Raw genomic sequence first — 72,089 nt, forward strand, 5'->3', positions numbered from 1 at the left:
TCAAATCCCTGAATATCCTTTTCCTCTTAATGGTTAAGTAAATCTTTTGTTAATGATTGAATGACCTACAAGAGTCTCATTTTGTTCCAATATAAAACATTAACAACTAGGGTACATCTCATATTTTTCTTGTGGAGAAAAGAGATGGGGTTAAAGAATAATACAATTAAGTGGATCCAAAACTGATTGAATAGAAAGACTCAAAGAATAGTCATTCAACGTCAATATGGCAAGGGGTCTCCAGTGGAGTAGCAAGGGATCTTTGGTTGGCCCTGTGCTGTTTAGCATTTGTATCAATGGTGTGAATAAAGGCTTAAATGGTATGTATTTTAATCAGCTTTACAGATGACATAAAGCTGAAAGGGACAGCTAACACAGTGGATGAGAGGGTCATGGCCCTAAAAATGCTGATAGTCTAGATCAGAGGGCGCATACTTGTGGATCAGAGGGCCACATTTGAGGTTTTCTAAGTCAATACACTGCCCATAGGGACCTGTTTCTATTTGAGTTTGATATCACATGTGTAGAGATCATTGGGTTAAATCTAATAAAATGAATTTCAATAGGGATAATGTAAAATTTTATATCTGGATACAAAAAACCCCCAACTTCACAAGTACCAGATGGAGGATGTATGCTTAGATAGCTGTTTTTATGAAAAAGAGCTGGAGGTTTTAGCGGACTATAAACTCAATATGAATTAGCAGTTTGATCAGGCATTACGAAAGCTAATGAGATCTGAGGGGGAAGGGGGCAGGGGAGAAACATTAAGAAAGACATAGATCAAAGTACAGGGAGATGATAGTTCCACTGTACCCTGCCCTCAACAGACTTTATCTGGAGTATCATATTCAGTTCCGGGCACCCCAGTTTAAGGTAGACATTGATAAGCTGGAGAGTGTACAGAAAAGGACAACCAAGGCCTTGAGTCCATATCATATAAACAGTGGTATGCTGGAGCTGGCTCCTATCAGCTCAAGAGATCCAATTGTTAAATTTTCAGCATGAGTATTTATACCCTGAAAACTGGTAATTGCTATAAATCAGGGCTCGACTTGTTCTTCTGTTGATTATCTAGGATCAAGAAAAGTGATAGAGAATATGTTAAATTTTAAGGTGTTATACATCAATTTATTTTCTTGAGAAACAGTTTTTAAACATTTACCAGCAAACTTCTGCATGTGAGCATCGATTGAAGGAGCTGGGGTCGTTTAGCCCAGAGAAGATTCAGGGAGAATACTAGTAAGATAGCGATCTTCAAGTCTAGGAAGGGCTGTCATATATCATATTCTGTTTAGCTGCAGAGAGCAAAACCAGGAGCAGTGGGTGAAAGTCAGAGACAAATTAGGCTTGTTATTAGGAAAAAATCCTGACAATTCACACTGTTCAAAAGTGGAAGAAGTACCTCCCAAGGCATTGAGTTGTTTTTTTTTTTTTTGGCAGGGCAATGAGGGTTAAGTGACTTGCCCAGGGTCACACAGCTATAAGTGTCAAGTGTCTGAGGCTGGATTTGAACTCAAGTACTCCTGAATCCAGGGCCAGTGCTTTATCCACTGTGCCACCTAACTGCCCCCGGCATTGAGTTCTTAATTTCTGAACAGCTTCAAGCACAGACTCGGTGACTACATGTTAAGTGTGATACAATGGGGGTTCCTTCTGGTTAGGGGTTAGATGAGATGGCTACTGAGGTCTCTCTGAATTCAAATTCTATGCACGCATAATTCTTGGATTGGACAGATGTTGTAGAAGTAGAATCAACAAGATGGCAAGTGATTGGATGTTTAGGGTAAAGGAAAGGAAGAATGAAGAATCAAAGATGATCATGAGGTTGCAAACCTGGGTGGCTAGATGGGTGATGATGCCCTTAGTAGAAATACAGAAGTTAGGAAGGGTGGATTTGAGAGAAAAGACAATGAGTTCTGTTCTGGACATGTTCAGTTTGAGCTGCTCATCTAAATTCCACCAGCTTAAAAGGCCCAATAGGCAACTGGTGATTTGAAACCAGACCTTGAGACAGAGACTAGGGATGGATATATAATAAAGATATATCTATGTATACAGATAACACACACACACATAGGTACATATCTATCCATGTCATTTGTATAGATCATGGTATCATAGTTTGGAGATGTCATTCTTAATTCCTCAGTGTCTCTCATATGCCATATCCAATCTGCTGCCAAGGCCTGTCAACTTTACCTTTATTATATTTCTCAAATCTACTCCCTTCTCTCCTGTGTTACTGCCACTTTCCTGGTGTAGGCCCTTATCACCTCACACACAGACTACTGCAAGAGCCTGATGACTGGTTTGCCTGCCCCATGTTTCTCCCCACTCTAGTCCATCCTCCAATGGTCTGACCATGTCACACACACACACACACACACACACACACACACACACACACATACCCCTTTTCTTTTCTTTTTTTTTTGCGGGGCAATGAGGGTTAAGTGACTTGCCCAGGGTCACATAGCTAGTAAGTGTCAAGTGTCTGAGGCTGGATTTGAACTCAGGTCCTCCTGAATCCAGGGCCAGTGCTTTATCCACTGCGCCACCTAGCTGCCCCACACACCCCTTTTCAATCAACTGTAGTGTCTGCCTATGACCTTCAGGATCAAATACAAAATCCTCTGTTTGGCATTCAAAGCCCTTCATAACACGTAACATAACTCCTTCTACTCCCTCTCCTGCTCTTCTGAAAATGCACCAATCCTACCCTCCAATCCAGTGCCACTGGCCACCTTCCTTATCTGGAAGAAGACACCCTATCTCCTGATTCCAGGTATTTTCACTTGCTGTCCCCCATGCGTGGAATGCTCTCCCTCATCTCTGCTTCTTGGCTTCCTTCAAGTGCTAGCCAGAATCCCACCTTCTGCAGGAATCGTCTTAATGCCTCTTGATTCTGATTTCCCTGTCATTTCCTATTTATTCTCTATATAGCTTGTTCATTAGTAGTCATTTACGTTTTATTTCCCTCATTAAGATGTAAGCTCCTCTAAGAGCAGGAACTCTGCCTTTCTTTGTATCTCCAGTGTGTAGTACAATGCCTGGCACATAGTAGGCACTTAATGTTTGTTGACTAAAGAGTTAACTAAGGTCTCAGAGAAGGAAAATGACTTGTCCAAGATTATAGAGGAAGACTAAGGATGGGGGAAATTAAGAGCTCATTAAATAGAGTGTAATAGCTAAGTCAGAGTTAGATTGTAGAACGTCTTGATGTCAGGTTAAGAAGCTTATATTTTCTTCTACAAGGGAGATGATGCTTCATGTACTGAATGAAGACTGCCTTGGAGACCTGAGTTCTAATCCTGCTTATGACACATTATTAGCTGTATGACCTTAGACAAGTCAAGACCTTGGACCTCTCAATGTCCCCAGGCAAATCCCTATGACTATTTAAAACAAGCTACCATACTGAAAGGTCTATGAATTCAGATTTCCTCTGCCTCCCAGACACCCCCAAAATAGTCACTGAATGCCTTTTTTTCTCTTTTGTGGGGCAATGGGGGTTAAGTGACCTGCCCAGGGTCACACAGCTAGTAAGTGTCAAGTGTCTGAGGCAGTATTTGAACTCAGGTACTCCTGAATCCAGGGCCAGTGCTTTATCGACTGTGCCACCTAGCTGCCTCCACTGAATGCCTTTCAATGACATAACTTGACATATATTACAAGGATAGGTTTGTGAGGGGACCTTGGAGGCAGGACAACCACTAAAGTGAAAAAAACCAAAAACCCAACTGAACTAAATGACAGAAGGCATGGCAAAATTGCTATGGGAGAAGATTGTAGAGGTAGAATCAGGTAAGATTTGGCAACTGTTTGGATGCAATGGGTGAAGGGAAGGTATAAAGTCAAAGGGAGAACAGAAAGTTCAAGGTTTTGCACCTGGATGGCTGAAGGAAATGAGGAAGCTAGGAAGGGAAGGTTTGGGTTAAGGGGACTTTAGGGACCAAAGCTCGTAATTATTCCAACACAGAAAAGTCTTTTTTCTGTAAAAACTTGAAACAGATTAAAGAATCTTCTTTCACCAGTCACTTTCAGTTGAAGGTATTTCAACCTGAACAAGAATGAAGTACTATTAATGCTTATGGACTTGACTGGCCATGAGTTGCCAGATCCATCATGAGATAAGACTTTAATATATAAAAGAGTTTTATACACGTATTACATAATTAGAATGGTATAAAAACCCAGACAGCCATCACAAGTTGGCAACAAACTATATTTTTGAGTATCTTAATGGAGTATTTCTATTCTAGGGTCATCTGCTGATCTGTGTTTGGAGAGAACAATGCTAACTTACACTAGTGAAAAAAAATTACTGGCTCATAGAATCTACTTACATTTTGCTTTATATTTATTTTCATATACTTGATAAGAATTTTTAAATAACTTTTCCCTCCCTTCAACTGTCTTTTTTTTTTTTGAAGTGGTTTTTTTGGTGAGGCAATTGGGGTTAAGTGACTTGCCCAGGGTCACACAGCTAGTAAGTATCAAGTGTCTGAGGCTGCATTTGAACTCAGGTCCTCCTGAATACAGGGCCAGTGCTCTACCCACTGTGCCACCTAGCTGCCCCTCAACTGTCTTTTAATCCAATCTATTTCATTAGTTCGATGTTAAAAGTAAATGTATGCAGAAATGTTTAATGTTATTTTTATATATACACACACACACACACATATATATAACCTATATCAGATTACCTGCTGTCTAGGAGAGGGGGAAGGGAGGGAGAAAAATCTGAAATTGGAAAGCTTGTATGAACAAAAGTTGAGAACTATCTTTACATGTAATGGGAAAAATAAATAAATAAAATACTTTATTAAAAAAAAGTAAAAGTAAAGGGGCAGCTAGGTAGTGCAGTAGATAGAGCACTGGCCCTGGATTCAGGAGGACCGGAGTTCAAATCCAGCCTCAGACACTTAACACTTACTAGCTGTGTGACCCTGGGCAAGTCACTTAACCCCAATTGCCTCACCAAAAAACAAAACAAAACAAAAAACCAAAAGTAAATGTAAAACTAAAATGAGACACAAAACATGCTTCTTCCTACATTAGTTCCAATTCATCACTCTTTTCCTGAGTGCTTGCAGACCCCATCTATGTCCAGGAGTTTCCCTGCCCTGCTAACATCCAGGAACTACATATTTTCAAATTCTTTGGTTCCCCAAATTGTCCCTGTTCTTACAATCTCTGTGAAACTAAAAATAAAGGTGTGAACTTCCCATGGCCTTGCTCAATCAACCTTCCCTGATTTTCACTCTCTCCTCTTAGCTCCAAAGTATGTCTGTGCCACTTTTTTAGATTTAGCATGTTATTTTGTACTCTTTTTATACATACATTTTCACCAACTATGCCCCCTGCAGTCAGAGCCAATAGCTTTTAACTCTTTAAATTCCCTCTGGGTATCCTAAATAGAAAAACAAAAATTTGCTGTCAATGATTTGTAAACAAATTCCCTTAAGATAAAGTGGGAAGGGGCAGCTAGGTGGCATAGTGGATAAAGCACCGGGCCATGGATTCAGGAGTACCTGAGTTCAAATCCAGCCTCAGGCACTTGACACTTACTAGCTGTGTGACCCTGGGCAAGTCACTTTAAAGTGGGAAAACGTGGGACCTTTACTCACTCTACAACTTATGTTCATCTGTGTCATCTAATTTATATCAAGATATATATTAACTCTCCTGTAGCTAGAAAACCAACACCCCAAGGAAAGCAGCAAGCCAGAGGAAATGCCTCAGAAAGAAAACAGGAGCAGTGGAATGTGACAGAGATAGATGTGATATAGGAGGCAAAAAAGGGTTAACGGAAAAACCTAAGACCCAAGCTCTGAAAGGGATTCAGACCCCAGTTAATGGATAACTTAAGACTTGAGTCTTCATTAATTTAAGTCAAGGCCTAGGTTTTCGTGTATCCACATTAATCAGTACCGATAACAAGAACATACAGAGGCAGGTCATAGAGACTTTAACCATAACAATGATACATTGACAGGACATAGAAATTCAAACTGGAAATAGATGATAAATGAAGATATTTTGAAACTAGCCATGGGAATAAAAAAGAGATGTGCAGAAAAGGCCAAATTTGTCCCCAGATTCATCTTATGACTTGTAAACTCCAAAAACACACCTCCACAGAAAAAGGTACCCCCCTCTGGGGTTGGTTTAGGACCCCAGGAACTCCAAATTAGGTTAAGCCCTCCCCTGTACCTCCCTAAGGTGGAGATTATTATAATGAGACCAATAATTTATCCATACTCTAAATATAACTGTCTCTTTTTCCCTATTAGAGAGATACCTTTCCACTTTTCTGGTTCTCTCCCTGTGTTCATTCACAGTATTGCAATAAAACTTGGGAAACTGAGTCACAGAGTCTTGTAATGCTTTTGGGACGACTTACGATTAATTTGACCCTAATTCCATCCCACATCAGATGTTCTGTAGTAACCAAGGACTTCACAGTATTGTCTGGACAAAACTGGAGGCAGAATTCACCTCATCGCTGTTCTACGTACCCAAAGAGTATGCTCTTCCCAACCCAGGAGATAAAACAAGGCCTGAGAAATAATGCCTTGTAATAACGTAGGGCAGCCTCCTTAAGAGGCCCTGGTGTCTTAGTAGCCTCCACAGAAAGCAGAATCGTGTAGTGGCAAAGGCACAGGATTTAGAGTCATAAGACCTGGGTTCAAATTATGCCTCTCTGTGAATAACTTCTTGTACAGATCTCAGTGTTCTCATCTGTCAATGTGGAAGTGGGACTAGATGACCTATAAGAACCCTTTTCAAGCTTCAAATCCTATTAAACTTCACAAACCCCTATGTGTGTCACCCATTTCCCAGTCTCCCCCATCCCCACCAAACACACACTATTACACCTGGGAATGCTCAGAAGATTGTTAACTTTATGAGGAGAGGAAAAACAAACGCCAAAATCCCAACACGTTTCCAAGTTAACTCCATCTCCAGAGTCGCTGCCCGGGCACTGGTCAGCGCTGAGGTCACCCCACAGTCACAGTGTCGTGGCCCTTCTTAACAGACAGAGCGGCCCTGCTGAGGCATCGTGGGGGCGGCAGGACGGCGTGGCCTTCAGGCGGACGTCTGCGTCGGGGGCATGGTCGGAGGGCGCCGGGGGCTCAGTTCTCCTCGGGCTTGTCGGCCGGGGGCCCGCAGGGCTGCAGCATCTTCTCCATCAGGTTGAAGCGCACGCGCGCTTTGCTCTCGTTCTCCGCGATGGCGAAGTAGTTGAGGAGGTCGAAGTGACCCATGTAGGAGCAGTACGAGTCGCGGTGCTGGTTCACCAGCCACTCCCACTTGGTGGTGTCTGCGTGGCCCGTGCCGATGTATTTGGACTGGAGGTGCTCCAGCTGGCTGTGGATGGTGTAGCGGTCCGTCATGGTGCCGAGGACTCGCCCTGCGCTGCTTCTTTAGTCCAGGTGGCAGCCGCCACACCTGTAGCGTTTCCCCGGCAGAGAGAGAACAAGCGAGAGAGAAACCGAATATACACTAAGAGACCTCGAGCGTCGCAGGCGTTAGACGTCACACACTTGGACGCTTTCTTAATTGGTCATCCCGGAAACCGGATGCGGAAGCGGCGAGTTGTCTTTACAGACGGGAACTCTGGGGCATTAAAATACCAAACTACAAATCCCATGATGCCTGGACGCGGGTATATACTTATAGCCTTAGGTAGTCCGACAGCTCAATTCAGTGGAGTTACGCCGTAGTGAATGACACCTCACATTTGACCTCAGAGAAAGCAAAGGAAGGAACTGCAGCCACAGAATCTCCAGTCTGAGACTTGAAAGGAACCTCGGACTTCATCGGGTTCTTAACCACGGCACCGTAAACTCCTTAAATATATATGTAAATTTAAATATATCTATATATCTTCCTTCCTTCCTTCCTTCCTCCTTCCCTCCCTCCCTCCCTCCTCCCCATCAATGCTTCTTAGTACAATAAATCATTTCAGTGCTTTTTGACTTGAAAAAGAAGTTTCCTACAAGGCATTCATTCAGCATTTACTCGAAGAGTTTTAGGAAGCCCTTTACAATCTTAGTTTTAAGACCCTGCTTTGAACTTTTGATGATGTCATCAATATTAGTGGTTCACATCCATTGTTCTTATTCCAGACTCTGGAGTCGAGTGGAATATATCTCATTCCTGCTCTAGTAATAGTTTTTCTAACAGCACCTAGTCACGTGCTGCTTAAATCTGATCAAGAATAAACTTATGGGACAGCTAGGTGGAGCAGTGGATAGAGCACGTGCCCTGGAGTCAGGAGGACCTAAGTTCAAAATCCGGCCTCAGACACTCGACACTTACTAGCTGTGTGACCCTGAGCAAGTCACTTAACCCCAATTGCCTCACCAAAAAAAAAAAAAAAAAAAGAATAAACTTCCCTCCTTCCTTCAGGTAATCACCACTCTCAATTCTTTCCTCTGATCGAAGGATCATAAATCAGTGCTGAAAAGAGATCTTAGAGCCCAATCCCTTATTTTACAAATGAAGAAACTGAGGCCCAGAGAGATGTTAAATTTACACAGGTAGTAAGTAGCAAAGTCAAGATTCAAACCCAGGTCCTGTAATTCTAAATTCAGCACATTCTCCACCGCATTACACTCTTCAGCTTCCAGATGCTCAAGTTCACTCTTTTTTTTTTCTTTTTTTTTTTAGTGAGGCAATTGGGGTTAAGTGACTTGCCCAGGGTCACACAGCTAGTAAGTGTTAAGTGTCTGAGGCCAGATTTGAACTCAGGTACTCCTGACTCCAGGGCCACTGCTTTATCCACTGTGCCACCTAGCTGCCCCAAGTTCATGCTTAAAATGAGAACATGCCTGCCCTTAAAGACTTTCAAGTTTTTGTCTGACAGGGACAGAGGATGGCAATAATATCACATCCTTATTTCTGGACACTGCCACTCAACACAGTGGAGGATTGCATAAATATCCTTGGCTGCCATATCAACACTATTGAGCTTTCAGACAACTACATATCTCCAGCTTTTTCAAACAAACTGTTGGTTAGTCATGTCTTTTTCAGGTTGTCCTTGTGGAGTCAAAATTTTTTTTTAGGTCAAATGTAATACTTCACATTTATCCCTCTTAAGTATCAACTTATCCAGCTTGAGCTGGACTATCTTGTTTTTCCTTTTTTAGTCCTTATTCTGTCATCTGGTATTTTACTTTGTATCTCCCCCCCCCCCCCCCCCCCCCCCCCCGCTCTGTGTGTGTGTGTGTGTGTGTGTGTGTGTGTGTGTGTGGCAATGAGAATTAAGTGACATGCCCAGGGTCACACAGCTAGTAAGTGTTAAGTATCTGAGGTCAAATTTGAACTTAGGTCCTCCTGAATCCAGGGCAGGTGCTTTATCCACTTCGCCACCTAGCTGTCCCTACAACCCACTCTTACAATGAGAACAAACCTGTCCTTTCCCTTAGTTTCTTCTTTAGTTGATTCTTCCATTGTCCTGGCACAAAAGTCAAACTTCTCTGGATCCCCTTCTGAGTGTGAGGAATCAGTACTCATGAGATGGATGGATTGTGCATCCACTTGCTGTTTTCTTCTTATGTTTCAGTGTATTAATTGAATGAAAAAAAGTGTCATGTGCCTTCTGTGGACAAGGCACTGTGTTTAGTTCTGGGGATAAACATGGAAAAATAAGACAATCCCTGCCCTCAAAGAGCTTTAAGCTTTATAGCTTAAGACTGCACTAAAACTAGGGATAATAAGTCTAAACATATACATATACATACAAATACTTGTATAGAAATATATATGTATGTATATATGTGTATATAGCTACATATATACATACACACACCTATGCCAAGCCATGCATATGGAAAGCAGTTAATTGTCTAACTCTTTCCATGAGCAATAGTGTGAGAAAATAATTGGGATTTGGCAGACGCTCAGGGGCCCCACCTGAAGATAGATTTAGAACTGATCAAATTGGGTGAGACTGACTGAGAACCTACTTAAGGTTGATTAAATTGAGAACACAGGCTACTGTTCTCAGAGTCTGTGGACTAGGACACCAACAGGAGACCACCCTCAATCAATCAGTTTGAAGAACCTCCCCTTCCAGGGGAGGGGGACAGGAAGTAGGAGGTGAGGCTGGCTCCCTGGCTCTGGCCTCTTTCCTTCCAGAACCTCAAGTGGGTGGCTGAGGGAAGAAGAAGAAGAGGGAGTTGATTCTGAACCCTAGGGTAGATAGGCTGTGGCTGTCTTTCTGAATGCCACATGTTCTATCTTTACTAACTTCTTATATACTTTAATAAATGCTTAAGCCCAAACACTGTTGCTGTTTCTAAATTATAAGTAAATCCTAGCTAGTTTCCCCCCCACACTGAGGGGGGGGGGGAAGGTAAGGACACACACATTAGATTTTACTCTTCACAGTAGTCATTTTGATTTGACTACTGTTCCCAGAGAAAGAGGTGGGAAGTGATTGAGAGAGCGCAGGTTAGAGTATGACAACAGAATATATAGCAAAGTGCCTGGGAAGTGTGTTCTGGGGTTACTAAATTTCTCAATATCATTCGATGCAAAGAGGAAAAACCCACCTATGTCATGAGTAGTGAATCTATTAAAGGAGGTGATAGTAAAAGTAGCAATAAAATCCAAGGAAGCAGATAGGTAGACTGGAACAAATGATGAGAGGTATCATATGCCAAAAGCACCTATAGATACACTGGGTTAGTCTTGCAGAAAGGAGATGGATTAATTCTTCTTCTTCTTTTCTTTTTTTTTTTTTTTGGTGAGGTAATTGGGGTTAAGTGACTTGCCAGGGTCACACAGCTAGTAAGCATCAAGGGTCTGAGGTCATATTTGAACTGAGGTCCTTCTGAATCCAGGGCTGGTGCTCTACCCACTGCACCACCTAGCTGCCCCGAGATGGATTAATTCTTAGAAGTTGTTAGAGAAAGAAAGAAGAGGGAGATCAGAGGGGCTTTGCAAAGTGGCCTAATGCAGGAAAATTTGACCTTGATTCCATGACATCTTATGTCTGACACAGAAGTAAGACAAGAGATTTACTACTGCTCATATACCTATGGGAAAACATGGGTAAAAGTAGATAGGTAGTCAGGAAGCCACATGCAATCTCTGGTAAAACCACTAGATGATCTGAGATTTAGCTACCATTCCCAGGGTCCCTTCAGTCAGACTCACATTCAAGAATTAAACAAGATGAGGATTCTCCATGGATTCTAACAGTAAATATCCTTCTGATGTCTTGTCTCGGGTTCTATCTTACCTTATTTAATTTAGGTTGTAAAAGGACGGTTGGGGCAGCTAGGTGGCGCAGTGGATTAGAGCACTGGCCCTGGAGTCAAGAGGACCTGAGTTCAAATTCAGCCTCAGACACATGACACTTACTGGGCTGTGTGACCCTGGGCCAGTCACTTAACCCCAATTGCCTCACCGAAAAAAAAAAAAAGAATCTTAATGGGGTGAAGGCATAAGCCATTTTTTAAAAACATTTAATTATTTTTTTTTAGTGAGGCAAGTGGGGTTAAGTGACTTGACCAGGGTCACACAGCTAGTAAGTGTTAAGTGTCTGAGGCTGGATTTGAACTCAGGTCCTCCCAAATCCAGGGCCAGTGCTTTATCCACTGTACCACCTAGCTGCCCCCTAGGGAAGCACTTTCAAGGATTTCAACTCCAAAGTATTTCAGGGAAAGGAAATTAATTGCTTCACCAGAATCTATTCCTCTTTTTTTCCATATAAATATTTTATTATTTTCCAGTTACATGTAGAAATAGTTTTCGACATTTGTTTTTATAAGATTTCCTGTTTCAAATTTTTCTCCCTCCCTCCCCAAGACAGCAAGTAATCTGATATAGGTTATATATGTACAATCACATTAAACATATTTCTGCATTAGTTATGTAATGAGAGAAGAATCAGAGCAAAAAAGGAAAAACCTCAAAAAAGAAAAACAACAACAACAAAAACAATAGAAATAGAATGGTTCAATCTGCATCCAGATTCTACAGGTTTTTGTTTTTTTTTCTTCTGGATTTGGATAGCATTTCCCATGAGTCCTTTGGAACTATCTTGGACTCCCATGAGTCCTTTGGAACTATCTTGGATCATTTTATTGCTGAGAAGAATCAAGTCTATCACAGTTAATCAACACACAATGTTGTTGATACTGTGTACAATGTTCTCCTGGTTCTTTTCATCTCACTCAGCATCAGTTCATGCAAGTCCTTTTAGGTTTCTCTGAAATCCTCCTGCTCATCATTTCTTACAGCACAATAGTATCCCATTACATTCATATACCACAACTTGTTCAGCCATTCCCCAATTGATGGGCACCCCCTAAATTTCCAATTCCTTGCCACCACAAAAAGAACCAGCATCTATTTCTGCTCCCAAGGCTAAAGTCATGTTACCAGAAGGTAGAAACTCTGGACCTGTCTTGGTTTTTACCCATGGGGCTGGCAGCATTCATGGTCCCCATTTCAGTCTCTACTCAACATACAATCATGCAGCTTCTCTTGCTGGGCTATGGCAGGTCTATGATGGATCCAAAATACAGAGATCTATGTCCTCACTGACAGCTCAAATAATCCTGGCCTTGACATCTGGATATCCAGGAGTCACAGAAAGAAGAAGAAAGAAATAAAAAGAAATACAATGTTATCTCTTTGTAAATTTCCATTGGAGCTTCATGACATGGTGAGATAGTTCTGTCATTTAGCTATGTGACTCTGGGCAAGTCACCTCACCATTTGCCTCAGTTTCCTTATCTCTAAAATGAGGAGGTTGGACTAGATGGGCTCTAGTTCCAAGTCTAGGATCTGGTCCTTTATGGCATCCAAATAATTTCACCCTGACCCCTACACACATAAATAAATACACACTTACACAGAGAGTACTTTAATGAAAATGAAAAACATGGATAGACTTGCACAAAATAAAGAAGAGCAAAAGGAGCAGAACCAAGGGAATGTTGTATACAATAACAGTGATACTGTTTTAAGGACGATTTTGAGTAACTAAGCAATTTTGACTATTATAAATAACCACATTTATTAGGAAGGACATATGAAGGAAGACACTCTGCATCTAGAGAAAAAACTGATAAATAGATGTGTAAAATGATTTTACATATATGTACATATTTGGATCTAATGGTAGCCATCTCTAGGGTAGAGGGAAGGGAAGAAAAAAGAGGAAAAAAGTAAATTTACATGATAATTTTATTATATATTTAAAAAGAATAGCAATCTATACATAATAGATTTGCAGCTTCATGTGCAACCATCTCTTTATTCTACTGTTGATGGAATTTCTTGTTTCATTTCACAAATTAAAAATAAAATCAATAAAATTGTAAAAATAAGAAAATGAATGCCACAACCAGGTGTTACATCTGAACACCACACCAGTCTGATTCCTTCTCTGTCTTGACAGTTGTGGGATTAGTATTTCTATTAAGATACAGCAATACTTCCTGCCATTATTTGTTCTTCCCTGAGTTGGGGAGAGTGCTTCATAATTCCAGAACATTTCCCCAAAATTTGGGCTTAGTACTTTAGTCAGAGACCCTGCATTGACCCATATTCTCTAAAGGAAGAATCATGGGATTAAGTAGTAAAACAGAGGAGGTTGCTAATTTTGAATATATAGAAGGTGTAGTGATATACCTCCATTTTCTACCCTTTCTCTCCTTTTCTCCTTTGACACTCCTTCCCCCCAACCCCGGCCCTGCCCTGCCCCATCATCTCCATCATCTTTTCATGAATCAGGTATGTGGGATTTTCTTGAGAGTATGTCACTCTTTGCATCCCACCTCCCATGGGAAATAACTAGGACAATCTTTCATCTCCTGGTTGTTTAGGGATATAAATAGGCATACATTACTTGTTATATAACCACAGGTGTCATTATACACGTGTCCCTATTTCAAAGGACCACTGGAAAAGAAACTACACAGCCTTTTTTTTTTTTTAGTGAGGCAATTGGGGTTAAGTGACTTGCCCAGGGTCACACAGCTAGTTAAGTATTAAGTGTCTGAGGCCGGATTTGAACTCAGGTACTCCTGAATCCAGGGCCGGTGCTCTATCCACTGCGCCACCTAGCTGCCCCCTACACAGCCTTTTTAAAAAATATAAGGTCCATAAAAAATTAGAAATAGAATAGATGTCCATTGATTGAGGGATGACTAAACAAATTATGGTGAATGAATAGAATGGAATATTACTAGGCCATAAGAAACAATGAATTCTTCAGAGAGGTCTGGGAAGACACCTGAACTGATGCAGAGTAAAGGAGAAGCAGGAAAAGAGAATATATAATAACTACAGCAATAGAAATGGAAATACTGTGACAACAAAAACAAAAACTGAACACTGTGTAATTTTTAAAAATCAAGCTTTGTCTTGGATGAGTTGAAAAAGTGTACCTTTCATCCCTTCCTTGTGGAGGTGGAGGACTATGGATATAGACATTGCACATTTCTATATGAGATTCAGGTGATGTATTGGAAAGTTTTGTTAAATTGCTTCTTTCTTTCTTTTTTTCAATTCTTTGTTACAAAAAATTACTTTATGCATAAGGGATGCGAAAGGGGGATATTCAAAAATAAAAGTAATGTAAAATAAAACCCCAGGAGATAGTAAACATTTTTTAAAAGGGAAATTGAGTAGTGTTACAGAATGCCTTAAGTGAATATGGAAATTAGAGTAAGATGAATGTGGCCATGAGGATTTTGAGTATAGTGGGCAGCTAGGTAACATGAGTGAACAGAACTTTGGACTTGGAGTCAGGAAGATGAATTCAAAGCCTATCTTAAATATTTACTGGTTACGTAGCCCTGGAAAAGTTACAACCTCTCAGTCTCAGTTTCTTCATCTATAAGATGAAGGTAACCATAATATCTACCTTACAGAGAATCAAATAAGAAATAATTGTGGGGCAGCAAGGTGGCGCAGTGGATAGAGCAGTGGTCCTGGAGTCAGGAGGACCTGAGTTCAATTTGCCCTCAGACACTTAACACTAGGTATGTGACCCCGGGCAAGTCACTTAACCTCAACTGCCTCACAAGAAAGAAAGAAAGAAAGAAAGAAAGAAAGAAAGAAAGAAAGAAAGAAAGAAAGAAAGAAAGAAAGAAAGAAAGAAAGAAAGAAAGAAAGAAAGAAAGAAAGAAAGAAAGAAAGAAAGAAAGAAAAGAAATATTTGTAAAGCACGTTGCAAATCATAAAGTGCTATATAAATGCTAGCTGCTATTAGTGCAAAAATATAGTATAGTTTCCCACACACCCAACCCAGCCATTGGGGTAGCAGTTCAATTTCTCACTTGAATCTAATATACAGATTTGAAATTCAGTTTGTAAATCTTTAAGGGAAGACTACTCACAAACACCAAGATATCCATTAGTATACTTTGATTAGCAACTTGGCTTCAACTAAGGCACCACTTCAAAACACCTATATCTGGGGATGAAAATGTCCAATAAGCTTATAATGAACCCAGAAATAAGAACTGGTCTGGGACTATACGTACTTTCTGTGGTTCTAGCGAGTCTTTTACAGTGAAGGCACATTCAATTTTCTCTGAAGAATTCAACTTCATCGTATCAGACCTCGTAATAAGAGTTTGCAAAATTACAAACATGTTCAGAAGTTTTAATTGGATTAGCATAGCTTCTGTGAGTTATTAACCAAAAAGAGCCCATGGGAAATAACTAGGACAATCTTTCATTGCTGAGCTAAGGCTCAGTTAAGCTCCCAGAACAACCATAATTTTTAATATGGGCAGAGATTCCAAGGGGGAAAGAAAGGATAGAACTGATCTCTCTCTCTCTCTCTCTCTTTTTTTTTTACCCATTAAACTGGTATTTAATTAAATAGGTTGTTCCATTCAAAGTCTACTTGGAATAAAGCTTGACATTTACAGCTGATCTCATGAGAAAGGAGTAACTGCTTCACAGCTGGGTTCTACTTTTTAATTGGATTCTAGAAGATACAAAATTTCTCTAACTTCTATAGAAACTTAATCTATTACATCATTTTTATATAACATAAGCCATTAGCAAGGAATCTACTTTTATTTATATCTTTAGTTTTAACACTGACTTCATTTCTAAATATAGTCCCCTTCCCTATGCTACCCTGGAAGTCATCCCTTGTAACAGAGTGCAAAAATACTACTCAGCAAAACTAACCAACATATTAACTGAATCTCATAATGGATTCACCCATAGTTCCCCACCTCTAAAAGAAAGAAGAGAGGTTTATTTTCTCATTTCTTCTCCAAAACTAAGCCTGGTCCTTGTAATTTACACAATATTCAGTTTTAGTTTTTGTTCTTATTTCCATTTCCATTGTTGTAATTACTGTGTATAGTCTTCCTGTTCTTGCTTACTAAAATGCCTATAACCTGTGACTGAGAGATCAAACCAATGAACATATACTCCAAAGAAACTGAAGAGCAAAAGGTCTCATCTGGACCAAAACAGTAATAGCAGTATTTTGTGTGTGTGTGTGTGTGTGTGTGTGTGTGTGTGTGTGTGTGTGTGTGTGTGTGGTAGCAAAGAACCAGAAACAAAACAGATGTCTAATCATTGGGGAAGGTTAAACAAATTGTGGTAAGTAAATGTAATGGAATATTACTGGGCCATAAGAAAAGATGAACATGAAGAATTCAGAGAGTTATAGAAAGACATATGAGGGGTAGCTAGGTGGAACAGTGAATAAAGCACTGGTCCTGGATTCAGGAGGACCTGAGTTCAAATCCGACCTCAGACACTTGACACTTACTAGCTGTGTGACCCTGGGCAAGTCACTTAACCCTCATTGCCCCCCCCCCCAAAAAAAAGAAGAATGGGTCATTTACCTGAGCCATTAAGGTGGATATTACCCAAGGTTCTATCCTAAGCCCTATTCTTTTCTCTCTTGGATAGTCCCCATCTTATTCACTGTCATGACTTCAGTGATCTCATCTAAGCAGATAACTTTCAGTTATATAGACATATCCCTGATTTTTCTTCTGAACTCTATACCTACATCTCCAACAGCCCATAGGATTTATATATCTGCATATCCCACCAGAATTTCAACCTCGATATATCCCAAGCTGAATGTATTATCTTTTCCTCAAAACGTGCTCCTTCTTCTGACTTGACTATTATAGGATCATAAATCAGAATATGAAGGGACTTCATAGGCCATTTAATCCAATTACCTTATTTTATAGATAAGGGAATTGAGGTCCATGGAGATTAAGCATCTCACCCAAGGTCACAAAGTTAGTAAACATGAGAGGTAGGATTTGAACCCAGGTCCTCTGAGTCCACAGCCAGTACTCTGTCCACTTTAGCACACTGTTTCTTTCAGTGTTTTCACCATTCTTTGAGGAACCCATCTTTGAAATCTTGCTATTACCTTTGACTCTTCTTGCCTTTCAAATCCAGTAAAATCCATCTATCCCTTCCTCTCTATTTTAACTGACATCACCTCTAGTACAAGAACCTCATTAGTACACCTGGACTACTCAATAGCCTCCTTATACATTTGACCTCCTCTTTCTCTACCTCCTCCAATACACCTTTTTTTTTTTGGTGAGGCAATTGGGGCTAAGTGACTTGCCCAGGGTCACACAGCTAGTAAGTGTCAAGTGTCTGAGGCCAGATTTGAACTCAGGTCCTCCTGAATCCAGGGCCGGTGCTCTATCCACTGTGCCACCTAGCTGCCCCTCCTCCAATACATTCTTTATGCTACTTGTTATACTTATCTTCCTTATGCATAGATCTAATAAGGTCACATCTCTGATTAAAAGCTATGAAGAAGATGAGGATTGATTGACAATGATGAGGATTGACTGAGGATGATGGTGAGGATTAATGGATGATGATTGATGGTTGGTTGACTGATGATAATGATGGCAAAACATATGGTACTTTGCTGAGCTATTGTGAAGAAAATTCTTTGTCAAGTGTAAGGCACTATATAAATGTTATCTATTAGTGTTATTGCAATAATCAACCTCATGGGTTTATCGTAAGGAAATCTCTTTAAAGTACTATATAAATGTAGTTTACTATAAAAAAGAAAATGATGAGCAGGTTGCTATCAGAAAGACCTGGAAGGACCTGCATGAACTGATGCAAAGTGAAATGTACTGTATACAAAATAACAGTAATATTGTGAGATGATCTGCTGTGAATGACGCAGTTATTTTCAGCAATGCAATGATCCAAGACAACTCTGAAGGTCTTATGAAAAATGGAATCCATCTACAGAGAGAGAACTGATGGTATTTGAATATATATTGAAACATAAAATAAAAGCTATCAGTGGCTCCTAATTGCTTAAGAAGTAAATTTCAATCATTTACCTAACGTTCAGCACCCTCCACAATCTGCCACTATCTTATCTTTCCTAGTTATCTCACACTGCTCTTTCCATATATTTTATGCTTTGGGCATTGGCATTAAAAATACTAAATAGGATGGTGTTTCTTTTGTCCTTCCCACAATTGACTACTTAGGCTAGATGAAGGTTTCAATTAAAATAAATTAGTTAATTTGCATTGGATGGTGGCTTTTTGGTGCTATAGTCTATTGAAATGGATTACTTTTAAATTCAAATTTAGGTTAAATTAAAGCAGAAAGTTAAGTAAATTATCTGGTAGATTTAAGCAGTGTGGGCAGACAACCTGAATAATTGAGTAAATAAATACTAACTTTGTAGTCAGATTAGTTAGGCAACTCAAGAATAATTTAATACCCTGAATTATCTGCCACAAATAACCTGTATTGAAGACCTGATGTCACCAAATAATATCTTAATGATTGGAGTCAAGGAAAGGCAAAAATAATATTAAATATCAATTAAAAAATATTGCTCAAATAACTTTGAATATCATTGGAAAGGAAGAAGGAAATTATAAAACTAATAGTAAATTATTACTGAGATTATTTCCATTTTTAGCAGCATTTTAGTGCAAAAGGCAGGATGAACAGCATACTCCATATGATCCAGAAAAACAACAGATATATTTAGATATATTTGATATATTTGGATATTGCTTAACCCATTCCCAGTGACATAATTATTATTTTTTTTTTGGTGAGGCAATTGGGATTAATTGACTTGCCTAGGGTCACACAGCTAGTGTCAAAAGTCAGATTTGAACTCAGGTCCTCCTGAATCCAGGGCTGGTGCTCTATCAACTGTGCTACCTAGCTGCCCCTGACATAATTCTTAAGAATTGAGGTAAATATGAACTCTCCTTTATGAACAGCATTATTAATACAACCTCTTCACTAAAAGAGGCTGAAATAAGCACAATGGCAATTTATCTATATCTCGGTTTGCATTTTCCACTGAAAGCGATTCTTTCTCATGTTTTTTAAACTTCTTGCCATATATTGATATGTACTAGTTCAGGGAGAAAACTCATTCATTAAAATCAGAATTACAAAAGAAGAGTTGGAAAAATCCATTATTCTTTGGTACTTCAGCAGACCCATGAACTCACTGATGTGGGTATTCCTTCGAATGAAGATGGAGGAGGCTAAAAGGGTTAACAGATAAACTGAGGGTTGAGTCCTTATCAATAGTACCTAAAAGGGTTAATAGAGAAACTAAGGTTTGTGTTCTTATCAACAGTACTGTAACCAAGAGGGTTCAACCCTCACCATCAATAGAGACAGTAACTAGGGACCATTAACCATTAATAGCCATTAATATTCCTAGATGACAGGACTCCAAAAAAAAAAAAAGATAACCTACTTTTTCTCACTATAAATACAACCATTTTCATCCCCCTGTTTGAGACACCTTTCTCCTTTGGGTGCTCTCCTTGTGGTCACAGTATTCCAATAAAACTTGAGAGAGTCACCGAGTCTTGTAATTCTTTTGGGATGCCTCATGATCAATCTGATAAATTAACACCCCTCCCCCACAAACACACGCACATCATTTTGACAGATGCGGGCCCATTCATGCTCTCTCATCTGAGATCACTCTATGTCCTCCCCTAAGTCCTGCAAAGGGGATGTATACAATGTCCTGGGGAGGGAGGGTGCTTTCTCTAGTTTTCCTGCCATTGTCTGACTAGCAGCTATATGCCAAGGGAGACACTAGCAAAGGACCAACCAGCATGACATGCCTGCATCAAAGAAGATGCTGTGCTCTATGAGCAAAACAGAATTGCAGTAAATCAAAAGAAACGTGAGATGTGCAAATGTAGAGACGTCTTCACTCCAATATGTTCATATGGATTATTTGTGCCCAAACTGTCTTTTTTTTTTTTTTTTTGGTGGGGCAATGGGGGTTAAGCGACTTGCCCAGGGTCACACAGCTAGTAAGTGTCGAGTGTCTGAGGCTGGATTTGAACTTAGGTACTCCTGAATCCAGGGCCGGTGCTTTATCCACTGCACCACCTAGTTGCCTCCCCAACCTGTGTCTTTTAAGCTCACATTGGTCTAATCAGCCAGTTAGACACACTGTACCTTGACCCCAACATAGTGAGAGAGTTAGGATCCAAAGATCTTCACAAGCTAGAGCACTGGGTTGAATCTAAGATACAGTTAAACAGTGATAAATGTGAAGTCTTGTGCCTAGGTATAAAAAAATCAGCTTCACAAATATAAGATGAATTAGGCATGGATAGACAACTGTTGTTCTGAAAGTGATCTTGTTGCTCCATGAGTCTGCAGTGTGATGAGACAGACAAGAAAAGCTAATGCAATTTTGAGATGATTTAAGAGGGACCTAGCTTCCAGGAAGAGGGAGGTGAAAGTCCCACTATACTTTGCCCTCATCAAACCTTACCTGGAGTATTGTGTTCAGTTCTGGACACATTAGTTTAAAGACAGTGATAAGTTGGTGAGTATCCATCCAGAGGAGAGCAATCAGGATGAAGGGTCTTGAGTTTATGACAAATGAGGATTGACTGGAGGAACTTGTCATAATTAGCTTGGAAAAAAAGAAGACTCAGGGAAGACTAATGATAGTATTAAAAGGCTGTAGGGTGGAGCAGGGATTAGACTTGTTCTTTTTTTCCCAGAGGATAAAATTAAGAGAAATAGGTAGAAGTTGAAAAGAAGCAAAATTAGGCCTAATGTTAGGAAAATGGTCCTAACAATTGTTGTTGTTCAGTTGTTTTCAGTTGTGTCCAACTCTCCATGACCCCATTTGGGTTTTTTTTTTTTTGGCTGGGCAATGAGGGTTAAGTGACTTGCCCAGGGTCACACAGCTAGTAAGTGTGGAGTGTCGGAGACTGGATTTAAACTCCTGTCCTCCTGAATCCAGGGCCAGTGCCTTATCCACTGCACAACCTAGCTGCCCCCCATTTGGGGTTTTCTTGGCAAAAATACTAGAAGGGGGGCAGCTAGGTAGTGCAGTGGATAAAGCACCGGCCCTGGATTCAGGAGTACCTGAGTTCAAAGCCAGCCTCAGACACTCGACACTTACTAGCTGTGTGACCCTGAGCAAGTCACTTAATCCTCATTGCCCAGCCAAAAAAAAATATACTAGAATGATTTGCCATTTCGTTTTCCAGTTCATTTGACAGACAAGGAAACTGAGGCAAACAGGGTTAAATAACTTGCCCAGGGTCACATAGCTAGTGTCTGAAACCCAATTTGAACTCAAGTCCTTCTGACTCCAGGGCAGCACTCTAATCACTGTACTTACCTGTCAAAGGTTGTGTACATACATATTTTTTAATCTTGTGGCAACCCATTTTTCCATGACGGCAGGGATGGATTTTTAGAATCCATTCCAACAGAGTATTACTATTGGAAGATCACTAATTTAAAGAGATGCAAAAGACACTAAGAGATTATTTAACCTGCTCTTGGTCACATAGCCAGAATGTGAGAGGCAGAATTTAAATCCACATGATCCTTCCTCCAACTTCCATAACTAGAAGCCTTTCAAAGCTATCTTATACTAACCAAAAAACCCAGTGATCCAATTGAATAATTTACATTTCAATTTCTATTCACTTTTCCAAGCTTGAATATGATTAATTTGTAAACACTTTTTTGCTTGTCTTTTAATCCAATATGAGAATCTTTTCCCTTTAAAAGCAGCTATAACTGAATCCACTTAAAAGACATACTATCATTCTTCCTTAGTTTCTTGTACAAAAAAACTTACAAAAAGAGCTGATTATGCTCTTTTGTGAGGGATTGCTTTCTATTCTATTTATATTCCGAAAATCCCTTGGTTTTTCAATTTTTACCACCAATACCCCTATACCTCCTTCTCCTTGGGGCTTAAAACTGCTAAAGACAGGTTGTGAACCTGCCAAGACAGCCCAAAACTCACTTCCCATGACTTGATCACTTTCTCCTGAGTTCCAACAATAGTCTCTGTCACCCATTTGTAACTTGTAAATTCGAATTTTAAAAAAATTATTTATCTTTGCCCAACATATATGGCAACATCTATAGATTGTAATCTCTTTAGGTCAGGGCCCATGGATTTTGCTCCACAAAAAGTATTCAATACCTGCTGTGATGATTTATAGCTTAAACCTCGGTGAGGAAAAAAAGCAGTGGAACCTCTGCTATTGCACTTTTATCCATCATTTGTGTAGGTTACACCCTTAAAGAATTTTCTAACTAATGCAAATCAAGAGTCTTAGAGAGTGGCCTTAAGAAATTAAATGGCATTATTTGGGTTCAAGTCCTGCTTCAGCTCATAATGGCTTTGTGACAGCTTTGTGAGCTGAGGCAGGACTCAACCCCAATCTTTCTAAGGCTGGCTACCTATTTACCATGACATGTTGCTACCTTTATCATCATCTAATATGTGCCAAGATATCTGTCAACTATCCTGTAGACACTGAAATAAAAAGCCAGCATCCAGAGAGCAGCAAGTAAGATTAAAAGAAAGTAAAAAAAAGTAGGAGGAAGACTTAAGGGTAGACATAAACTAGGAACTTAAAACTGCTGTTTGAAAACACAGTATAGTGGGAAAAGCACCGCATTTGGAGTAAGATCTTGGTTTAAATGATGGTTCTAGGGGCAGCAAGGTGGCGCAGTGGATAGAGCATCAGCCCTGGATTCAGGAAAACCCGAGTTCAAATCCGGCCTCAGTCACTTGACACTTACCGTGACCCTGGGTAAGTCACTTAACCCTCATTGCCCTGCCCCTCCCTCCAAAAAAGATGGTTTTACCTTGGGCAAATTATTTCCTTTCTAAGCCTTAGCTTCCCTCTCTGTAAAATGAGTCAGTCTGTTGGATTAATGAGGGGTTCTTGGCCCTTTTTGAAACAGGAACCACTCTGACAGCCCTGGTGAAGTTTATGGACCCATTCTAGAAGGTTTTCAAATGCACAAAATGAAACACATTGAGATTGCAAAGGAAACCAATTATATTGCAATTACCGACATCAAAGTTACTTTAAACAGGAGTTCATAGACCTCAGGTTAAACAACAACAAACAACCGAGATTACTGGAGATCTGAAGTCTCTTCGAGCCCTAAGTCCTTAGGTCTTCCAAGGCCTCCATCACAGCTGTTCTGCCAAAGCGCTGCCCCATGGCTAGGATTTGGGGGGAGGCGGCCCGACACAAAAGTCTCGCACGTGTTCTCAGTTCCTCCCCCCTCCCCCTCAAAGCCGTAGCGCAGGCATTGGTGGGTCTCGAAAATGACCCCACAGGTCCCAGACCTCGGGCACTGAGGAAGTGGCTACGGATACAACGGCCAGGCTGCGGTGAGGAGCCCACGAGTGTCTTTCCCTCGCGGGACAAAACCGGACTCGGTCCTCGCGGTGCCGCGAGTTACCAAAGAGATCGGCGGCCCATTCGTTATCAGAAGGGGAGGGTGGGGTGACGGCGGCCGCCGGCGGGAGCAGGTCGGAGGGCGCCGGGGGCTCAGTTCTCCTCGGGCTTGTCGGCCGGGGGCCCGCAGGGCTGCAGCATCTTCTCCATCAGGTTGAAGCGCACGCGCGCTTTGCTCTCGTTCTCCGCGATGGCGAAGTAGTTGAGGAGGTCGAAGTGACCCATGTAGGAGCAGTACGAGTCGCGGTGCTGGTTCACCAGCCACTCCCACTTGGTGGTGTCTGCGTGGCCCGTGCCGATGTATTTGGACTGGAGGTGCTCCAGCTGGCTGTGGATGGTGTAGCGGTCCGTCATGGTGCCGAGGACGCGCCCTGCGCCGCCCGCTAGCCCAAACAGCGGCCGTCACACCCGCGGCGTTTCCCGGGTAAAGCTCGCTCCCGGAACCCCCAGCGAGTGCGTACTGAGATGCACGACGGGACTTCGGAAGTCGCAGGCATTAGACGTCATCGGTAGGAAGCCATCGCTTTTCCTTCCGGAAACCGGAAACAGAAGAGGCTTCACAGAGACAACGAATCCCACATACTTAGTGGGAGGTGAGAAAAGGATGGGGGAGGAGGGAGGAAGAAAGGGAGGCGCAATGCATTCCGGATTCCCTCACAGCACTTGGGCGGGCGCGCTGCATGCTGGGACTTGTTGTTCATGTAGGATCCGTGTTTAAGGAAGGTCAAATCCAAGATGTCAAGCACAAAATTTATTTCTTAGGCCAAGATACCTTTTTTGGTTCGTTATGTGAGCTTTTGCACTGTTCAGTTAAAGTAAAAATTAGGGAATAGGAAACGGAAGACTACTTAATCTGGGCTGTTGTTCAGTGACGCCTATAAGGTAGAGAAGGAAAGAAAGGAGAAAGGAAAAAGAAAAATGTGGAACTAGAATCATAGAACACGTCTCCTGCTCCCCAGCCAAAGTCTCCAACCCCAAAAGCCCTGCTCCTCGGCTTCTCCCATAAGCCTCCTGAGAACCCGGAAACAGGGCGGTACACACACAGCTCCAAGGTAATTGGCTGGTAGCTCTGATTGACAGGTCCCACAGGTGGTTCTATAGATGTAACTTCCCGTTGCGAGGCAACTTCGTGACTCCAGGTAACTTCCGTATGCTAAAGTCACATGGTTTCTAAATCACATGCTTTCTCCTCATGGCGGAGCTTCCTTGCCATATCTCTCACAGCAGGGGCTGTCTGTCATTCCAATTCTCACAAATGGAAAGGGACTTTAAAGGCTATCGGGACCGCCTCGATTAACATTTATTAAGGACTTACTACTATGTGTCAAGCACTGTGCTAAACGCTGAATCTCCATCTGTAACAGCCCCAACAAGTGGTAACTTACCCTTCTTGCTCAAGTCTCTCTGTCTTTTGCACAAGACTAGCATGAGACGAGTGGTCAAATGCTTTGCTAAAATCCAGGTAAATTATGTCTGCAGTATTTTATAGGTCTATAAGTTTATTAATCGTGTGAATATTTTTTAAAAGAACATACCATATAAGAACCTAAGAGATCATCTCCCTCATTTTGCTGCGTGGAAATGGAAGCCTAGAGATGTAAAATAGCTCATCTCTTAGGGTTATATAGCTAACTAGTAGCAGTGACAGAAATAGAAAGTAGATCTGCTGTCCAGTGCACTTTTCATAGGACATGATAGAGTCGGATGAAAGCTTACTAATTATCTAGTCATAAGATCATAGATTCTGAGTGAAAAGGGCATGGAAAAGTCATCTAGTCCAATCCCATCATTTTACAGAGAAGGAAACTGAGTCTCAGAGAATAATTCAAGTTAGTAAGTAGTAGAGCACACATCTGAACCCAGGTCTTTTGACTACAGATCCAGCACTCTTTCCACTTTACCTCACTGCTACCCAACTCATTTGTTTTGCAAATGAGAACACAGGCTCGTGGTTATGAATGTCATTGGCTGAGCCCATTTTGGAACCCAAACAAATTTGAAAAAATAATCATGCAAATAATAGTTGTGACCCCATTTGGGGTTTTCTTGGCAAAGCTCTTAGGGTGATTTGCTATTTCCTTCTCTAGCTCCTTTTACAGATGAAACTGAGGCCAACAGGGTTAAGTGACATGCCCAGGGTCACACAATTGGTAAATATCTGAGCTAAATTTGAACTCAGGTCTTCCTGATTCCATTCCTAGTGCTCTATCTAGCTGCCCCATAAAGTTTATACATTAAGTCCTTTACTCACAAAAAAGTAATATTTTTCTCCATATTGCCCTGAGGAAACTTGCCCAAAGTCATACAACTAATGTCAAAGTATTCCATAAATAGCAGTTATTAACATTATTATTCGCTAATCCAACTCATACCTGAAACATGAATCCCCAAAACATTCCTTGCAAGTGACTATCCTTCTGGGAACTCACTGCCTATTAAGTCAGCCCATTATACTTTTGTACAGTTCAAATTGTTAGGAAGTTTTCCTTTTTATTGATCTGAAATTTGCCTCTCACTAATTTCACCCAAATGGTCCTGGGAATGTGCTCTGAGGCTGAGCAGCACAAATCTAATCCTTCTTACACAACAACCCTTCTGATATTGGAGGATAATTATCTTCTACCCCCTAAGTGTTTTCCAAGCTAAAAATTCCCAGTTCCTTCAACCAATTCTAATACAGCATGGTTTTCTGACCACCCTACTGGAGATGTGCTACAGCTTGTCAATGTGCTACAGCTTGTCAATGTGCTTCTAAAAATGGCTTCCCTAGAATGGAACACAATCCTCTAGATGTAGTTTTACCAGAGCAAGGTCCAGTGACACTATCATCCTTTTCATTCTGGAAACTATATTTCTATTAATATAAGCTAAGATTACATTAGCCTTTTTGATTGCCATATTGTTTCATTTTGACCTTGCAAGCCAATAAAATTCCGAGATCTTTTTTAAATGAACTGATATCTAGTCATATCTCCCCTATTCTATACAAATGCAGTTGCCTCCAACACACGTTTTCTTTGTCTGGTTCAACCAGTCTCTTGGGAAGGTTAGGATCCAAATGTGGTGGTTTCATTGTCATTAATCATGAAACAAGACCATTATAAAATTGCTGACATGCCTCTTTCATTTTAAATCTATTTGTTGTCCTCAATACCTTGAGTATTCTAAGTGATTTAAGTGACTTGCCTACGATTCCTTTGCCAGTATATATCAAAAGCATGCCTTGAATCTCTTGACTCTGAAGCCAGCTCTTTATGCACTATGACATACTGCCTCTCAATTAATTATTGACAATCGTAATTATTATTAATCAGAGTTAAGTACGAAGAAGAAAAAAACTAACATGAAAATAGATTCCAGTGGGTCAAAGGGATACAATTTACAAAGAAATACAAAGAAAATAGTTTATTGCAAATTATGATGATAATATCTTTATTTTTAAAGATTTAGCAATCCAAAGCAAGTAGACTTTTTTTGGTGGAGCAGGGCCATGGGGGTTAAGTGACTTGTCCAGGGTCACACAGCTAGTGAGTGTCAAGTGTCTGAGGCCAGATTTGAACTCAGGTACTCCTGAATCCACTGTGCCACCTAGCTGCTCCTGCAAGTAGACTTTTAAAAAAAGAAAACAAACCATGGTAGACACTACTCTAATTGCAACCTTGTCAAATCTTGAATTTAATGATTGGATATTTCCAAGTGATGGCAAGTGTTTTATACATTCAGAAATAAAACTTTAATTATACAATTATTTCAATGATAGGTAATACAAATGGAAGAAATTAAAGCTTTGTTTAAATGTTAACAAAAAACCTTTAGACATTATGTTATAGGGGAGGTATTATTAAAGAAAACTTTTAAGTTCCATAAGTTCCATACGAATCTTAAAAAACATTATTTTATACCCATCTATTTAGTAGATAGATGGTATAAAAATTTGTCACTAGGGGGCACTAAAACATTATTTAAGTACAGGAAGCAAGGTCCTTTTTATCACAATTGCTCATTTGTTACATAATCCCTCTAAAAACAATATGTATAAACTTCTTGTAAAATTTGATAGGATTTCTATACTGTCGGTAAAAGTAAAGCTATATGGCCATCTTTACACTGATTAAAGATATTTGAAATTATCAAATTTCTTCATCTAATTTCTATCAAAAGTATATCTTGGGTCAGTTTAAATGAAAGAGGAAATATCAAATGATTAAGAAAAGAATGATCTGAGATCAAGGACAGAATCTGTGCTAATAAGCTTTGGTAGCTTTTAATTTTATTTAGTGGTTCACTTTCCCATTTTCTTATTACCTCCAGCCTTCTTGAATAGGAACCCTGTGACAATCCTGTCTGTGAAATGGTGAAATAGTTTTATATAGAAACAGGAAAAGAATACATAGATCACCTTCTTAATAATGAGTACTAAAATCTAGGGTCCACTAGACAGTGCTAAATTCTAGATCTCACAGAAAACATTCCTCTTGTATTCCACTAGTATTGGGAACATTAAGACCAGACACATTGGTTTGTCACTCCTATTATTGGGCTATTATTATTACTGTTATTAGTATAGAATGACAGTAGTTCATTAAACAAAGGCTGGTGTCCTCACTTGTTTGGTGGTCTTACCTAGTTTAAAAGGCTATCCACTGGCTGAAAACTACAGAATCACAGTATTCAATCATTGGAAAGGATTTCAATCTGTATATTAAAGGAATTGCTACTATAACATATACCCTACAAGTGAACATCCAGGCTCTGCTTAATGACTTCCAGGTATAAGGAACCAGCAACATTTTCTTGCTGGTAAATGTTTAACAATTGGCTCTCTAAGGAAAAAAAAATGTACACATGCCATACTTTTAAGTTTAATCTGCATTATCAACATTTTTTTCATCACTTTAAAGTTTAAACATAGAACAAAATAATAAATAAAGTCCTGATTTATAGCATTTGTTGATTTTGGAAGTGTAAATGCTCACTTAATATTTAACAGCAGTCTCTTTTTGTTTTTTTCATAAAAGTATTTTATTATTTTCCAGTTACATGTAGAGATAGTTTTCAACATTTGTTTTTGTAAGATTTCTAGTTTCAAAGTTTTCTCCCTTCCCCCTTCCCAAGACAGCAAGCAATCTGATATGTTATATATGTACAATCACATTAAATATATTTCTGCATTAGTCATGCTGTGAAAAAAGAAAAAAATAGGAATAGTATGGTTCAATCTGCATCTAGATTCCATAGTTCTTTTTGTCTGGATTTGGAGAGTATTTTCCATCATGAGTCCTTTGGAACTATCTTGGACCATTGGATTGCTTCGAAGAGTCAAGTCCATCACAGTTGATCAACACACAATGTTGTTGATACTGTTAACAGCAGTCTCTTGCAAGCTAATATGAGCTTGGCCCCAGCTCATCCCTGGAACCCACCACTTATCTAAGTGTAGCCTATGATTGAGCAACATTTTTTAATAATAAAAAGCAAAAAACCAGACATCTAATGGTTAAAAGTTTCTTAAAGTATTTTCACTTAAATAAACCTACCAACCCCCACCCCCAGGTAGCAATGACTATAAATGTATACACAGGCAATAAATTGAAATCAAGGAGGATTTAGACATAGAAAAACCTGATGCTCTTTTTTTTTAAACATAAAATCCAGGGACAGCTAGGTGCCACAGTGGATAAAGCACAGGACTTGGATTCAGAAAGACCTGAGTTCAAATTCGGCCTCAGACACTTGACACTAGCTGTGTGACCCTGGGCAAGTCATTTAACCATCATTACCCCACAAAAAACAAAAACAAAAAACAAACCCCATAAAAACTTTTCATAGTTTATTCATGCACTCTTTTTTTCTTTTTTTTTCTTTTCTTTTCTTTTCGAGGCAACGAGGGTTAAGTGACTTGCCCAGGGTCACACAGCTAGTAAGTGTTAAGTGTCTGAGGCCAGATTTGAACTCAGGTCTTCCTGAATCCAGGGCCAGTGTGTTATCCACTGCGTCACCTAGCTGTCCCCCATGCACTCTTTCTTTTATTTTGTAATATGAATAGAAAAAGATGATTGAGAGGAGTATTATAGTTTTTTAGCTGGTACTGTGACATTTAAAATTTAATGTGTGGTCACCATAAATTAGAAGCTTTAGCACCAGTCTTTGGGCATTAAGCATTTATTAAAGCATACCAGGTATTAGAGTAAAAAGAGAACATGTGGAGTTCAGAAAGTTAAGATAAGGCCTATTTAGCCTAGAGCTCCAGCCTGGTCTGGTTCTTTCTCAAGTCCTCTGCTATGAGCCTACTTTAGCCTCAAACTGCCAGAGCAAACTGCGTATGGAAGCTTTTTATAGGTCCAGAGGAGAGGCGGTGCTTACATACTGCTTCAAGCTGATTGGTTAGCATCATCCAAATCCATTGGTTCACTGAACTTGAGGGTGGTCTTGTGTTGATGTCATAGTCCACAGCCTCTGAGAACACTCCCCTTTGGGAGTCAGCCAGGTGTGGCTTTAATTGAATTAACTTTAAGTAAATTAATCAGCAGTCAATCACTCTCAGTCAGTCTCACTTAATTCAATCAGTTCTAAATCAATCTTCAGGTGGGGCCTTTGGGGGTCTGCTAAATCTCATTATTTTCTCACAGTACTAAAAGTTCACTTAATCATGTTATATAATCCCAGAAGATGAACGTCCTAGTCACCTGGGTATAAAACAAGTGTTCTCTGATGGTAGACCACAATGGGCAACTCAGGCAAGGGAGCTTCATTCAGCTGAATAAACTCAGGATATCTTCGGTGCATGTCCTTGTTGAACATATTGAATATTTCCTATATTAAGTAAAAGTCCTTTTGTTAATAGCTGAATTACTTACAAGTGTCTCATTTCATCCTAGAATTGAATATAAATTACCAGGGAACAGGACTCTATCAGGCCCACACTAGAACATAAAAAAAATAGCCAATGATAAAACTTTTGGGAACAGATAAACATATACATATGTCCAAATCATAAGTAGCAAATTCTATGAGCTAGAGATTCTAATGAAAGGAAGCAAATTTTACGTCATTGATATACTTGAAATTCAGTGGGATGGGAACCATGAGTACAGTATGGCTTCTGAAAGGGGTACCCTAGTGTGCAGCTAGTGGATGCAAAGAATGCAGGCTCAAAGGCCTGTTTTATCCTCTAGTCCCTAATGCAAATGGACCCTCCCCTTTTTCATCATTGGTCTAATTACTCAAGGGTTACAATCTACATGCAAAAACTAGCTAATTGGAACACAGTATTCCCATCCCAAATTTCCATAATCATTCTTTGAGTTCTTAGCCAATGGGGGAGGTGATACAGGGACAATTCTTCAATCCTTCCTTATATGGACATAGCTCAGGAGTAGACCCTATTGAGACCAACTCAGGGCTCCTTGAACCATGTGATTTTGTTAGCCAGAGGGGGAGGAGGGGATCTGAGACCTTTGTCCTAAAAACAGGTCAGGAGGAGTATGATTGACTATTATATCCTCATTGAGAGGAGACAATCACCCATTTCCTCACATAAACTAAAAATGATGGGAAGCTTAGGAGGAAGTATGTAGTCATATAATTCACCATACAGAAAGAAAGGTAACCTTAGTATATTCTGAAATATACCCTAGAATTTGTAAAAGTAGATTTCAAAGAGTTCAAGGGAATATTGGATATGATTTTGTTCATTCGTTTCAGTCATGTTTGACTATTCATGATATCATTTGGGGTTTTCTTGGCAAAGATACTGATGTGGTTTACCTTTTCCTTCTCTAGTTCATTTTACAGATAAGGAAACTGAGACCAAAAGAGTTAAGTGACTTACCCAGAGTAACATAGCTAGTTAAGTGTCTAAGGCTGTATTTGAAATCAAGAAGATGTCTTCCTGACTTTAGGCCTGGCACTCTATTCACTCCATCAACCAGTTGCCCCTTGGACTAGAATTTTTTTTTTTTTTTTTGCAGGGCAATGGGGCTTAAGTGACTTGCCCAGGGTCACACAGCTAGTAAGTGTCAAGTGTCTGAGGCCGGATTTGAACTCAGGTACTCCTGAATCCAGGGCCGGTGCTTTATCCACTGCACCACCTAGCCACCCCTGGACTAGAATTTTTAAAATGAAATTCTACAAGGAAAATCACCCAATGAAGAATGGGGAAGCTCTTAAAAATGAAATTCTGAAAATGAAATGGAAACAGTTGGGAATCACTCAAACTTTGAAGACATTATAGAGAAATATACATATCTGGAGGAAATCTTTGAGCATCAAACAAGTCCCATAATCCAAAAGTATTTAAAACAATTAACATTTCTTAAATCAAGATAAACCAGTTGTTAAATAGGAGAACTCCCTGTAATATTGTCTTAGAAGCATTGGGAAGAGGCAAAAGCAGGTGAAGCCCAAAGTGAAGCTCCTACCAGCAATAGAGGGGAAGTCTAAGTTAAAAGAAATCTACATAGCTATTAATATGTCAGGGAAGGGGCAGCTAGGTGGCGCAGTGGAAAGAGAACTGGTCCTGGATTCAGGAGGACCTGAGTTCAAATTCGGCCTCAGACACTTAACACTTACTAGCTGTGTGACCTTGGGCAAGTCACTTAACCCCAATTGCCTCACATACACACACTATATATATGTCAGGGAATTTAGAGGGTGTGTTGTTGTTGTTGTTGTTATGGGTTAATCACAGAAACAATAATAAAATTTGTATACTCTTCCAAGAGAATGACTGAAGGGAAACCTAATTATTGTAATAGTGAATGTAAATGGTAAATGCATTAAACTTTATAATAAAATGAAAAAGAATTTTAAAAACTAGATAAAAAAAACTGAAGCTTAACAACATTCTATTTACAATAAACATTCAATCTAGAAATAATTAAGGAGATCTAAAATGAAAAAGTAGCCTAAAGTTTATCATAATAGTACCAAATCACAAAAAGCCAAAATGCCACTAATTTTTCAGAAAAAAAAAACAACAAACTGTTGAATTCAAACCAGAAAGCATAAAAAAAAAAATACCAGGACTTTTTTGGGGGGGAGGGGCAGGGCAGTGGGGGTTAAGTGACTTGCCCAGGGTCACACAGCCAGTAAGTGTCAAGTGTTTGAGACCGGATTTGAACTTAGGTCCTCCTGAATATAAGGCTGTTGCTTTATCCACTGAGCCACCCAGCTGCCCCCCCAGCACTTTTTTTTTTAATCATCAAAAGGGTTCTAAAAAAAGTAAGACTATTTCTATTTTAAATATATATATATATACATATATATATGTATCTAATAATTCTGTAGTAGAATTATAAAGGAAACCCTCAGTTATCCAAGAAGGTATAGTTAAAGAGAAGCAGAATGGTATGGACGATAAGGCACAGGACTTGGGATTCAGAAAGACCTGGGTTTGAATCCCATCTCGCATATTTACTAGTTTTGTGACCCTGGATAATTCTTGTAATCTCTCTGTGCCTCAATTTCCTCATCTCTAAAATCAAAGTGTTGTCTCGATGGACTCCGAGGTCCCTTTGAGCTCTAAAATCTGTGATCCAGAATGATAAATACAATAAAAAGGAAGATAATAAAAACATTACATAACTTGAGTATTAGTCAAATTAGATCTAATAGGTATATGGAGATAGTTTAATGAAAAAAAAAGAACTTATGTACTTGTTCAGCATATGTAAGAAGTACAAAAAAAATTCATCATATATTAGACCACAGAGAAGACATATAAGGGGGAAAACAAAAATTTAATATGCCATATTAATGGATCATAATGAAATCAAAGTAGCAAATACAATAAAATGTATAGGTCCACATGGAAACTAAAACAATGGTTTTATTAAATAATGACTGGATCAAAGGGAAAATTAGAAAAAATAACATTTTATAGCAAATATATAAGTGCATATACCACATATCAAATCTATGGGATGTAGCCAAAGCAATAGTGAAGCAAATTTGTAGCTCATAACCAAGCTTATTGTTTAAATTTCTATGTCTACAATTTTTGGGGGGGAGGTGGTGGTGGCAGTTGGGGTTAAGTGACTTGCCCCGGGTCACCCAGCTAGTAAATGTTTGAGGGTAGATTTAAACTGACTCCAGGGCCAGTGCTCTATCCAACACCCACAATTTTTTTTTGAGAGCAACTTTGAAGGAACAATTTTTTTCATACTGATTTTTTGTTTTTGTGATAGTGAATTCTGATAGAATCTCCTTTGTCTCCATTCTTTACCTAACCTTTTGCACTTTAATGAGTATTGTTGCCTCAGGTTAGCAAATTGTGTGGTAGAACGCGTCTTTGCCTTTAAAACTTCAGGTATTACTTCTGTCATCATTTTTGCCTCAAAAGAGGATTTTGTCTTCCCATTCTAGAAAATACATTTTGTTTGTCTTTTTTATGTTCTTTTCTCTTCATCAGAAGTAGATTCTCTATAGGTACAGGCGATTTTGTTTATTCCTGGTTGTGTCCTGGCATTTTTAAAATGTAACTTTTATTTTTGTTTTATTGTGTTTTTTTGGAGGAGTATCTAAATAATCTAAATTTTGGAGGACCTTATCTAAATTGGCGTTGCTTTATTTTAACTTGATGCTAGAATGAAAATATTGTTAGGCAGTTGCTAAATTTATTGATATGTTTACCCCTTAAAAGTCTGACTCCTCAAATTTATAAAAATATAAGTCATTCCCCAATTGCTAAATGGTCAAAGGATATGAATGGGAAGTTTTCAGACAAAGAAATCAAAGCTATCTATAGTCATGAAAAAAATGCTCTAGATCACTATCGATCAGAGAAATGCAAATTAAAATAACTGAAGCATTACCTCATACCTATCAGAGTGGCAGATATAACAAGAAAGGAAAATCTTGGATGTTGGAGGGCATGTGGGAAAACTGGGATGCTAATCTACTGTTGGTAGAGTTGTGAACAGATTCAGCCATTCTGGAGAGCAATTTGGAACTATACTCAAAGGGCTATAGAACTGTATGTACCTTTTGATCCAGTAATACTACTCCAGTCTCTTAGGATAAAGAATTGCTGGGGGCAGCTAGGTGGTGCTGTGGATGAAGCACTGGCCCTGGATTCAGGAGGACCTGAATTCAAATTTGGCCTCAAACACAACACTTACTAGCTTTGTGACCCTGGGCAAATCACTTAACCCTCATTGCCCTGAGGAGGTGAGGAGGTGGGGGGTGGGAATTGCTTAAAGAGGTAATCTAATCAAAGGAGGCATTCTGATATAGAAATTGAATGTCATAAATAAAATCAGCAATTCCACTTCATGTATAAGGTTGAGGCTATCCCAAGCCTGTTATTAATGGTAGACAGATACCATAGACCTCAGCCTGACGTCTTCTCTGTATATGAACCATTTCTCCCAATAGAGCAATACTGGGAAACATGAATTGGACAGGCAAGAGTAGGCCTGAAACATTGGAAGGTCCCTGAACCAGACAAAGTGATGAGATTGACAGAGAGCCTAAGGAGATTGCAGCTCTAGTAGCAGTGAAAAACCTTACAGATGAATGGCCAGGTCACTGTCCTCAGGGCAAAGGATGACCTTCTCCCCTGGCCTGGCTCTGGTTTCCTGAAGCTGAATCAGAAGATTTTAGCTTCTGCATGACAATGCTGCATTCTCTTTGCTAGTACATCCCATTTAAGTATGGACATCTTTACAAATGTATGGACATGGTTACAAGAGAAGATGGGTGTATTGCTTTAATGATTACTTGGTGTAAGTGTTCTTATGTCAGGAAGTATTCTCATGTCCTCCACTCACTTGTTCCTCTACCTTACCAAGGCGAATGGAAGTATGGACGGTGTCATCTCCAGGTCTGTGCTGTAGCTCACCCTGGTGGTACTGTTGCCCTGATATATATTTTTTTTGGGGGGGTTGTTTTTGTTTTTGTTTTTGCGGGGCAATTGAGGTTAAGTGACTTGCCCAGGGTCACACAGCTAGTAAGTGTCAAGTGTCTGAGGCTGGATTTGAACTCAGTCCTCCTGAATCCAGGTCCGGTGCTCTAGCCATTGTGCCACCTAGCTGCCCCCGTGATATACTTTTGATAAGGTTTGGGGTCTATTGAAGCTGAGCCTTTCATATTAGGGGTTCCTTTCTCCCCTCAGACATTGTGGGCAGCAGTTTCTGTATCTACATAGCTGTAATGACATCTGTATAATGACACAAAGGCCATATATACCAATCCCTGGCTCAGTCTCCACAGGTCAGTTTTACCTGTATTTTCTCAGGATCCACAGTGCCGATCTGTATCAGGATCTGCACATATCACTCCAAAATGATGAGGAATCCAACAAGCTTTTCCACTTTGTGCTGCACAGTATTAGAGAAAAAATTAGGATAGGCTTCTGGATAGTGTGGCTCTGATATAACTGGACCCTCCAATTCTCACTGGAAAGAGTTTGGAATTCATTCTAGTCTTTTCAGAATTCTAGCAGGGTATTTCAAGCAGCAAGGAAATGAGTTCTGCTGAGAAACCTTGGCATTTAAGTGACTCTGAAGTTAGCTGACCGATAGAAAATCAAGCCATACAGAATTCTTGAGAGACTGGGCAACTTGTCTGTTGGCAGAATATCCCTTAGAATGGAAGAGGCCCTGTCAGGACTATTCAGCATAGCCACTTCTTATCCATGGGAGGATTGGTAGGACTTTGTAATAAGCCAATGGAGAGAAGCAATGGATATTTCCTTCAGAGAAGGCAGAAAAAACAAGACTATCCACCAGTTGTACAAGGACTTTTTGATCCAGATATGGGCACAGAAAGTGATGTATCTAGTGACTGAGAAGACTGTGTTTTGTTACAGGGCAGGAGAACTAAACCAGAGGCAACTCCTTTCCTGCCCCAAACTGCTAAATAGACTCCAAGGGTATGGACTAAATCCGTAAGGCATGAACAATGTTAACCAACTTATCACTGTTGTCAGCCCAGGTATGGTTACACAAGTCTATAAGGTGCCTGATAAGAGAACTAGAACCGGGAGACAAGGCTGTTGTGATGTCACATGTAAACCTGAAGATAGAATTACACGGATATTGAGGCAACAATATGAGAGACTGCCTAAAGAAATTTGCCTTGTGTGTAATTGCATTATTATTGCCCGTGTGAGCTACATGTTTGAGTATGCTTATTTCTTATTTTGTTGCTAAGTTCACTTAATGATGTTTTTCTTATGTTCACGCTATAGCAAAGTCTGTTTGTTCATTGTTTTATGTATAAACTAATGCGTATGGTCAAGCTGTATTTTATGTGTGGGCCAGATGTTAGTGTTATTGTAGCTAGCTAGCTTTGCCTTATTAGTTGGCCATGCTTTGTTTATCAATATGCATGTGTTTTTGAAATGGGCATGTGTTATGTGATACATGTCGTTAGGCATGTTGTTATTGCAGTACTCTCCAAAGTGATGCTCTGTATAGAGCCATGTCTATTGCAAATACTATTAATGTTCATTTGTTTTATTTTGGTTTCAGTGGTACCATAGGTTGTTTTTTTGGGGAAGCTAGGAATAATCACCCTTGTTGTTTTAAAGCATTGTTGATTGTGTTTATACTGTAAAGTTATAGGTTTCAAGCTTGCCTCAGGTGATTTTTGCAAGGGACTTCAAAAAATATTGGAGGGGGCAGCTAGGTGGCTCAGTGGATAGAGTACTGGCCTTGAATTCAGGAGGACCTGAGTTCAAATCTGGCCTCAGACACTTGACACTTACTAGCTGTGTGACCCTGGGCAAGTCACTTAACCCCAAGTGGCTCACCAGAAAGAAAAAAAAAGAAATTGGTCCAGGGAAGGAATGTCATTAGGAGCTAAAGCCCATTTGTTTAAGACTATCTTCAGTGACGGAGAGAGGTCACTCTATGTTCTGTGCCTACTTACTATACTAGAAACCTCAATGAATTTCCTCTTGGGTGAAATGTGGAACTCTCTCTCTTAGTTAAGCTGAGATATCTTATTCCCAGTGGGAGAGCTCATTCACTCTATAGGTAGAATTCTTTTTTTGTTTGAACTCATTCACTCTAAATATTGTCTGCTGTGTTCTCATCTGTGTAACTCTTCTGATTTCTGTTTACTATTTATTAGCTTAGATAAAAAGGTTTATTTTCTTGTTTTTTTTGTTTGTTTGTTTTTTGAGGGGCAATTGGGGTTAAGTGACTTGCCCAGGGTCACACAGCTAGTAAGTGTTAAGTGTCTGAGGCTGGATTTGAACTCAGGTACTCCTGAGTCCAGGGCCAGTGCTCTATCCACTGCGCCATCTAGCTGCCCAAAAGGTTTATTTTCTAATGCCTATGTATAGTCTTTGTGTACCCAGCATGTGGCCTTGGATATATAGTTGGGGTGCTCCTTCCCATTAAGAGATAGCAGTGAAAAGTGTAGCTTGAACCTAAAAATTATTTTCCCTAGACTAACAATACTTAGGGAGGAAAATAGATATAATCCTATCCCAGGGCCCTTTTTCTGATGAGAGACCAGCCTCATGGCTACAATTTCATGTTCCCCTCCTGGCAGGAATCAAATTCTCTTGCAGAAAGGTGAGTGAAGGAGACTCTCCACATCCCCAACATCCATTGAGAAAGAAAGAAAAACAAAACCTTTGTTACAAACATAAATAATCAAAATAAAATCCCCCCCACTGGCCATGAAGTGGACCTGAAACAACAAAAAATTAGAAAATCAACATACTTTAAGTACTAAATAAATGCTAAAACAGGAGTTTTGAAAATCAGAGGTTAATAAAATCAGAAGCAAAGGATAAAATAACATGTAAAATGCTTTGAAAACCTTAAAGCCCCTATGTCAATACGATTATTGTTTTACTGCATTATAAAATAGACAACAAGGGCAGCTAGGTGGCGCAGTGGATAGAGCACCGGCCCTAGAGTCAGGAGTACCTGAGTTCAAATTCGGCCTCAGAAACTTAATACTTACTAGCTGTGTGACCCTGGGTAAGTCACTTAACCCCAATTGCCTCACTTAAAAAAAAAAAGGTGAGAAATAAAATAGACAACATTTCAGAAGTTGTCGTTTCATAATAGCCCATGTCCTCAGGATTCCGATTTGGACAAATCTGGGAGACAAACATTCTCTGATTGGCGAATAGATTAGAGAATTAATGTAGTCCTGAGCAAGAGAAATGTCTTGGCTGCAAGTTCACTCATGGGCCAGTGCCCATTAGGTCAGATACTCAGAGCTCATCCAGAGTAACTTTCCGAGAGCTGGCTAGTATCTAACCATAAAACATTTTTTGAGCTCAATCAGCTATCTTAGACCACCTAGGCATCATTTTAATAAACTATTGAATAGTAAACTCTCAAGGGTCCTAAACTTCATCCAGGTCCTTTTTTTTCCCTAAGGAATTAGACCCTTGCTAAAAGTGAAGCGTTGAATTCACAGCATCTTTTAAAACTCAGTGATATTTGAACAAAACAAAGGGAGGGGGGAGAGTACTTTTCACAATGATTTGAGTAGGTACTTAATAAATGTTACTGGATGGGATTTGTTGAATTGAAATTATCAGGAAAGGGGGCAGCTAGATGGCACAGTGGATGAAGCACTGGCCCTGGATTCAGGAGGACCTGAGTTCAAATCCGGCCTCAGACATTTGACACTTGCTAGCTGTGTGACCCCAGGTAAGTCACTTAACCCTCACTGCCTCACCAAAAAAAGAAAAGAAAAAGAAAAAAAAAGAAATTATCAGGAAAGATGGGGAGCTTTTATATCTTGGTTCAGAATGAAATAGGAGAAGGTCCATAGGAATTAGTGGCCTCCTGTCTTTTGACCATTGCCCAGAGTTCTGATCTCAAATGACCTCTGAACTTCTACTGACCAGCTCTGACAGCTCAAGTTTAGAACCAAACCCTGGAGCCACGTGGATCCCACTGGGACTCTGTGGAGAACTGCCTGCTGGCAAACTAATTCCATTCACATCCAGTGAGAAGAGTACATGAAAACAGGTCAGTGATTATGGAAAAACAGCCTTCGCTTGGGGACACTGACTTGATGCCATGGCCTAGATTGCATTCTAGAGCAGAGTGATAGAGGATAAAGAGATGACTCAGTCCTGAAAGCTCCAAAGCCTGAGTCAGTAGCAGCCACAAATAGCCGTGCCTCCTATTTTTACTTCTCTCTACTCTTTAACTGCTGCCTTTTAAACATCATTCTATATAGATCTTGCCACTCCTCCCACCCCCCTCAACTTTGAGTCCCCAAAGCTAGTAATCATTCTTTGCTTCCCTCAGGAAGATTTTCCTTGTCTTTGTTCTTCTTATCTGTGATGGGTTAGCAATCAGAATTCCAACCTGCTAAAGGTTGCTCAGGCCTCAGTAACTGAGCTACCAGAGACAAACTTCCTCCCCAAAATCTTTAGTCCTTCAGGAAGCCCAGACCCACCACCCACCACCCCCTTGAAGCATCCCTCTACAACGATATCCTACTTCTGTTGTCTGAGCCATGAAAACACTGTCAGTTTTCTTTTTTTTTAAACCTTGTGTATCATAGGTGCAAATGTTTGTTGAATGAATGAGCAAAGGTGAGTCATGGAAAAGAATTTTCAGGACACAAAAATATAGAAATTTGATAATTGACTTTAAGGTTTATTAATGTTTTTTGTGTGTACAGAGAAAGAGAGCAAATACCAGATGTAAGGAAGGGGCCAAACATGTATAGCAAGGTTCCATCTGTTACCAGGGGTTGATGGTGTTGTGTAGCTCAAAGGAAGGCAAATAGACATCTCTAGCCTCTTCTCCCCCAACCCTTTTCCAAGGGAAACTTTCATTCCTTCCAGGAAGGGAAGCAGGAAATTGGGGCTGGAGGCCACTCTGCTTTCCTCAGAGAGAAAAGGTGCTGGGCTACAAGTATATCCCTCTGTGCCCTTAAATAGTCAGTCTGGAGAATATGATTGTTTCCATCTACCTTCTGATCGCTTTGTCATTTGTTGGGGGGAAAGGAAGACCCCAAATTCTACATCTAAGGCTTGATCTCTTTCTTCTCCAGACGACATAAATTATCAAATGTATGCAAATAGGATCCAGTTTATTAATTTGCTAGGGCTGATTGGTTGTTGAATTTAGATTTAATGAAAAGCAATTTATTTAGGACCAACTAAAAGTCCCAAATTCTATTCTCGATGAACAAAGGAAACTTATTTCTAAAAATGGAAGTATTCAAGATTCAATACATTAGAGTCATCCTTGACACTCCCCTTTCCTTCAACCCCCATCCCTGACCAATTGCTAAATTTTGTTAATCCTTTTATCTCCAAAGTATATCTCATATTTGTTGTCCCCTTCTCTCTACTCAATTCAGACTGGGTCCCTCATCATCTCTCTCCAGGACTACGTTAATATGAACATGTGAACTTTTCTTATATTTGTCTTTTGCTGTTTAGTTGTTCACTTGGGTCTGATTCTTTATGATCCTATTGGGTTTTTCTTGGCAAAGATACTAAAGTGGTTTGTCATTTCCTTATCCAGCTCATTTGATAAATGAGGAAATTGAGGCAAACAGGGTTAAGTGACTTGCCCAGGGTCATACAGCTAGTAATGTCTGAGGCCACATTTGAACTCAGGAAGATGAGTCTTCCTGACTTCAGGCCTGGCACTCTATCCACTTTGCCACTTAGCTGCCCTACTTGTGTTTTTACCTTAACATATTTCCCTACATGTGTCAGCTCCACTGTAGTAGTATTGTACTCATAGGCATCATCATAAGTATTGAGTTATTTAGCTCCTTTTACATAGTAAAAATCATTCAAGAAAATTCCTTTTCCACCAAATACGATTTCCACAATGAACATGCATAGAGAATAGCAAAGAAGTCCATTTATCCAAATCAATAACGAAACAGAAAATCAGAGAAAATATACATAGGAGATTATATACCAGGCAATACAGAATAAAGGTGCTCTCCCATTGGGAATGAGAAAACTCGGCTCAACCAAGATAGTGTTGGATCTCACCCAAGGGAAAACAGCTCACAGTCTGTAGTGTAACAAACAGATGGGGACATGACAGGTATGGCCGAGTCCTCTCGTGTCTTTTCAGAGTCTTTTCCTGTAGCAAGAAGTGGAATAGGTCTTTTCTATCTTTTCTCTTAAAGCTAGAGGCCAGAAATGCCAGTAGCAACTCCATGTTTGAAGAACATTTGAAGCTTAATGAGTCCCCAAAGGGAACTCTTCCTGAAAAGTCCCAAAAGGGACTGGCTGAGAACTGAAGATTTCAACTCTGTTCCACCTCACACAAGTCAGGGCATTCCTCTCCACAATAAGGAGAGTCCCAAATGATTAGGCCTTGGGACCTGGGTTACATATGCAAAGCAACCACTCAGTGAAAAGTTGCAGAAATGGAGAGTGGGAAAAATGGGGTACCTGGGAGAATAGCTGACATATCCCTTCCAATGGAAATCCATGTAAACAGTGAAGGGATGGTAATGCCCATAATCTTCTGGCAAGAGTTGGGGGAGGAAATCTTAACCCAGATAGGGTTAGGGGGTTATGACAAAGAGCATTCCCATGGCAAATGAGGTGTGTGTCTATGAAGGGAAATGAAGACTTTATGATAGCTTTAGTCTGAGAAGAGTTGGCTCATTGAGACCACCTGTTCTGAGAAAATGTTGTGACTCTGTAAACAGCATCCTACCTCAGGACAAGGAATATATAAATTCCTAGGAGCGGCTGACACCCAACCCAGAATGGTGAGGTTAGGGGTTAGGGCAATATAGAGCAAGAGATAAAAAGCACATAGCTTTTGGGTAGGAAGTATATCTTGATGAGGGCTATGGGGGTAGGGCAAAGCTACTTAATTTGCACATAGGGTAATTTCTGCCACATGGTTTGATTTCCATCTACTATTGTTCCCCTCACAAACTGATATTTATTTATTTTTTTTTTTAGTGAGGCAATTGGGGTTAAGCGACTTGCCCAGGGTCACACAGCTAGTAAGTGTTATGTGTCTGAGGCCATATTTGAACTCAGGTACTCCTGACTCCAGGGCCGGTGCTCTATCCACTGTGCCACCTAGCTGCCCCACAAACTGATATTTCTAAGATCGAATACATGCATGTATGTATACATGAATGAAGGAATGAAAAATATAAATTAAGGATTTACATGCCAAGCACTATGTGGCACAATGTGGGGAATGGAGTTGGGGTCAAAAGACAACAACATAGAAATCAGTTAGAAGAGAGAGAGATCAGAAACTTTAACCTATAAGGGAAACAAAGAAAATAAAGAAGGAAAATATGAGGCATGAGGACATAGCTGATTCTGTGTTGGTCTACTGTGTGGATGGGAGCAGTCTCTTTCCATTGACTGTGTAGCTGAAATTGGCTGCATCTTTAAATTTTCCTGACTGAGACACAATCACTCTTTGCTGCAGCATCAGGAACCATGTAGTATGCCAAGAAAAGCCTGGAGGCCACTTCCCTTCCTCTTAGGCCCTGCACGGATCGAAAGAAGCTTGTGGGGTGGGGCAGCTAGGTGGCGCAGTGGATAAAGTACTGGCCCTGGATCCAGGAGGACCTGAGTTCAAATTTGATACTTGACACTTACTAGCTGTGTGACCCTGGGCAAGTCACTTAAACCACATTGTCCCACCAAAAAAAGAAAGAAAAGAAAGAAAGAAGCTTAGGGTTTTGGTCTGTTTGTTCTTTTCTGTTCTAGGTGTAAGTCCCTGGCATATCCCACATGGGTGCCTCCATCTATTGGTTTGGGTATGCACCACACTCCCTTTACATGGGTATAGACTCCAAGAAAAACAAGCAAACAAGAGGATGTAATTAACCTTTTATGTACTAACTGGTTTTCAATCAAATAGATTCTTCCATTCAAAGTCTACCCTGGATAAATCTTACTATTCACAGATGATTACTTGGGAAAAGAGCAACTGTTTCAAGGATGTATTCTACCTTTGAACTGGATTTAAGGAAATGCAAAGTTTGTATAACTTCCTCAAAAGCTTTACTTACTGCACTTATTTTTTTTTTCTTAAGACAAACTATTACACTGGAATCTGTTTTATTTTTTAAACAAATACAAAACTTGAAGAGGTAAAGACATGATAGCTTAGAATCATAGGATTTAAAGTTAGAAGGGATCTTAGAGAGCTCATGCAGTCTCCAAAGTAAGGGCAAAAGGTTCCTTGGAGGGCTGTGATCTGAAAACTGGGGGTGGGGGTGGGGGCAGTGGTTTGATCCTGAAGGGTGTGTCATTGACCAAAATGAATCATATCCCCTTCCCACAGTAGCCAGTCATAGGGCTTGTCTTCAGTAAAACCATATCTACCTTTATCTCCTAAAACTCCCTCACTCTGCCTCTTCCATCTACTGTGTAATCTTTCAACTTCCCCCTTTCTGACCTTGGCATTGGTCCCTCAAGGTAGTAGAACACAACCATACCTGAGCCTCTGTAACAGCAACTGCATATGTGCCCTTGGTCCCCTCCCCTCCCCCTTCCCCCCCCCCATTCCCCTCCAAGTCATCTCATGGTATCAGCAGGCACCTCTTGGAAGGTTTTACTTTGGGGAAATGAACACTGATGAAGAGCCCCACCTCCCTACTTTCATTATGGATAGGAAAGTGAATCACACAAGATGAGTAAGCATAAATGGATTGCAACATATCTTAAATTTCTTTATATTATTTTCTCTTCCTCCCAGACTCACCCCTCTTCCAAACTTCACTATTACTGCTGAGGGTTTCATCATCCCTCTAGACATCCAGGTTCACAACTTTAGTTTCATCTTGGACTCCACACTCTCCCTTACCCTACATATCCAATAAATTGCCAAATTGTATTTCTACCCCCCATCTCTCTTTCATCAGTTCTCTTCTCTCTACTCACACAGCCAGCCCAGTGGTTCAAGCCCTCATTACCTCTCACTTGAACTGTTGCAATCTGTGTCCCTGCATCAATCTGCCCCACCCCTAAAATCTATCCTCTACATTGCTGTAAAAGTAATTTTCCTAAAGCTCAGGTTTGTTTTTCTGGGAGATGTAGTTTCAGGTCTACTTAAACATTTACTACAGCTTTCCTCTACATGTTCATCCATATAAAGGTTTCTTATTAGGACTATTAACTCCCAGTGGGACAATCTCTTTCACTGTATTTAAGGCCAATGGGATGTGGCATAAGTTTAATAAATGCTCTGGATGCTGCTGGAAACTATGCTGTATGGTTTTATTTGATATATGAATGGAAAAGGATAACTGAGAGGATGCTGGGGAAATCATGGCTGTAAAACCAAAAAAATGAACTTTAAATATTTCAATACTTTAAAAATCCATGATTTCACAAAACTCAAAAGAATTTTGGAGAGGTACAGTTTGGTGAAAACAGGTCTTGATTTAGTATAAAAATGGGACTACCATGACAATGTGTTTAAGTGTAACAAACGGTTTGAACAACTACCATGATCCGCTAAGATGGGGAAAGGTTTCCAGACAAAACTTTGGTATGTGGATACTTTAAAAATCATTAAAACTGGTAGAACTGTGTTTATCAGCCTGGTTCTTCCCCATTTTGTCTATGTCTCATTATTCTTCACTCAGGCTTCCAGATAAGTTTGACTTAATAGTTTGGACTAATGAAAACAAACAAACAAACAAAAAACTGTAATTTTGATTCTGGGTTTTGTGGGTTTTTTTACATTTTGAACTGATCATAGAGTGAGACTTTATTGAAGGCATGAAAGCATAGGAAAGAAGATAATATTCTTAGTGAATGACTAAATCATAACACTAGAAAAGATCTTAGATATAATCTAGTCCAGTCTTTTCATTTTACAGATGAGTCCAAGAGAAGTGAGATGACTCGTTCAAGGCAACTCAGCTAGTTAGTAGAAGAAACAGGAATATAGCCCAGGCATTCTGATTGTTGGTCTGTCAATACAGATATGAGATAATCTGAGGCTTAAACAAGGATTTAGCTGCTAGGTACTCAAAGCTACCAAAGGCTGACCCTAGTTAAAATTGGTCTGTCTATGTTTCCTTTTCAGTATTGTTCCTGTAACGATTGGAATGACGCCACCTGCTGGATACTTACTGTAGAAGAGTTCTGCCCATGAAGCGAAGGTCCTTGAGGGCAAGACCAGGAGTCTTTTCTTTGGTATCAGGAAGTGACGCGGAGTAGTGGGAGGAGGAAGGAGGAGACTGGGGCTTTTTTCCTCTGGACTCTGGCAGAGAAGGGAGCTAGAAATGTGCTCTCCCTTTAATAGATAGGAATCTAGGCCTTTCTCTCTCTCTTTACCAAATTCTTATTCTCCTTAATAAATGCTTAAAAGTCTAACTCTTGCTAAAGCTTGTAATTGATTGGCGACCACTCATTAGATATTTTAGACAGATTAGCTAGAATTTTAGCCCTTAACATTCCCCTTTTACATTCCACAACTAAGTGTTGTCCGCCTCCTTGGACTTTAGTCCAACTTGAGTAACTATTAGAGAAAGCGAATGGAGAGGAAATAAGCATTTCTACAATACCTAATGTGTGCCAGGCACTGTGCTAAGTGCTTCATAAATATTGTCTAATTGAATCCTTGCAAAAACCTTAGCGGTAGATGCTATTATTATCTCCATTTTTACAGTTGAGGAAACTGAAGCAAACAGTTTAAATAACTTTCCTAGGGCCACACAGCTAGTATGTATCTGGAGCGGGATTAGAACTGAGGTCTTCCTGGCCTCAGGCCCAGAACTCTGTCTACTGTGCTACTTAGCTGCCCATTACCGAGCTATTTAGTTATTGTTCTAACATGACTGAGTCCAATAAAACTTACTTGTTCCATTTCTTATTCCTTTTGGGCCAGGCTCTTAGTGCCTTCTGGCAGGACACGAACAAGGGTTACTCAGGATGAGACTATGTGAATGGGTTGCGTTGTGCACCACTGGAAGGAGTATCTACATTCATGGACAGACCCATTGACCAATTAATTTATGAAAGTAAATGTAAAGTCCTATACTTGGTTTCTTTTTTTCCCCCTATACTTGGTTTCAAAAAAAGTATTAATATGCTCATGGGAGAGGGCTAGGGGAAAACCTCCAATCTCTCTTACCTTCCAGATAGCATATAACATTCAGATAGGGGCTTTCTTGAGATAATTTCTTAGCAAAAGAATGACTCTAATTGTATGAGTTTCAGGCCAAGTAGAAAAGGAGGGTCAAAGAGGGTACAGCAGGTCTAAGTGAGAGATCTTTGGAGTTAAAAGGGGTCCTTGCAGTGACAAATTTCATTCTTTGTTCTAGACTTGTGGTTTGTTTCTAGAAAACTAACTTTGTTACAGTTAGTCTAGAATAGGAAACTTTTCCCATTGTACATTGATTTAGACTTTTCAGTAAAAGATATACACTTGATATGTTGGTTTATATTCTTCACCACATTCATCACAGATCTCTCTAAATGTGTTTTTCAGCAGGATTGATGGGTATTGTCAACAGAGAATAGAGTCTTGCACAGACTTTGAATTATAATGTCATTAAAAAGGGCACAAAGAGTCTATCCAATGACTCAGCAGGCAGGATATTACCACATGAAAAGTGGTGAAGTGAAAAGAATGCTAGACCTTAAGTTAGGTCTTTATAACAGAGTTGCTGAAGTAAAAATTATTTTTCTTCAGATGCATTCTAGGCTGTGTGCACATGCACATATATATATATATATATATAAGGAAAAACTTCCTAAAAATTAGACCTCCCCTCCAAAAGTGAAGTGGATAACCTTGGAAAGTAGTGCATTCCCTATCATTGGAGGTCTTCAAGGAAAGATTGGACAATGACTTGCCAGGTATATTATAGTAGAAATTATTTTTCTTGTTTAGGTTGGAATAGATGGCTACTGAGATCCCTCACCAACTTGAAATGATCTGATGAGGATTCTGTAAAGGGTCTCCACTTCATCCTATCTAGTAGCACTTAGTTCTGCTCTTGGGGGTCCTTAATATTCTTCCTCTTTCATGTTTGGTGGCACTTAGCAAAACAGTCACCTGGGGCACAGGCTGGCACACTGTAATGTTCAAGTGAATTATATTCTAGATAACTTTTATTCAATTCCAAATGGACAGCCATTAATTTAAGGAGATAGGAGTGATAATCAGGAAAATACCATTTACAAAAGACTTTTCTTTTCTTTTTCTTTTTTTTTTTTTAGTGAGGCAATTGGGGTTAAGTGACTTGCCCAGGGTCACACAGCTAGTAAGTGTTAAGTGTTTGAGGCCGGATTTGAACTCAGGTACTCCTGACTCCAGGGCCAGTGCTCTATCCACTGTGCCACCTAGCTGCCCCTGACTGCCTTTTCTAAATAAATCTTATATTCCTTGAAGAGCACTGCCTGAATAATTTGGTATATTTTTCCTCTCTTCCAAAAAGGCTAAGTAGATTTCCTTATACTACAGAAGAATCCAAATTCTCTTAGTAACAGAATGCGTTATCTCATTTTCTCAAAACAGTATATAACAACTCAGTTACAGTGGTATGATATCCCATATCATCACTAGTGCTCCAGTACCTCTGATACAAGCAGGATGGGTTGAAAGTTTCACAAGATAATATATATGATCACTCAAAAAAAGTGGAAGAACCACAGTACATACCTTGCAGTGGCATTAGGTGGTGGTGGTGCTTTGCTGAGCAAGTGAGCAGGAAATGTCAATCCTATAGGGGTTGGGTCTGTCTTTCCTAGCCTTGCCCTAGCCTCCTCTTCACTGTCATGGCTTTTTCTCTAGCTTTTCCCTCTGGAAAAATGGTTTTTCTTTCAAAATGGCTACGGGAAAACAGCAAAAAGGGAAAATGCCTGAGTTGCCACCTTTCACATCAGTCCCAATGTACCACAAACTCATTCCACTGAAACTGCTGACTCATTTTGCTCTAGGTTTCCTTCCTTTGCTCTGGGTAGTTGTAAAATGGCTTCAATAATTCTCTCATCTATAGCTTGCTGACCCCAACATAGTCCTGATGAATATATGTTGCATTTGAAAATTTTTCTTCTTCCAGGCATTCCCCTTCTCTTTTCTTTGCTACATTTCAGTAATGAAACACAAGTCAGAAATAGAGAAGCTAACCTTATTTGTCTTAGGAGGAAAAAACTTTAAAGGAGAAATGAAGAAGACAGGCTCTTAAGAAATGCAGATTCAGAAATCAAACACACTTCTCCCAAGAGAGAGAAGGAGCATGAGGAATTAATGGTGTTGGTCTCAGTGATTCATACAGTTTCAACAAACCCAGAATGTGTTTCTTGTCTGTGGTCAATAGCTTAACCAGATATTTTCTTTCCTGTATCCCAGAGCAGCAGGTGTCCTGCCTCCCAGTCTAGCCCACCTCTTGTGCTAAGTGTGTGTCCCAGTCTACTTCTCTTCCTCTCAGACCTGCTCTTCCCCATCCCCAGTGATGGGAAGGACTGGCTTGTCAGTCAGATTCTGGCTCGGTCAACCCAGAGTCAGAATGAATTCTCTAAGGGTCAAAGAAAGGAACTCTGGGGGATCTCTCCTAAACAGCAGGCCTCCAACTCAAGCATTCTTATCACCTTGGCGGCCCCAAAAGGCACTACAAATAGAATCCAGAGAGAGGAACACTGGAGGAAGGTAAAAATGGGAAATAAATACTGCAAAATTGCAGTTGTCTTTTTCTTCCATTTCTTTCTTTTTAACATCAATTTCATTTCTAAATATCTCCACTCCATTCCTTTTAATAAAGAGCCATTCCTGGGGGTGGCTAGGTGGTACAGTGGATAAAGCACCGGCCCTGGATTCAGGAGTACCTGAGTTCAAATCCGGCCTCAGACACTTGACACTTACTAGCTGTGTGACCCTGGGCAAGTCACTTAACCCCCATTGCCCTGCAAAAAAAAAAAAAAAAAGAAAAGAAAAGAAAAAGAAAAAGAAAAAAAAGAGCCATTCCTGTTGATAAAGAATGAAGATGAAAATGCTGCTTCAGTAAAACCAAAGGACATTTTAGCTGTGTCAGATAGTATATGCAATATTCCATCCCCATCATACTCCATGTCTGCAAAGAAGGGAGGGAAGCTCATTTTCTTATCTTTTTCAGGACCAAATTGTAATGATATATCATTCTTTTGTTCTTCACATTTATATTATTGTAACCATTAAATAAGTTGTTTTCCTGGTTCTTCTTATTTTTCATCTGCATTATTTCATATATCTTCCCAGGCATCTTTGTCTTCATAGTCATTGTTTCTTACAGCTCAGTAATGTTCCATTATCTTCATGTGCTATACTTTGTTTAGTCATTCCCCGGTCTATGAGCATCTATTTTGTTTCCAGTTCTTTGCAACCACAAAAAACACTGCTATGAACATTTTGGCTTATATGACACCTTTCTTCCTACCTTTGACCTGTTTGGAATGTATGCATAGTAGTAGAATATGTGGTTCAAAGGCTGTTGACATTTTGGTCACTTTTTTAAAAAGCATAATTAAAAATTGTTTTTTTCAGAATGACTAGACAGCTTTATAGCTCCGATAACAGTGGTGGATGTGTCTTTTTGCAGCCCCTTCAACACTGACTATTTATACTGGTTGTTATTCTATTGGGCTTATGAAATTCAAAAGAGAGCTTGTTGTGTCCTCAAAATTCTATTATCCTCTGTTTTCTCTTTCTCAATGTAAAGAAATTAGGACAAGCAGTACAAAAGCTAATCCAAAATATTGCTTCCTGCTGATATTTCAAACACTTAGGCAATTCAACATTGACCACTATTCTTCTATTTCCCCCCTACAAAAACAAGTAGCTAGAGATCAAACCATAACTTTATTTTTCTTTTTTAATGTCTCTACAATCTCATGAGATAAAATTAAAAATTAAACCAACACATGCAAAATTAGCTAGCAAGTGTTTGATCAAGATAAGTTATAACATTTCTGCTGAAAATTGAAAAACTATTATTTCATTGTTAGAACCAAAATAACTTTTTCATGCATGCTTTACTGATGCAAATCCATACTAAGCGTGGTCACATTCTAAATGGCACAGAACTAAAACAGATGAGTGACTAGAGATGCAAAGATTATTGGGTAGTAAATAATGTAAGATGGCAAAACAAACAAAACTGATTGAATGATTTTTTTATCCATTGGACATCGAATTGATATTTTTCTCCAACTCTCTAACTAACTGTTCAATATCCTGAGCAGAAATTAAGGGCTAAAAAAAAGTTGAGGAAAATTAAATATCTGCTTTCTGCATACTGCTGACACTCAAGAAAGACTACCTTTGGGGCAGCTAGATGGTGCAGTGGATAGAGCACTGGCCTTGGAGTCAGGAGGACCTGAGTTCAAATCCAGCCTCAGACACTTAACACTTACTAGCTGTGTGACCCTGGGCAAGTCACTTAACCCCAATTGCCTCACTAAAAAAAAAAAAAGAAAAAAGAAAAAAAAGAAAGACTACCTTTTCAGAGCTTATGTTATTCCTTGGTTGAAAATCAGGTAGTTTCAGATGTCTTTTTTTTTTACTTTGTCAGGTGGATAGGTGATTGTTTAACTAAATTACCTTTGTAAATTAGAGATAGGATAAAAGCATTAAATTTTTTTTTTGCAGGGCAATGAGGATTAAGTGACTTGCCCAAGGTCACACAGCTAGTAAGCGTCAAGTGTCTGAGGTCAGATTTGAACTCAGGTCCTCCTGAATTCAGGGCTGGTGCTTCATCTACTGTACCACCTAGCTGCCCCCCAAAGCATTAAATTTTAGGAGGAACACTGCAGAACAGTCTAGCAGTTGAGTTCTAATATGATCCTAGTGGGAAAAGAATTTAGATTCCTCACCACTCCCAAAGAAACATACTGTGAACAACACAATTTCAGGGAATGATACTATCCCCCTCCATCCTCATCCTCTTTTATATACATATATCTTTATTCAAATACTAAATCCAAATGAGATTTTAGTAACTTTTATAGGGAGGCAGGAAACTAAGAGAAAGTTCATTGGAGAATTTCAAGTATGATTAAAGTGTCAGAGATGAAGACTTTTAGAAGTTTAAAGTAACTAGAATTAATTAGCCTTGAGAAGGCTAAAGAACGACTTAGTAATAAACTTCAAATATATGATGGTGATAGAAGGTGATGACTACATTTTCTTTCTATTAAGATCAGAAAGAGAGAAAGATTAAATTTCAACATGAAGGATTTGGGTTCATATATTAGGTAGATAAAGTAAGCTTTCAATATGGTCAATGCTTATCACAGACATTCTTCTGCTGTTGTGCCTGTAATATTAAAATCTTTAAATTAGCAAATGGGGAAATTCCATTCAAGCATTCCCCTCCCCAACCTATTCTCCTCTCTGCTTGACTGGTCTTTCCTAATCTGTTGCTGTTCTATTTTCCTGACTTACTCAGACTATATATAATTTATACTTTAGCTATCAGTATTAAAGATACCAATAATGCTACTGCTGTTTCTTTTTTTTTTCAGGGCAATGAGGATTAAATGACTTGCCCAGGGTCACACAGCTAGTAAGTGTCAAGTGTCTGAGATAAATTTGAACTCAGGTCTTCCTGAATACAGGGCCGGTGCTTTATCCACCGTGCCACCTAGCTGTTCCCTTCTTTTTCTTTCTTTTTTTTAAAACCCCAGCTGACTACTAGGAATACATGGGAAAAGGTTTTAGTTCAAATAAAGTAATAAATACCCATTGGATTCTAGAGAGGGGGTATTGAAATGCATCACATTAAAACTCAGATCTGGGCCAAAATAAAGCAAAGGATTAAATAACAATAATAGCTAGCATTTCATAGCTCTTTAAGTTTTACAAAGTGCTTAACAAATATTATCACATTTTTATCCTGGGAGGTAGACACTATTATTATTCCCATTTTACAGTTGAGGAAACTGAGGCAGAGAGAATTAAGTGACTTGCCCAGGGTCACACAGCTAGGAAGTATGTGGGTCAGGATTTAAATTCAAATCTTCCTAACTCCAGGTTCAGCACTTTTTCTACTGTACCACATAGCTGCCTTAAGTTTTTTTTTTTTTAGTGGTAGATTTAGACAGGGTAGACATGTAATTTAGATAATTCAGAAAAGCACAGCCCCATTTTAAAGCAGGGTATCTAGGAATTTTGTTGTTGTTCCATAGTTCTTTCAATTGTATCAGACTTTTTGACCCCATTTGGGATTCTCTTGTCAAAGATACTGGAGTGGTTTACCATTTCCTTTTCCAGCTCATTTTACAGATGAGGAAACTGAGTCAAACAGGGTTAAGTGATCTACCCAGGGTCACATACTCTCTCCACTGCACAACCTAGCTGCCCCTAAGTAATTTAAGGTTAACTTAATTGCTAGAATTATCTGTTAAACCTTCCTTAGCCACACAGATTCACCAAATAATTGCTTAATGTTTTGGGGGTGGGATACTTCCGTCAAGATTCAGAGACATTAGGAAATAATCTTCGATACAAAATGAAAGGAGAACTTTTCAAGGTATAAATAGAACAAATGATGGATTATTTTCAAGCCTATTTCAATCTCATTAGTAATGTTCTAATGTGATGGGCACTGATAGCACCATTTACATCTATGAGCTTGATCAGTACCTTAGTCAACTTGATGAGCTTATAGACTGGTAAAGCCTTTCTTTGATTCTATTGCATTCTCTCTATGGAAGGGTGGACATGCTCTCTGACACTGGTTGACCTATTCACAGCTCAGTGGAGGATGAATGATTGAATCTCCATGAACAGAGATGATTGGGAATGACTGGACCTAAAAAAAGGGAATCTTCATTACAGATTATAATCCATTTTGTCTCTTTGGCTCTTTTTCAGAGACAACTTTGGAACAACAAAATTAAAAGAACACTTGGAGATTAAGGGGAGTCTATGGTTGTGAACATCTCCCTAGAAGCTACTAATGGGCATTTCAGGGAATAGGTACAGTGGAATTGCACACTCAATAAGAGAATTCCTGGACTCCAAGTTCTAGAATATAGCCTTATAGAGAGGGAAGAGGGAGTTCCCAGGCAGGTTCTTTCTTTGGGAGAAGATATTTGAACATATGACCATGTACCTGAAGGAGAAAGATAAGACAGAGCCACAAGAGGATAGCAAAAGGTCTGGACTTTGCTGTCTACTATCACCATGAGTTATTTGAGTAAGGAAGGGCAGATGAGAAGGAAATTCCCCAGGTTACAGATTATTGCCATAAACAGGAGTTAGGAATCCTTTCAACCAGATCAGTCCATATCAGTTGTGAGCTACATAAACTATGTTCTGAAATTTCCCAGAGGAAGGTCTGGATGGGAGAAAAATGAACCAAACAGTTCTAATATTAGAGAAACATCTAGGATTAAAATGGGTCCATGCACTATATTCTTCTCATCAATGCAATGGTACAGAAGAGTTCCAGGGAACTCATGATAGAAGAGGATCTCCAAATCCAAGAAAAAAAAGAAAGAAAGAACTGTGGAGTATAGATGCTGATTGAACCATATTATTTCTTTTGTTTTGGGTGCTGTTGTATTTTTTTTCTATTTTGAGGTTTTGCATCACTGCTCTGATTCTTTCTCTTGTAACAGGATTAATGCAGAAATAGGATTAATGTTATTATGTGTATATATATATATGTGTGTGTGTATATATATATATATATGTATATGTATAGAGATATATAGATATAACCTATATCAGATTACCTGCTGTCTAGGGGAGGGGGGAGGGAGGGGAGGGAGGGAGAAAAATCTGAAATTGTAAAGCATGTATAAACAAAAGTTGAGAACTATCTTTACATGTAACGGAAAAAATAAAATACCTCATACATTAAAAAAAAAAAATGGGTCCATGCAAGCCCAGAGCTAGGGGAATTGGTCCATGGATTACATATTAACAATTCAGAAAAAAATTACGTATTTGCTATGTTTGGATAAAGCTTAATCTGGGGTCAGTGTGGCAGGAGCCACATCTTCCAGCTATATAATCTCAAAGAGCAGGGGCAAATATTAACTCTTCTTTTTGGACAGCATTATCAACATGGCTTTTTAACATGTCATTGAAATAAAACTGAAATAATCATAATGGCAAATGATCTATTACTAGGTTTACATTTTCTATGCAAAGTGATTCTTTCCATTATTCTTAAAACTTTTTTTTGTTAAATATCCCCATTCTTGATATGTACCATTAATTTTTATTTTTCTTCAAATGAAATATTATCCTATACATTATTTTCATGGATAAAAGTGACTTGATTTTCATTAAAAGTGATATATGGATATTTGTCATATTCCTATCATGCTACCCATAAATTAACTATAGGAAGCTCAACTTTTCATTTTTTATGAACTCTTCATAATAAGAAGTTATGGGCAGGCAGTGAAATTTATTCAAATACTTTTTTTTTGGTAGGGCAATGGGGGTTAAGTGACTTGCCCAGGGTCACACAGCTAGTAAGTGTCAAGTGTCAGAGGCGGATTTGAACTCAGGTCCTCCTGAATCCAAGGCCTGTGCTTTATCCACTGTGCCACCTAGCTGCCCCCTATTCAAATCATTTTAAAGGTGAAAGTGTGTATCACAGCACACAACTTGGAAAAAATCAAGATTTAAATGCAAAAAACCGCAGGTTTGCATAACAAAATTAATATATTTTGATACTTTAGCATTTTTAATAATTCATGAGTTCATTCACATGAGTACTACTTTACTCAGTAAAGATCATAATCTATCCATACTTTCTTTTCCCATGTGATTCTTGTCCATGTCTTTTATTATTTAAAAATTTTTTTTTCATTTTACCAGAACTTTATTTTTTTTCAAATTACAGGTAAAGATAGTTTTCAACATTCACTTTTGTGAGATTTTGAGTTCCAGTTTTTTCCCCTACCCTCCCTTTCCTCCTTCCTCCCAAGGCCAAGGTTATAACTATAATCATGTTAAATGTCCAGGTCTTTTATTTTTTTAATTATTTATACTTTTATTTATTTATTTTTTTTGCAGCTACTAAATTATCAAGTGTCTGAGGTAAAATTTGAACTGAGGTCCTCCTGAATCCAGGGCCAGTGCTTTATCCACTGCGCCACCTAACTGCCCCGTTATGCTTTTAATTTTAAAAAATATTTTTGTCACTTTCCAATGACTGTCTCCTGACCCCAAAAGCACCCCAATTTATAACAAATAAAAATAGTCAAAACAAATCAATACATTGGTCATATCTGAAAATGTGGGTCTTATTCTGTACCTAATGTTCACCACCTTTTTGCCAATAAGTGGGAGGCTTATTTCACTATTAAGTCTTCTGAAGTCAGGACTATTTTTTGCATTTCAGAATTCTGAAGTCTTTAAATGCTGTATTCCTTTACATTATCACTGTGTAAAATTTTTTTCATGACCCAGATTACTTCGGCACCCTTAAAACCCATTACCCTGCACGAGGTTAGACAAGTCTTCCCAAGTTTCTCTCAAGTCTTGATATTTGTTATGTCCCAATAATATTCCATTAAATGCATATCCCAGGGGCAGCTAGGTGGTGCAGTGGATAGAGCACTGGCCCTGGAGTCAGGAGTACCTGAGTTCAAATCCGGCCTCAGACACGTAACACTTACTAGCTTTGTGACCCTGGGCAAGTCACAACCCCAATTGCCTCACTAAAAACAAACAAAAAATTCATATCCCACAATTTTTTCAGCCACTCCTTAATTAACAGACTCCTACTCCTTATAGAATTTTGATTTGTAAAAAGGAGGCATCTAGGAGGCATAGTGAATGGAGTGCCAGTCCTGAAGTCAGGAGTACCTGAGTTCAAATCTGGCCTCTGATGCTTAAGTAGCTCTGTGACCCTGGCAAAGTCACTTAACTCCATTTTCCTCAGTTCCTTATCTGTAAAATGAGCTGGAGAAGGAAATGGCAAACCACTCTAGTATCTTTGCCAAGAAAACCCCAAATGAGGTCACAAAGAATCAGACACAACTGAAAAACAACTGAACACATTATAATAAGGACTGCTATAATTTGGATAAATGATACCTTTCCCTGAGCTTTTGACCTTCTTGTAGTATGTCTAGTAGCCATCACTGGGTTAAAAGGTAGCTGTCTACAATTTAGTGGCCTTTTCAAGTATAATTCTATTTTTTCCTCCAGAATGGTTGGGTCAATTTATAAGTCCATCAATAATGAATTAATGCATATGTCTTCTTATAGTCCCTTGGACATTTTGTCATTTATCATCTTTTCCAATTTGAAGGATGTGAAGTGAAGCCTCAGCATTGCTTTAATATGCATTTCTTTTATGATTAGTAATTTGAATTAGTTGTTGATCTTTTGCATTTACTCTTTTGAAAACTGTCTTTTTATACCATTTGACCACTTATTCATCGGGGGTGGTTCTTATTCTATATTTGTATCAATTCTTGTCATAATTTATCAGAGGGATTTGCTGCAGAGATTTTTCCTAGTTAATTACTTCTCTCCAAATTCTAGTTGTCTTGATTTTGCTTGTGCAAAAGGTATTCAATTTTATTGTCCATTTTGTATTCAGTGATTCAATGTCTTTCCATGAATTTTCGAGAGATCAGGTGACCAACGAGCTGAGTGTTTTACTCTTGTTGTTTTAGTATATCTTGATTACTAATGTGGCACTCCAGTACCCTATCCTTCACTCTTGCTACAAGACTGCCCGACCTATTTTTCCAGTTACCCTTGTCCTTTATGATGCCTTTTATGCCATTTAAAAATAAAAATGACAGGATAATGAATTTAGTGTTGGAGAGGACTTTAGAGGTCATTTATTCTAATTTCCTATTTTGTGTATGAAGAAACTGAGGCCCACAGAGATAAAGTAACTTGCCCAAGGTCACACAGGTAGTGAGTGGCAGACAGGACTGAAATCCAAACCCTCCAAGTTTCTGCTACACTCCAGGGTTGCCTGGGCATAGTAACCATACATCTTTACATTACTCTTTAGATCAACTCCATTTGTGAATCTTCTGACATAGTAATAGTCCATTATTTGCATGATTATAATATCATGGAAAGGCAGCATTGCTTATAGATAAAGATCCAGCCTTGGAATCAGAGGACCAGGGTTCAAGTGCTGCTTCTGAAACATATGAGCTGTCTAACCATGGACAAGTCGATTCTCTGACTATGAATCATGGACCAGTTGTCAAGCTGCATCAGTGTAGGGAATGTCTAAATGGGGAATTATCTCTATGGGCACAGGTCAGTAGGAAAAACCAAAACAAACTTCAAAACCATCATCCGGAGAATTGTTTTGGTCCAGATTTGTGATATTATGGGTGTAGGGAACTCCTAGTGAGGGAAACTCCCTTTACAAATAAAGAATAGCAACTATTTTATAATACATAATTTTAGAGAATTGCTTGGGGTATAGAAAAATGTGAAATGATTTGCTCAGGATAACACAACCAACATGTCAGAGTTAAGGCGAACTCAGGTCTTACTGACTTTGAGGTTAGCTCTCTGTCCACTCCAAGATGATGTATCTCAACTAGAGAGTAAGGAAGCATTAGTTTGGAAATACAGTGAAGTCAGCAAAACTACCATAATGTCTAAAAATATCCCCCAGTTGTGCTCTTTACCCCCTCCCCCCCACCAAATCAAAGCATTTATGGCTTCAACATTAGCCAGCTCTTTTGAGTAAAAACCAAGTTTGATCTACACAGGTTCTATTCTGTTTTTGGAGGCAATGTGTTATCATGGAGAGCTCGTTGGATTTAGAGTCAAAAGACCTTGATTTTATGGAAATTGAAGTAGATTTGCAGAAAGAAGACTTGGAGTCACATCCTGCTGGCCCACATGTTAGCTGTGCCACCTGCCTACCTGTAAAGTGAGCAGGTTGGATTACGTTATCTTTAAAGCCTTTTCTTTGGAAATGGACTAATTCAGATAGCAATCAGGTATTATTGACCTAGAGGCAGTTAGGTGACACAAGGAATAGAGTGTTGGCCCTGGAAGACCTGAGTTCAAAGCCAGTTTCAGACATTTATTAACTATGTGATGCTGGACAAGTCATTTAACCTTGATCTGTCTCTGTGTTCTTCTCTATAAAATGAGGATAATGATAGTACCTACCTCTCAGGGTTGTTGTCAGGACAAAATGTGATGATATGTGTAAATCACTTTGTAAACCTTAAGATGTTAAGTAAATGCTAGCTAGTAGTAGTAACCTATAGAGTAATTGTCCTTTTTCCACTTTGCTGTTAGAAAGAGAGCCAGGAAAACAATTTACACTATACTTCCCACAATGTAAAGGAAATCAACGTTGTAAAAACATTTGCAGAAGAATGCAGAACTCCAATCAATTTAGTCAGTCAGCAGAGAGGTGGTGGATTGACTATAGATACAAAATGAGGCATAAATTTTCAAATATGGCCAGTGTATTGATTCAGTTTGCTTTATGACTTTGTTACAAGAGAGAAGGGTCACCTAGGTTGGAAAGAGGGAAGTTTAGAGGAGGTCATTGGTAAATGATGGCATTATTTTTTTTTTAATATCAATAAAGAAAGAAAGGGAGAAGTCAGTCATCCCTGAATACTGCCTAAATAGCTTGGCTCTGGGAATTCCTCAGCCTGCTGAGTGATTAAGTAGTGATTAAGAATTCATGAAGCTGTAATGAAATTTAAAAGTAACTCTTCAAGTCATGAGGGATTCAAAAGTACTGAATGGACAACATGATTAAATATAATGTTAAAAACATGCAAAATCAACTCTTAAACATGTTAGAGGGAAGGAAACTTTATCAGCTAGTTTTTTTTTTAATTTTCCTTACAAATAATTAGAAAGCCAGTTATAGAAGGGAATATTTTCCCAAATATTTTTAGAAGAGACTAATCTTTGATTGTTTGTTTGTTTTGTGGGGAAATGAGGGTTAAGTGACTTGCCCAGGGTCACACAGCAAGTGTCAAGTATCTGAGGTCAGATTTGAACTCAGGTCCTCCTGAATCCAGGGCCAGTGCTTTATCCACTGCACCACCTAGCTACCCCCTGAATCTTTGATTGTGTTCGTGTCTTTGTATGAGAGGATGGTTGGGAGTTTAGCCAAACCCTAGATTACTACCAGCCTCTTATCTTTCCTGTCTTTAACCCATCCTGCACATAAGTATGCTAGATTACTCAAATACTTCACACACACAAAAATCATATTTCATAAGCATGTGATCTTCATAAACACAAACCAAAATCCCTTCAGCAATGGATTCATTTCAACTTAGCTCAGCAAACATTTGTGCATACTATGTATGAGGAGGGTACTATGCTAGGTTTGGGAGATACAATGATTAAAAAAAACCCAGTCCTTATTTTGAGAATTACTGCTTTATAATATAGTTTGAGATGTGGTACTGCTGGACCGTCCTCCTTCCCACTTTTTTCATTATTTCCTTTGAGATTCTTGCCCTTTTTGCCTCCAGATTAATTGCATTATTTTTTTCTAATTCTATAAAGTAATACTTTGATTGGCATGGAATTGAATAAGTAAATTAATTTAAGTTGTAGTCATCTTCATTATGTTGGCTCCATCTACCTATGAGCAATTAATATTTCTCCAATTATTCAAGTCTATCTTTATCTCTATACATGGTGCTTTGTAGTTGTATTCATGTAGTTCTTATGTGTATCTTGCTAGGTAGACTCCCAAGTATTTTCCAAATTCTGTAGTTACTTTAAATGGAACTTCTCTTTTCTCTTTTCTTGCTGGGTCCCCTTCCTTCCAGGAACAGCGTTCAATTGTATGATATTTCTCTGTTGATGGGGCTAAAAATGTATAACCTTGGGGCAGCTAGATGGCGCAGTGGATAGAGCACCGGCCCTGGAGTCAGGAGTACCTGAGTTCAAATCCAACCTCAGACACTTGACACTTACTAGCTGTGTGACCCTGGGCAAGTCACTTAACCCCAATCGCCTCACTAAAAAAAAAAAATGTATAACCTTGTGGTTGAGTCCCTATGTGTTTCCTTGGGCTAGTCCAAGAGGAACTTGGCATATTCTGTCAGGAACTGTACTTCACTGGCATACTGGGTATTGAAGAAATACTTGTTGACTGATTGATAGCCTTCAAGAACCCAAGATCATCTCCATACCATAATGCTTTTAGGGACAGATCAATCTTTTTTTTTCCTGCTAAAATTTTGTAATATGAATTTTCTTGTTTTTAAGCATCAACAAAAATAAACATTTTATTATATAAACAACATAAGATATTATTATATATGAATTGCTGAACTTCAGTCATATAGAGTTACATAAGTTATATATACACTCATAAGAGTATCCTTGAGGAGGGAGCTAATGATGTCACTTGGGGGAAACCATGGAAGAATTGATGAAGGAGGTAACATCTGAGCTAAGCTTTGGGGGGAGAAAAAGATAAGGAGAGCATGCAATCCCAGCTCAGCCTAGGCAAACACATATAGGGTGGAAATGAAAACAAAATTGGGGAAGGTCAACAATTGAGTTTGACTGGAATGTAAAGTTATGGCATTTAAAAAGTTTGAAAGACATTAATAAAATGATTCAATTACCCAGAAACTATAAGACTAGCATGTTTATTAATAAAAAGAGGTCAGTGGCACTCTCAAATGCCAAAGACCCCTCATGGTGGTGGGCTTACAGTTTATATGCCTTTGGAAAAGTGAGTATTCCTGAGGGTGGCGATCAACTCTGGTTAACAGTTAATGAAAGAATGACTTATAATGGGATTATATTACAATAAAGGTCTTGAAGTATGTGACTTGGATCACCCAATTCTTGGTCAAAGAGACTTATAATATTTATATCACCTTTCTGACAAAAGGGAGGACCCACATTTTCTCAGACACAATGAGCAGGAATCCTCCCATTAGCCTAAACTTAGAATTTCTTTTACTGTCTGATTAGATCTTGGCCTGGGTAAGTCTTTGCCTAAAATTTCCCATGCTGGTTATTTCTGGATGAGGAAGTAGAAAAGGGGAAAAACCTTGGTCTCAACACAATTATTAGTTATTAATACAAGAGAGAAGTAATAATTTCTTTCAAAGTGAATGAAGGGCAATAATGTGAAACAAACTTGGACAACTAAATTAACACCAGGTTATGAAGGGCTTTAAATGCCAGGATAAGGAATTTGTATTTTATTTTATAGACAATTGGGAGTGACAGAAAGTGTCTGAGCAGGAGAATTTCATGACTGGATCAGTGCCTTAGAAAAATTATTTTGGCATCTGTGTGAAGTAAGGTGACAATGCAAAAAAGAAAAAAAAATTCTGGTTTCTTGGGCCCAGTCTTTCTTGCAGTCTCAGATTATCTCTGCTGTAGACATGACCCTTTCTTCCTACTACTTCCCCACCTTTTTGGGAAATTTTTATGCTGGAAATCTTAATGTCCTTTGTTATCTGGAGCAGGGAAGAGAGTTGTGGCTTCCATAGGTGTGGGTAGAATATCTCTCGTCCAGTCCTTGGCATCTGCCTTCCTGTGACATCAGAATTGTCAAACCAATCAGGTGAACCTAAATGCAACTCTGCCCTTCCCCCATAAAACCTATGGCTCTGGACTTTATTACTGAGTGTCTCATCCCCATTCTTCCCACCCCTATATTTCTCCTCTGGCCCTAAGGTTAAGGTGTGGGCTTGCTTTATGTTTGAGCTGCCCTAGTATGTCAAAGTGGAAAGGGAACAAGCATTTATTAAGTACCCCCTGTATGCCAACCACTGTGCTAAGTGAGTTACAAATATCTCATTTGATCCTCACAATAGCTCTAAGAGGTTAGGTGCTATTATTATCCTCATTTTACAATTGAATAAACAGAGGTTGAGTGACTTCCCCAGGGCCACATGGTTAGTAAGTATCTGAGGCTGAATTTGAACTCACGCCTTCCTGACTCTTGGCCTTAGTGTCAGGGAAAAATCCATCCTCTTCTCAATAATTCTCAGGAACTCAGCAGCGAAGTGACAAAGGCTTTATTTTCTTCTCATGAGAAGGAGGCACCCTAGTGTGCAGCTAATGGGTGCCCAGAAAGGGGGATCAAAGGCCCTGTTTTATACCCTAGTCCCTAACTCGAATGGACCTTCCCCTGGTCAGGGTTACAATGGACGTACAAAAACCAGCTAATCAGACGCAGTATTCCCACCTCTCTTCCTTGTATGGGCATGACTCAGGAGTGGACCTTATACTTCCTTATATGGACAGAACTCTGGAGAGGACCTAATTGAGACCAGGGCTCCTTGAACCATGTGACCTTGCTAACCTGAGGGGGAGGAGGGGATCTGAGACCTCTGTCCTACAAACAGGTCAGGAGGAGTATGACTGACTTGTTATATCCACATTGAGAGGAGACCCATTTCTCACACTTAGTGTATTGGTTGCTCTATTGTGTAGAGAGGATAGCTACTGCCCTGCTGTTGTCCCCTATGCCTTAACTGTATTCACTCCTAACCTCTCTACCTCTTAGAAGAATCCTTATCTTCTTTCAAAGTTCAGTTCAAATGCTACTTCAAATATGGAGACTTTTCTGACCCCCAAGTTGTTAGCTCTCTCTCCTTCAAATTACTTTAAATTTAGGAAGGTAACCTGAGCCCTGAAGGCCACTGGCATAGGACTCTCCCCACTGGTCTAGATCAATTCTCTGCCTGGGGGAAGGGGCCAGTTTGGAGTTGGTGAGAGCAGGAGAGTCCCAGATCTCATATTCTCCAATAAAATGTAGACTCTTTAAGGACAGGGATTATCTTGGTTTTGTCTTGGTATTCCTTTGTATTCACATTGTTTGGTGCTATGTTTTGCACACAGTAGACACGTAATATCTTGTGGGTTGAGTTGAGGATATAACACAAACACACTGACATAAATTTTAAAGTTTAAAAAACCCATTAGAAAACAGTACATTATCAGTGCTTTGAGCACTGTAGAGAATGTGCCTTAATGCAGCTTAGGTGAAATCATCGCGATCTGGGTTAGCTGAGCAAAGTTTTATGGAAAAGACTTTATGGAGTTTATGCTTGGAGGATTGGAATTATATCATTTGAAAAGTCAAGCATGGAAGTTGGGTAGGGAGTGTTAGGTAGGAGAAACAGCATTAGAAATGTGCTTGGCATGTTTCAGGAACAATAAAACCAGATTGATCATGTAAACATTATCTAAACCCCTGTGGCTCAGACCCACAGCTCTGGATTAGCATGGACTAGGTTCAGACTTGGCAACTTCTCAATAAAATCTCTTTGGCTCATGGCCCTATTTAAGGTTTGGCTGAGAAAAATAATGTTTTGGCTCATTTTGCCCTTAGCCAGGATTTCTCTCAGAAACATCAGAATTTATCTTACATCTACGTGTCTGTATAAAAGGAAAACAACAACAGTAACAACAAGAACAACAGTGACAACAACCCAAAACCTCCCATGCCAATTTTCAGGCTAACAAGATATCTAATATAGAACAGGCTTTATTTAACCCAACAAAACATACAAAGGACTAGCAACTATATTCATAAACAGTCAAAACAATCCCACTTTCCTTCTTCAAGAGACCTCTGTCTCCTAGGAACATATAAAACACTTCAGACTTATTGTACTACACTGTGTGGGACTCTCCTTAAAAGACAAAACATTTGAGGTCACTACAGAATCAACCCACTCTTTTCTGGAAATGCAATGTTATAGGGCCTAGCACCCCAGAAGTTCTCTGGGGGTATATCAAAGAATCTTCTCCTTGAGAAACTAAACCAAAGGACAGACACACCTGTTATGGGGGAAAAATGGGGTATGGGGTTGGAATTCTTAGGAATTTCTTAGGAATTCCTCTTTAAAGAATTACACCCTCTTGCACACAAAAGTAGTTAGAATAAGATGATAGTTTATTTAGGAGCAAGGGAAAGGAAAGTGGGAGGGGGGAAGGGAAACCATGAAAGAAATCCTTGGACTTCTCACAGGGAGATAAGTATGGAACAAAGCACATGGCTCTGAGGTACCAATCTCCTCCAGCAGGAGACTTGCAGGTACTTTTATAGAGGACTGATTGGGGGGTGGGGGGGTGACCATTTGGCTGTGGAAAGTTCCTTTAGTGAGGGAGGACCATCCCCCACTGGTGGTGGCTAGAGGAATTGGGTGAGGGGTGGCTACATCTCTCAAGCCATCTCTCTCTTCAGGACACAAAGGCTGCAGCCACACCCCAGGGGTAAGGGAGATCAGAATGAAGGGTGGAGGTCCCAAAGCTAGCTCAGTCCAAACTGGTTCCGCTTATCTCTCTAGGCTTATCTGTCCTCTGGTTTAGTTTCTCAAAGAGAAGATTCCTTGATGTGCCCCAGAGAACTTCTGGGGTGCTCTGCACCCTCAACACACCTAAAGAGATAAGTGGAACCAGATCTTTACAGAACTAGCTCTGGGACCATCACCCTTCATTCCAGTCTCCCTCACCCCTGGGAGATAAGATTAGGTGTGGCTGCTGCCTTTGTTGCCTGAGGAGAAGAGAGATGGCTGGAGAGATCCAAAGCCACCCCTCACCCAAATCTTCCAGCCACCACCAGTGGGGGGATGGTCCTCCCTCAATAGGGGAACTTTCCACAGTCAGACGATCACCTCATCGGACCACCATCAGTCCTCTATAAAAGTATCTGCCTGTCTCCTGCTCGAGGAGATTGGTATCTCAGAGCCACACTCTGTGCCATGCCTTCTCCCCATGAGAAATCCAAGGATTTCTCTCTTGGTTTCCCTTCCCGAGCCCCTAAAAAAACTATTATTCTATTGGATTTGTGTGCAAGAGGGTGTCATTCTTTAAAGAGGAATTCCTAAAAACCCCAAACCCCTAACCCCTATCCCAAACCCCCTACCCTATTTACCCTTGACATGCAATATCCAATGAAGGTCAAGGTCCACATTTGTTATGCCACACTGATTGTATGCCTTATGGCTCTTTGGTTCTGGCTTCCCTTGGCTCAGGAACTTGACATGGTGTATAAACTCCTTTACTTGGTCCAGGAATCATCAAACATCAATTATCAATAATCATCAGTAAGTGATGAGGGCAACTTAGGAAGAAGACAGGTCTACACCTCTAAGTAGACATTGTATTCTGGGCTAGGCCTTACAGGGCCCATCTAGTGATACAGGCTCAGTATTAGAATGAAATGAGACATTCATGAATGAAATGAAACATTCATTAAAAGGAGGTCAACTCAAAAATAGCACGGAAAGAATATTTGGTAAGGCATTGATTTATTTGGGTGCAACTCCCTTGCTTTTACATTTGGTACCGTGCCTAATCTGAAGCACGCGTCAAGTCTGAGGATGTCTGATTCTTCATGTCCTTAAGCTAACAGGAAAATTTATTGATGGATCAAGCCTTAGGCCCTTAGGCCAATTAAGCCTCAAGGAAGCTTTTATTACTTATCATTTAGGGTAAAACAAACCTAGTCTATATGAGGTTGGCAGCTTTATAGAATGGTGGATTGAACATTACACAAGAATCTGGAAAATCAGGGTTCAAATGCAGCATCAGGTACTTAATAGCAGCACAATCCTGGGCATGTGACAACTTCTGTCTGCTTCAGTTTTCTTATCTGTAAAATCAGGATAACAATAGTGCCTACATCCTAGGGTTGTTGTAAGGACCAAATGGTAAATTTTTGTAAAGTACTTTGCAAACCTTAAAACACTAAGGGACTAGGTAGCTCAGTGGATAAAGCACCGGCCCTGGAATCAGGAGTACCTGAGTTCAAATCCGGCCTTAGACACTTAACACTTACTAGCTGTGTGACCTTGGGCAAGTCACTTAACCCCAATTGCCTCACTTAAAAAAAAGGGGGGGCTATAAATTACAACCTCTTCCACTAAGTGATGCAATGGATAGTGTGTTAAACTTGGGAGACAGGAAGACTTGAGTTTGAATTGTGAAGAAATGGGTGATGGTCTCCTCTCAATAAAATTACACTCCTAGAGACCTGTTTTAGGACAAAGGTCTCAGATCTCCTCCTCCCCCTCTGGCGAACAAAATCACGTGGTTCTAGGAGCCCTGAGCTGGCCTCAATTAGGTCATTATGGAAATTAGGGTTGGGAATACTGCCTTCTGATTAGCTAGTTTTTTGTGTAGATTGTAACCCTTCATTAATCGACCAGTGATGAAAAAGGGGAGGGTCCATTCGCACTAGGGACTAGGGGAGGGGCCTTCGAGCCTCCATTCTTTGTACCTACCAGCTGCATACTGGGTTGTCCATTCTCATGAGAATGACAATAAATGAGCCTTTGATGCATCACGGAAACTGAGTTCCAGAGAATTATTGAGCAGGAGTTGTTTTCCTCACAGAATCCTGCCTCAGACACCTACTAGCTATGTGACCCATGGCAAAGCATTTAAGTGCCCTCAGTCTCAGTTTCCTCATCTGAAAAAATGGAGATAATAATAGCACCTACCTCACAAGGTTGGGAGGTTTAAATGAGATTACATGTAGAAAATGCTTTGCAAATCTTGAAATGCTACACAAATGCTAGCTATTATCATTATCATTATTATTGTTAGGACTTCCAGGGATGAGATGTGAGCAGCACTGAAAAAAGCCAGGCATTGTTGATAAACTTTGTGTTGAGAAGACTTCATGCCCATCATTAATCAGCATCTGCTGAGAATTGTGAGCTATTGTGATTCATGCCAGCTGTGGAATTGGTGAGTTGGCAAACATTGCCTGTCTTCATGTTTCAATATTCCTCAGTGAAAAGCTCTTCTCTTTTCCCCTCCTTTTAGAAGCTCTGAGTTTCTCCACTTGGGATCTTTCCCAGTCTACCAGTGAGGACTAACTTTGCACAAATGGAAGAGACATTGTATATTTTCTTTTTTTCCTTTTAAATCTCTGTACATAAGTGCTTTTAAAAAATAATAAACATTTTTATTCAAATTTTTGAGTTCCAAATTGTATCCATCTTTCACTCCCTCCCCTTGCCCCTCCTTAATGTGGCAAGCAATCAGATATAGGTTATACATGTGCAATTATGTACATAAGTTCTTAAGTGCAGAAGAAAGAGAACTGAGAGAACGAACCATTTCAAAGGGTGGAGGCCAAAGACAGATAATTGTAGTAACTTCCATTAAAAAAAAAACCAATTCCAATAAAAACAATTATCACTAATACTCGGACTTGGAAAGGAAAGGACTCAATGTACACCTTTATGTGTATATTTATGTCCATTTCCCTGACATATGCACATGCATCTTAGGCCTTTTTCCCTTTTCTTTTACTTTGTAAATCGGCATGTGGTAAGCACTTACTAAATGTTTGTTAACTGACTTAAAGAAAGTTTCAGGGTCGATGTTTTATTTTTATCAAGCATACACATTCCAACAGAATGTGAAATTCTTGAGAGCAGGACTGTTTTAATCTACTGACTGTCATGATATTCCTACGTCTCAGGTATGACCACATGATACCCCAATTAAATCAAGTCCAGTGACTCCCTGTTAGGTCCAGGTTCAAATATGAAATCTTCTATTTGGCTTTTTAAGCCCTTCATAACTTAATCCCTTTTTATTCTTCTTGCACCTTATACCCCTCTCCATGTACTCTGCAAATGTACTTGTCCATTATCTACTCTGTCCTGTATTACATTTTTTTTGTGTGTTAAAATGTGAACTCTTCCTAGCTAGTTAGTGGAAGAGTAGTCTGAGAACATTCTATTTTACTAAATTGAAGATACAGAGTTCATAGGAGGGAAAATAACAGTTTTATTTTAAAGGATGATTCTTTACTTTGTTTAGCTTTTTATTTTTTTAAGTCAATAAAATCCTCTTTTTCATTTTCTCACCTCTCCACATCCCCAGTGAGAAGGAAAAATAAAACCCCTATTTCAGACACATGTAGTCAAATAAAACAAATTCCTCCATCGTCTATGTTTAAAATAAAAGTCTCAATCTGCACTTTGAATCCAGAATGGAAGGGGCTAAGCATTTATATAGCACCTACTATGTGCCAAGCACTGGGATAAGTACATTAGAAAGGAGCAATGGGGGCAGCTAGGTGGCGCAGTGGATAAAGCACTGGCCTGAATTCAAATATGGCCTCAGACACTTGGCATTTACTAGCTGTGTGACCCTGGGCAAGTCACTTAACCCTCATTCTGCCCCCCGCCCCCCAAAAAAAAGAAAGAAAGAAAGAAAGGAGCAATGAACTGGGCCCAGAAAGAAACAGGACAAAGACCACAAACTGGATCAGAATGATGTAATACTTTCAATAAAAACCTGCTTTTTAACACCAAAGAAAAGCCATTAAAATACATATAGGATAATGAATGCTACTGGTTAACCTTTGAATGAGCCATAAAACCTAGTCTAATTGCCTCCAGAATTTCATTAAAATTGTTGGTGGGTGAGAGCTGTAATAACAAACCTATTGAAAATGAATGAAACAAAGTTGTTTCAACTCATTTTGATGTAATGCTGACAAGTAAGGGGTGTGTAATTCAGAAAGTTCAGAAAACATCTAAACAAATGAAAATTGTTTGTCCAAAGTTCAAAAAGAGGCAATATTTGAATTACTTTTATGCCCATCAACTTGGGTTGGGCCAGGGTGAAGGAAACTGGGGGTGGTCTTATCTTATTTGGCAAGAGTTTACAGGGTAATACTAAATCCAGCTGTTCATTGTTCATACAGTTCATTGGTCTGGCAATAGTGGCTTAAGACTTTCTGGAACTTCTTCTCTAAAGACTAATACTTTAGGGTCCGGGTCAGCTAGGTAGGGCAGTGGATAGAGCACCGGCCCTGGAGTCAGGAGGACCTGAGTTCAAATCTGACCTCAGACTCTCGACACTTATTAGCTGTGTGACCTTGGGCAAGTCACTTAACCCCAATTGCCTCACTAAAATAATACTTTAGGGTCCTTTCCTTTTCCTTTGTAATGTTTAAAAAGAAAAAAAGTATATGGCATTGTACTGAAAAGACTTCTTTTTAAAAAATTATCCCATCTTTGTAGTGGAAAAAACCCCACTTGCCTTATTAATTTATATACAAGTTGTTTTTAGTATTTTAATGGGTTTAGTATTTAAAGACTGGATTTGCCATGTCATACCAAAAGGCAAAAAAGTGGCAGCATGCTGTCGTGGATAGAGATCTTACCTCAAAGTCAGGAAGCTGGGTTCAAGTTCCTATTCTGACTTATTTTGACTGTGCCCCTAGGTAAGTCGCTTAACCAAGTAATGTTCGAGGCAATTCTCTCAGACTGTTAGTTGAAAAGAAGGTGCTGACCTGCACTAGGGGAGGTAGTTTCCTCACCCGGGAGTTCCCTATATCAATGAAATTACAGGTCCAATTCCTATTCCTATGATGTAAAATGACCAGAAGGGTCTTGTGGGAGACAAAAGCATGTTATCTGAACATCGATCCCATTTCCCCAAGTGCTCTTGGGAGTACTACAGAGAGTTCCTCTTAAAACTAATAGAGCTAATGGTAATTAGCTCTCCATGATCAGTTGTCTACCCCACCATATTCTGGTGAGTAGATCCATGCAGGTAACCAGGCTGACCACTTTACTTCCTCTAAAAGGGGTGTTTTAAAGGTGTCAGAGGAAGGATCCTAGGCAGGAGATGTATCTAATAGTACAACTTTTGGATAATTGGGCACTGGAATCAAGTGTAACTCAGTGTTTTCATTTCACTCATTTTAAGTGATAGCTATTCATTTGCACTGAAATAATTTTCTCTGCTTATTGACTAATGTTTCCCAAATGTCATTTCATTTTTCTTCAATTAACATTTTCATTGGTGTGACGTTTCTATATGTTAGTGTGTGGTTTCACAATTGCTGCCTATCAACTGAATGGAACACAAACAGCAGGGACCATCAGACCCATATGGAGAAAAACAAGGATGTCAGGGAATCATTCTGTCAAAATGATGGTCAAGTTAAAGTTTTTATTTTCTGGCCCACATAGAATGTTAGAGCTGAAAGGCACCTGAGGGAACATCTATTCCAATCCTTTCAGATTACACATAAGGAAACTGAGGCCTAGAGAGCTGAAGCAACCTGATTATGGTCACATTCATCCATTCATCTTATTAAGCACTTATTATGCACTGTGTTTTTTTTGTTGTTGCCCTCCCTTTGGGAACAGTGCCAACGGAGTTTTGATGTCTGTGCCCTCAGTTTTCTGTCTCTTTTGTGTCCTGCTTGGGAATGAATACATGTACATTGGGGGAGGGGACAATGGCAATGATAACAATAAGTGACCTGGTTCAGTACATGCTTCTCTCCTAAGAACTCTCTCTCTGAGCAAGTCTTCAACCCTAGAAGTGTGCCGGTCTTGGGTTGTACACTGGTCCCTCCCAAGTGTCAAGTACTCTGACATGAGATTTTGCTTAAGCTTTTCTCCATGGTAATTGTTATTTCTTGATGTACTTTCTGCCTGCCAGATGGTTAAACCACCCTTTCTTTCTCCTAGGGACATTGGTTGATCTCTAAATGGTTTTCACTTGGCAAGACATATATCTCTCCCCTGCAGCAAACTCCTGTCCTTCAGCACACACACCTGCGAGGGGTGCAAGTTGGATTCCTAGCCATCAGGAATAGGACAGTACTGTAAGAAGCAAAAAGCATCACAGGGGTTCAAGAGGACACTCTGTGTTTGGAAGGCTCCTTTTCAGTGACCACCTTCAGAGTAGATTTAATTTCTCCATCACCATCATACAGGGTCTAACACAGTATCTCAAGAAAAAAATGACTTTGTATTTTAATTTAATTGCATTACATACTCTTTTAGTTGTAACTATGAATTATTGTTTTATATAGTAAGCACTATATTGTATAATTTAGAAGTTGTAGAAATACAGAAAAAGCCAAATTGGCTTAAAACATGAGTCCCCACTACTCTGGAACTTCATTGCCATTGTTCTCCTCTTCCCCTCTGACTATTATTCTGACTACTATTAATCTGATTATTTTTTTTTAGGTGAGGCAATTGGGGTTAAGTGACTTGCCCAGAGTCACACAAGTTAGTAAGTGTTAAGTGTCTGAGGCCAAATTTGAACTCAGGTCCTCCTGAATCCAGGGCCGGTGCTCTATCCATTGTGCCACCTCTGACTATTATTCTAAAAAATCATGAATAGGGGAGTAGAGGGGCAACCAAGCTGACTTGCTGGGACTCTGGGAAGAACAGTACAGGAGCAATGATGGAAATGGATCTGGGAACAGAGGGTGGGGCAAGAGCAATTTGTAGGCAAGATGAACTATTTAGTTAGGAATGGGGGCAGGGAGCCTGATGTATCATCTCCAAATATACAGTTACATCTTTAAAACACACAGTTTATAGGTGACCAATGTGATAGATAGCTTCTGGACACAGGCCAGCAGGAGGCAGAAAGGAGGAACAGATGGAGGTGGGGAGCCAGGGGCCTAGGGCTATGGGGGACAGAGGAGGGGAGCAGGGAAAAGTCTCATGTCTACAGT

At 39.5% G+C, this 72,089-nt stretch overlaps 2 protein-coding genes across 2 annotated transcripts; both read right to left on the reverse strand.

Moving 5' to 3' along the window:
- Nucleotides 1–6,891: 6,891 nt before the first annotated feature.
- Nucleotides 6,892–7,543, reverse strand: LOC122725986 (splicing factor 3B subunit 5). The gene has a single exon (XM_043963393.1). The coding sequence runs from the start codon at nucleotides 7,401–7,403 to the stop codon at nucleotides 7,143–7,145; it is 261 nt and encodes an 86-aa protein (XP_043819328.1). The 5' UTR covers nucleotides 7,404–7,543; the 3' UTR covers nucleotides 6,892–7,142.
- Nucleotides 7,544–23,716: 16,173 nt separating this feature from the next.
- LOC122725987 (splicing factor 3B subunit 5) lies at nucleotides 23,717–24,256 on the reverse strand. Its single transcript, XM_043963394.1, has one exon. It carries the CDS (start codon nucleotides 24,114–24,116, stop codon nucleotides 23,856–23,858), a length of 261 nt encoding a protein of 86 aa, XP_043819329.1. The 5' UTR covers nucleotides 24,117–24,256; the 3' UTR covers nucleotides 23,717–23,855.
- Nucleotides 24,257–72,089: the final 47,833 nt, after the last annotated feature.

Source organism: Dromiciops gliroides, chromosome 4 (genome assembly GCF_019393635.1).
Source record: "Dromiciops gliroides isolate mDroGli1 chromosome 4, mDroGli1.pri, whole genome shotgun sequence".
Classification (NCBI taxonomy): domain Eukaryota; kingdom Metazoa; phylum Chordata; class Mammalia; order Microbiotheria; family Microbiotheriidae; genus Dromiciops; species Dromiciops gliroides.

What these genes read in the sequence shown, in the direction of transcription:
- LOC122725986 (XM_043963393.1), bottom strand. Translation starts at nt 7,403, where the DNA reads ATGACGGACCGCTACACCATCCACAGCCAGCTGGAGCACCTCCAGTCC.
- LOC122725987 (XM_043963394.1), bottom strand. Translation starts at nt 24,116, where the DNA reads ATGACGGACCGCTACACCATCCACAGCCAGCTGGAGCACCTCCAGTCC.